Source organism: Thamnophis elegans, chromosome Z (assembly GCF_009769535.1).
Source record: "Thamnophis elegans isolate rThaEle1 chromosome Z, rThaEle1.pri, whole genome shotgun sequence".
Classification (NCBI taxonomy): domain Eukaryota; kingdom Metazoa; phylum Chordata; class Lepidosauria; order Squamata; family Colubridae; genus Thamnophis; species Thamnophis elegans.
Genome location: NC_045558.1, coordinates 109,860,639 through 109,917,794, shown reverse-complemented (window position 1 = coordinate 109,917,794; position 57,156 = coordinate 109,860,639). Strand labels below are relative to the sequence as shown.

At 36.5% G+C, this 57,156-nt stretch overlaps 2 protein-coding genes and 2 pseudogenes across 2 annotated transcripts; 3 read left to right on the top strand and 1 right to left on the bottom strand.

Annotated features, from left to right (window-relative positions):
- Positions 1-5,753: 5,753 nt before the first annotated feature.
- On the top strand, positions 5,754-6,696 carry LOC116521345 (annotated as a pseudogene).
- Positions 6,697-17,820: 11,124 nt separating this feature from the next.
- Positions 17,821-18,775, top strand: LOC116521344 (annotated as a pseudogene).
- Positions 18,776-34,865: 16,090 nt separating this feature from the next.
- LOC116521343 (olfactory receptor 5V1-like) lies at positions 34,866-35,772 on the bottom strand (the record flags this gene model as incomplete). Its single annotated transcript, XM_032236028.1, is given in 3 exon segments — positions 34,866-35,248; positions 35,251-35,277; positions 35,280-35,772. Coding segments are annotated over 3 exon segments (903 nt in total), but the record flags the coding sequence as incomplete, so codon positions are not given.
- Positions 35,773-40,850: 5,078 nt separating this feature from the next.
- Positions 40,851-45,509, top strand: LOC116521342 (olfactory receptor 2AP1-like). Its single transcript, XM_032236027.1, has 2 exons — positions 40,851-40,949; positions 44,574-45,509. Exons 1-2 carry the CDS (start codon positions 40,851-40,853, stop codon positions 45,507-45,509), a joined length of 1,035 nt encoding a protein of 344 aa, XP_032091918.1.
- Positions 45,510-57,156: the final 11,647 nt, after the last annotated feature.

Here is a 57,156-nt window from a genome sequence, read left to right as displayed (position 1 = left end):
TAAAATCCATTAAGACTTGGACAACCATATCTTTGGTTTAAATATAAAAATACAACAAGAAAAAGAAACCTATCTATAATATTTCATATTTTCCCATTTCAAAACAGGATGTTTCATTCATCTTTAGAGTTAAGTTCTCCTATCTGCAATCATGCTGTATATAAAACATAAACTAAATTCCAGGTTTTGCATTAATATACATTTAATCAATGTAAATTTAAAATATGTATAAATATTAGGATGGCAGGAACATTCAGTCCCTCAGTTTTAGATTGGACTCTAGGAAGTGCATATTTAGATCAGTGTGATGATATCTATATCAGAATCATCCATAGACAGACAGACAGACAGAAAGGATCACCCATAGATAGACGGACTAAGACAGGTGCCTGGTATACCTGGATTTTCTCTATTGTAATTCCTTATTACCTAATGAAATAAAACAAATTATAAAAGTATTTAGATTTTGCCACAGTAATCAATTTAGAAATGAATTATCATCTGATTATCTAGGAGAAATAGATATTTGATTTGGGTATGTTATTCTCAGATTTATTTAATTATATTTCTTTCTACCATGTGCAAGTATCTTTTCTGAAGTATTAGAAATATTAACAAAACAAATATCTGATTTTGAGTGCAGTTTGTACTAGTTTAAATGAAGTACCAAGGTATTCTTTTTGACAATTTTTTCATGAAAATGTACCATTTTTAAAACTGGAAAATTCTTAACCATGAACTTCCTGTACAATATATACCAAATTTGACTGAGTGGCAACCAGCCAGTGGTGTGTGATAAATGAATAGCAAGCATCCTAGGATAGGTTAGGGATCACAAAAACAACACAGGAAGAGGAGGCGGAGGTGGAGCGGAGGAGGAAAGGAGGAGGAGGAGGAGGAAGAGGAAGAGGAGGAGAGGAGGAGGAGGAGAAGAAGAAGAAGAGGAGAAGGAGAAGAAGAGAAGGAGAAGGAGAAGAGAAGGAAAGGAGAAGGAGAAGAGAAGAAGAAGAAGAAGAAGAAGAAGAAGAAGAAGAAGAAGAAGAAGAAGAAGAGAAAGAAGAGAAGAAGAAGAAGAAGAAGAGAAGAAAGACAATCCACAAAAGCCTGATAGGACAATATACAAAAAACACACTCACTTGTCCATGTCAAAATACTGCTAAAATTAATATCCTCTTGGTGGTTTCGGTGTTAATGTAGATTGAAATTTGGTACCTTCTAGTCAGTATTTTTAAAAAAATTCTGGTGACTTTCTGGACAAACTCATACTGTTTTCTTGGCAAAAATACTTCGGCATTGCTAGGGCTGAGAAAGATAGTGTAATTGACCCAAGATCACCCAACTGGCTTTATGTCTAAATGGGAGGGGGTGTAGAAACCATGGTCTCTCAGTTTCTAACCAGGCATTTTAACTATCTCCCCAAAGTAGCTCTCTCGTGTTGTTACTATGTATGAATTGTTCCATTTGTGCTATAGTTGGGTAAGTGCATAGCTATTCTTTTGCAAACGTATGTGGGTATTCCCTGCATTGAGGTAAGCAGGACCTAGATCTAATCACCACTAATAATAACCAGATAATAGTATAGGACTCAAAGAAGAACTAACACATCCTACCCAAATCCATAAAAGGATATTTGGCAACCACCCTCATTACCCATGCCAAGTCACTGATAATAATACCTAGAATGTTAATAAAATGTTGGCAAGAAAAAGGCCTTAGAAGAAGGTCAATCCCAAGCTATGTTCATTCTACATTAGTGCTACCTATTTGCATGAACTCAATCTGTATGAACAAATATTATTTCACACTTGGTAATAATGTCACATCTGTCATAGATTACAACTACGTGGACCAGCATTGAAGAAATAGGGAGCACATAAACACAATAATGATTTTCCTTGTGCTACTATTGAATGGTTCTGAAATTGTCTCCATGTGTACTTGTTGGAAGTACTTACTAGGAATCAAGAAATCATTAAGAATAACTTCTAAAACACATTAAATAGGCATATATTATGAATGACCACCCTGTACATGTATTATTAGAATGGCAGCATGTTGATAAAGTATATGATGTTTTGCAAATGAAATTCAGTTACTTTCTATCCTTGGATGCAGTTTTCAGCCATTATCTATATTAAATATGCTATAAATTTTATGTATTTACATAAAACTACAAGAACAGGATAGGTTCATTGTTGCTAACAAATAATTTATATAGCTTTTTTATTATGACTCTAAATAATTCTACATACCATATTTTTGGAGTATAAGATGCACTTTCCCCCTAAAAGAGGGTGAATATTTGGGTGTATCTTTATACACCGAATGTAGCCCTGGCCCACCTTTGGCTGTTTGTAGCCTCTGCTATTCTGTTTTAGATCTGTTTCAGGCTGTGGGTTTGCCATAGCATCGCCTTTTTGGGCCCCTCTATGTCCATTTTTGGGCCTCTGAACACTCCATTTTAGACGTGTTCAAGGCGTGGGGATTGCCATAGACATCGCTATGGATTGCCGCCTCCACGAATCATGTTTTTTCAACCTCTGTATACTCCGTTTCTTGCCTCTGCGCATCACATTTTTTTGGTGGTGGCCAGGCAATGGGGATTGGTGCAGTGATCACCCACCTGGAACCACCCAAAATCCTGAATCACAGAGGCCAAAAATGGGACATGTTGAGGCCAAAAACTGATGCATGGAGGCAGCAACAGCAGCGATGTGCTGTGGGATCCTTGCAGCCTGGATGGGTCTAAAACAGATTGTTTGGAGGATGAAACATGGTCAGAATGATAAAACCATATCATTAGGCCTTAAAATTTTCTAGATCAAAGGTCACAGCCCAATGGGTGGCCCGATGCATCACATGTTGGCCCCACCCCTGTCTAACTTTTAGAAAAAGTCCCAATATATCACCTTACACCACTATGACATGTTGGTTTGACACCCCTGTTCTAGATGCTTTTGACATATTGAGTCAAACTGATGCTGGAATAATCCTTCCATTCCCACCAACCAGTCAGAGCTGAGAAGAGGAAGCAAAACATCTTCAAAGAAAAAAAATAGAAAGTCCATCTGCCTCTTGAAAAAGCACCCTTTGGGACAACAAATAGTTTTCATTTTTAAATTCAGTAGATTTATTCAGCCAGGAGCACAATACTCTTTGGATTGCTCCTTCTTTTCTCTAGTGGCAGTCATAATATTTTATAAACATGATGAAATCTAGAAAATCACTGAAATATATTCTGGGACCAACAATTTATTTCTTGCAAACCATCTAAATAATTCAATTGATCTCCTGCTTCTCAAGTATACATAATTAAAATCTCTATCTTAAATTTCATTCTTGATTTGGCAAGAAATTTTCTAAAGGTATGAACTATCAGAATAACTTAGAGAAATAATAGATTTTTGATTTGAGTGTGTTATCCTCATGATTTATTTAATGCATTCTTTCTTTACTAATTGTGAGGTATCCCTCTCTGACATAGCTTAACAATGGATAAATTGATTGCATTTAATTGTAAAGATGATGACCCCATTTAAACAATTACATATTTTGTTATACTGCTTTTAATATGGGATGTACTGACTGTACTATTATTTTTTTGAGTAATAAAAATAATATTGCTGTTTGGGGAAGTAAAGAAAAAATGCAGACCAAAACAAAACCAGAATCTCATACCCATCTATGTATGTATATGTGCAGTTTATATTTTATATTATTGATCCAGAATAAAATTTCAAAAGCATCCAATGGAAGAAAAATCCCACTCAGACTTTTTGCAAAGCAACCAAACTAGAGGTTTTCCTTCTGGAAGCAAAGGTAATCTATTTATATTGTACACTATTTAAAATGAAATGTTTAATATTATCCAATTATCACTAAACCATATATATCATACGTGCTAAAGTATATGTATTGCATATATTATTTCTGAAGTTATCAAATTGATAGCACTTTATTTCAAAGTTTTCAGAAATCTACTTTGAATGCAGTTTGCACTTTTAATTTAGATTAAATGAAGTATTCTTTCTGAAAAGTTTTGGTTAATAAAAGATTGTATTAAGCCAAATTTAAAACTGACTTTCATGTAATAACATTCATGACTTTCATGTATAACATATATGGTAATATTTGAATCATCAGTGTGATAAATGTGTAACAACCAGTTCTGTTGGCTTCATTCTCCCACCACAGGCAAATCAAGGCTCTCAACCATTGATCAGCATACTTAGCTATAACTAAGAGGTCATCAGGTTGGAAACTCCCAATCTCCCGTTTGTAGCCTAGTGCTCTATCTATTACACCAAACTGGCTCTTTGTTTTTATTTTTCAGTATCTGAATTGTGCCAGTTGTGCTGCAGTTGATTGAGTATATTGAAAAACACCAAGAAATCCAGCACAGGACTACATTTATTCTACATTACTGTTACTGTTGCATTTATTCAGTCTGTAAGATTGAATTTGATAAAGTCAGATCTGTGATACAGCAAGCATAGCATTTAGACATACGCTTCACAGTGTTTTACAGCCCTCTATAAGCAGTTTATAGAGTCAGCATATTGCCCCCAACAATCTGGATCCTCATTTTACCAACCTTGGAAGGATGGAAGGCTGAGTCAATCTTGAACCTGGGGAGATTTGAACTGCCAAATTGCAGGCAGCCAGCAGTCAGCAGAATAGTACTGCATTCTAACTAGTGCACCACAACTGGTGGCCCAGCATTGAAGCAGTAGGAAGTCACAGACACAACAATACATTAGCTTTGTACTATTATTGAATGTTTGAAAAATTGTCTGCACATTTACAGTAATTGTCACTAGTACAGTTTAGAAGTCCAAAAGTGACCAAGAAAAAGCTTTAACACATTCTACATAAGCATTGTTATAGATGATCACACTCTTTTAATAAATATGTATGTTAAATAAGATTAGCTAGCTATATTCCCCAATTTCAGATTAGTTTGTCCTAATAATATTATTTAACTATTTGTTATAAAATTTATACTGCTGCCCATATCATACTGAGCACATAACAGAGAAAACCATGGGAAATATTATAGAATGATTCAAATATGTAATTTAACAGTAAACAACAAGATGGTAGAGAACTATTGTCAGAATGTTAACATGGTGCAGCTAATGGGCAGGTTTCCTGCTGCTTTGATCCCCAGGCCCTGCCCCGATGATGAACACCTATTTTGAGCTATGTAAGGGCAACTATATTTCTTTGATATTAACCATAGTGATTTCCAAGATCACTTATATCAATAATTTCTAGTAACTGAAAATATGATATGTGATCTTGTACCCATTGTATAATCAGTATCTCAGATTGAAAGAAACTCCACAAAATCAATTGGTAGAATGCGAGATTGGTGTTTTTGCACATGTACATCCTTCAGGGGCACTAAATTCAGAATATCATCCTTCATTGTCATACATGACAAGCAATATTATTGAGTTATAGTTCTTACTAATAAGGACTGATAATGTCGGCATAAGGTTTGCCACTGTAGACCTCTACATATTACTAGAGATATAAAGATATTACTTTAGGAACATTCTTAGTGCTCTCTGAGCATGTTTTTTTAAGAGAAAAGTGATCTTCGCTTCAGATAAATAGCTTATTTTCTATTCTTTATTTCTCAGACATATCTCTATTTTTAGATACTTTTCTCTTTCTATTCATAAGAAACATTAATCGATACTTGTTGTTTCCATCCACATTTATTACTTTATGCTTCCTTTTCAGTTATGTTGAACCAATCCAAAGTGGAACAATTCATTTTGTTGGGACTAAAGAATGATATAAAATTCCAGTATGTAGCATTTGGAATTTTTCTTTTGTTATACTTGGCCACATGTGGGGAATGGGGCTATTGTAATTGTAGTTTTAGCTGAACCTCGCCTTCAGACCCCCATGTATTTTTTTCTTGGAAATCTTGCCTGCCTTGATATTATTCACTCCACAGTAACTGTTCCAAAGATGCTACAAGGATTTCTAATAGAGCTACAAACCATTTCCTTCAATTGCTGCATGGTCCAGCTCTTCTTCTTCTATTTCATGGGTGGTACTGAACTCATACTTCTTGGAATCATGGCCTATGACCGCTATGTTGCAATATAACCCCTTGCGCTATATTCTCATCATGAAAAAAGACGCATGTATCATAATGACATAATTGCCTGGTCTATTGCCTTTTCCCATGCCTTGATGCATGCAATCATGACTGCTCATCTTTGTTTCTATGGACCAAATATAATTGAACACTTTCTCTGTGACATCAAACCTTTGTTAAAATTGGCCTGTGGAAACACACACCTCAACCTCATGCTCCTTAATATTGTAACCTGCTGTGCTGTTATTGGCCCCTTTATCTTTATACTCATCTCCTATCTCTACATTATCACTTTCCTTCTCTGTAAAGTACATTCCCAGCATAGTTTGCAAAAAGCCTTCTTTACCTGTGGATCCCACCTAACTGTGGTGGCTTTACTCTACATTCCTGTATTATTCAACTATATACTTCCCACTGTGGGTACCTCCTCTCAACGAGACATGGTAATAACACTCATATATAGTGCAGTTACTCCAGTTTTGAATCCACTAATTTATACTCTGAGAAACCAGGAAGTTAAAATGACATTGAAAGTAATTTTTGGCAGAAAGCTATTCACTTTTGGTGAAAGAAAATGATCTCTCACTCTCTGCAGTTTTAAACTCACTTATCTTTACACTGGGAAATTAGGAGGTTAAATAATTACTGAAAAAGTTCTTTGGGAAAAAGACTTACACTTTTTGGTGAAGATAAATTCTCAAAGTGTATATAGATACTGAATATATAATCTAGTTAATTTTTTACAACACTTTTTTTAAAAAAATGGCAACTATTTTAAATGTATTTTTTCTGTTGTAGGTTCTAGTTTTTGTGTTTCCACTAAAATCCATTAAAACTTGGACAACCATATCTTTGGTTTAAATATAAAAATACATGGGGAAAAATCTTCTCTATAATATTTACAATTTTATATTTTTTCCATTTAAAAACATGTAAAAGGCCTTATCACCCAATGAAATAAAACAAATTATAAAAGTATTTTGATTTTGCCACAGTAATCGATTTTGAAGATCCAGCTAAAAAGGAGCAATTGAATAATGTTGATTAGGCATATGATTAATTGCCAGTACTCGTTTAAATGTAGGTATATTTTACCAAATTGTTTTTATGTATACTCCTTCCACCACAGTTCTTATTTATATTGCTTTGGCCTATTAGCATTGCAGACTGAACTTGCTTTGATTATCACTCAAGAAGAGCTTTGTGGTACTATTCCAGTGCCTTGGGAAATTAACCTTAGACTTTAAAATATACTTACTTGAAAGGACAAATAATTTATATTCTCAAATTCAAAAAAATTACCCACACAGGAGCACAGTACTCTGAGGACTGTACCTTCTTTTCTTCAGTGGCAGCCAAGATGTTTAAAAAATTGATGAACTCAAGAAAATTACTGGAATACATGAAATTTAGTTGGGTTTTAAGAAATAAGTGGTCATAGTTTATCCTGTGCTTCTCAAAGTATACATAATTAATGTTTTTATTTTTAAATGTCATTCTTGATTGGGCAAGAGATTTTCTAAACAAATGAACTATCTGATTATCTAGGAGAAATAGATATTTGATTTGGGTATGTTATCCTCAGATTTATTTTATATTTTTCTTTCCACCATGTGCAAGTATCTTTTGAAGTATTAGGAATATTAACAAAACAATATCTGATTTTGAGTGCAGTTTGTACTAGTTTAAATGAAGTACTAAGGTATTCTTTTTGACAAATTCTTCATGAAAATGTACCATTTTTAAAACTGGAAAATTCTTAACCTGAACTTCCTGTAAAATACATACCAATATTTGACTGAGTGGCAACCGGTCAGTGGTGTGCTGATACTGAATAGCAAGCATCCTAGGATAGGATAGGGATCACAAGAAGAACACAGGAAGAGGAGGAGGAGGAGGAGGAGGAGGAGGAGGAGGAGGAGGAGGATGAGGAGGAGGAGGAAGGAGAGAAGAAAGAAGAAAGAAGAAGAATAAGAAGAAGAAAAGAAGAAAAGAAGAAAGAAAGACAATCCACAAAAGCCTGATAGGACATATACAAAAAACAAGCACACTCACTTGTCCGTCAAAATACTGCTAAAATTAATGTCCTCTTTGTGTTTCCGTGTTAATGTAGATTGAAATTTGGTACCTTCTAGTCAGTTTTTTTTAATTCTGGTGACAATCAGGATAAACTCATACGTTTTCTTGGCAAAAATAGTTTGGCACTGCTAGGGCTGAGAGAGAGAGAGAGTAACTGACTCAAGATCATCCAACTGGCTTTATGTCTAAAGGGGAGGGGGTGGAAACCATGGTCCTCAGTGTCTAACCTGGCATTTAAACAATCTCACCAAAGTGGCTCTCTCTTGTTGTTACTATGTATGATTGTTCCATTTGAGCTATATGAGTAAGTGGATAGCTATTCTTTTGCAAACTATGTGGGTATTCCCTGCATTGGGGTAAGCAGGACCTAGATTGTAATCACCAAAATAATTAATCAGTAAGTATAGCAATCAAAGAAGAAACAACACCTCTACCCAAATCCATAAAAGTATATTTGGAGAAGTAGCTCATATAAATAGGCAACCACCATCACTACCCATGCCAAGTCACATATAATAATACCTAGAGTGTTAATAAAATGTTGGCAAGAAGAATGGGCTCAGAAGAAGGTCAATCCAAGCTATATTCATTCTACACTAGTGCTATCTATTGGCATGAACTCAATCTGTATGAATGAATATTATTTTCACACTTGGTAAATAATGTCCACATCTGTGATAGATTACAACTACATGGACCGCATTGAGAAAATAGGGAGCACATAAACACAATAATGATTTTCCTTGTGCTACTATGAATGGTTCTGAAATTGTCTCCATGTGTAATTGTTGGAAGTACTTCTTGGAATCAAGAAATCATTAAAATAATTCTAAAACACATTAATAGGCATATATTATCAATGACCACCCTGCTTTAGTAAAGAAAGATGGTTGTTAAATAAGATTATCTAATTACTTCTATTGTGATTAATTTCTTATGGTATGTATGTATGTATGTATGTATGTATGTATGTATGCATGCATGTATGTATACATGCATGTATCATGTTATATGTCTGCAATCTCAACAAATAAAAATATTAAACTTCACTTAAAAATTTATTAACATGAGTAAAACAATAATGTGAATGGTCCAAATTAGAATATTACACTGGTAGGCTCCTTGCTGTTTTGGGATCCTCAGGTTTGAAGATATATATATAGCAATAGCAATAGCAATAGCAGTAGACATACCGCTTCATAGGCTTTCAGCCCTCTCTAAGCGGTTTACAGAGAGTCAGCATATTGCCCCCAACAATCTGGGTCCCATTTTACCCACCTCGGAAGGATGGAAGGGCTGAGTCAACCCTGAGCCGGTGAGATTTAACCGCTGAACTGCTGATCTAGCAGTAGCCTGCAGTGCTGCATTTAAACCACTGCACCACCTCGGCTCTTGTATATAATGTAATTGCTCATACATATATACATACATACATACATACATACATCACATACATACATACTAATATAATATATATATAATATTATCTAATATATATGTTATATTTTGCTGATAAATAAATAAGGGAGACTAGATCTATTTCAAGCTATTTAGCTCTCATCAGCTAGCCATACCCAAGTTTTTGGGAATCGAACCTGTGCTCTATGCCTCCCAGGCAGGAGTTCTCTGTAGCTCAAATGGTAACTCCCTGCCTGGGAGGCAATAGAGCACAGGTTCGATTCCCAAAAACTTGGTATGGCTAGATGAGCTAAATAGCTTGAAATAGATCTATACTAGTCTCCCTTTATTTTATCAGCATAAATATAACAATGTAACAAAAAAAGGCAACAGTAAAATATTGGTTTCGTCTGGATGGACTCTTGTGACGAGCCTAATGACAGAGAGTGGAAGTGTGACCTTCCTCCACACTTGGGCATACCAGGGGTTGTGACTTAAGTATATATATATATATAATATATATATATATATATATATATATAATATATATATATATAATATTTATATTTATGCTGATAATAAATAAAGGGAGACTAGTATAGATCTATTTCAAGCTATTTAGCTCTCATCAGCTAGTCATACCCAAGTTTGGGAATCGAACCTGTGCTCCATTGCCTCCCAGGCAGGGAGTTAACCTTTTGAGCTACAGAGAACGACTCCTTATCAGCCAGCCAGGGTGGGAGGTGTATACTTAAAGTCACAACCCCTGGTATGCCCAAGTATGGGAGGAAGGTCACACTTCCACTCTCTGTCATTAGACTCGTCACAGGAGACCATCCAGACAGAAACCCAATATTTTTTACTGTTGCCTTTTTTGTTATATTTGTTATATTTATGCTGATAAATAAATAAAGGGAGACTAGTATAGATCTATTTCAAGCTATTTAGCTCTCATCAGCTAGCCATACCCAAGTTTGGGAATCGAACCTGTGCTCCATTGCCTCCCAGGCAGGGATTAACCATTTGAGCTACAGAGAACGACTCCTTATTAGCCAGCCAGGGTGGGAGGTGTATACTTAAAGTCACAACCCCTGGTATGCCCAAGTATGGGAGGAAGGTCACACTTCCACTCTCTGTCATTAGGCTCGTCACAAGAGACCATCCAGACAGAAACCCAATATTTTTTACTGTTGCCTTTTTTGTTACATTTGTTATATTTATGCTGATAAATAATAAAGGGAGACTAGTATAGATCTATTTCAAGCTATTTAGCTCTCTTCAGCTAGCCATACCCAAGTTTGGGAATCGAACCTGTGCTCCATTGCCTCCCAGGCAGGGAGTTAACCTTTTGAGCTACAGAGAATGACTCCTTATCAGCCAGCTAGGGTGGGAGGTATACTTAAAGTCACAACCCCTGGTATGCCCAAATATGGAGGAAGGTCACACTTCCACTCTCTGTCATTAGCATCATGTGAAGTGTTAGTACCACTTTATAATGTCTTGATAGGGCCACACTTAAAATACTGCAGCCAGTTTTGGTCACCATGATGTAAAAATGATGTAGAACTTCCCAATGCCATAACCCTTTAATACAGTTCCTCATGTTATGGTGACCCCCAACCATAAAATTGATGTCTCAGTTCAAAATATGTTTTCCGATAGTCTTAGGTGAGCCCTGTGACAGGGTCGTTCGACCCCCAAAGGGGTCCCAACCCACAGGTTGAGAACCACTGCTCTAGAAAGAGTACAGAAAAGAGCAACAATGATGATTAGGAGAATTGATGCTAAAACATCTAAAGAATGGCTGTGGAATTGTGTATATCCAGCTTAATGAAAAGAAGACTAGGGAAACATGATAGCAATGTTCTGATATCTTGCTACAAAGAAGAGGCTGCCAAGTTATTATCCAAAGCATTTGAAGGAAGGGGAAGAAGCAATGGATGGACACTAATCAAGGAGAGAAGCAACCTACAACTAAGAATAAATTTCCTGATAGAATAATTAATCAATTGCCTCAGAAATTGTGAATGCTCCAACAATGGAATTCCCTATGAAGAAATTGGAGAATCATTTGTCTGAAATAATATAGTATTTCCTGTCTAAGCAGGGATTAAACTGATGGTTCCATCCAAGGATATTCCTTACTATTCCAATTAAGGTGGAACAATTCATCTTGCAAGGACTAAAAGTAATTTAGAACTTTAGTATGTAATTTTTGGAATTTTTCTTCTGCTGTACTTGACCAAATTAGTAGGCAATGGTACTATTATGATTGTAATTTTAGCTGAATGTCGCCTTCACAGACGACATTAATAACACTGATGCATTTTTGTCCTTGGAAACCTTTCCTGCCTAGACATCATCTATTCCACAGTAACTGTTCCAAAGTTGCTACGAGGATTTCTAATAGAGCTACAAATCATCTTCTTCAATGGCTGTATGGTTCAACTCTTCTTTTTCTGGGTGGTACTGAAGGCAAACTTCTTGGAATCATGGCCTATGGCTGCTATGTTGCAAAATGTGTCCTCTTGCACTATGCTCTCATCATGAGAAAAGATGTTCATACTTTAATGGCAATAGCTGCTTGATCTATGGTCTTTTTGTCATGCCTTGATGCATGCAGTCATGACTGCTCGCCTTCCCTTCTTTGGACCAAATATAATTGAGCACTTTATCTGTGACATCAAGCCATTGTTAAAAGTGTTGCCATATTATCTTTTATCTTCATACACTCATCTTATATATTACTTACCTTCTCTTTAAAATGAAGTCCAAACATGGTTGGCAAACAATTTCTACTTGTGGATCTCACCTAATTGTAGTAGCTTTAGTCTATATTACACTATTTATTTAACTACACGCTTCTACTGTGAGTATCTCCCCTCAACAAGACATGATAATAACACTGATTTATAGTGTAATTATCCCAGTTTTATTTATAAAGCTTTATAAACTTTATTTATAAGTTAAAAAGACAAAATGTTCACTTTCTGTTGAAAGAAATGATGATTTCTGTATGTCTATGCCTATGTATGTCTATGCCCATAATGTATGTCTGGAAATGAATTTTTGAATTCTTCTTTATATATAAGAAAATTGTAAGATATTTAATACAAGATAATTATGTTTTTAGTATGTTTAATTTAATAAATGTCTTATTGGTCATTAAGGAAGATATTTAAATATTTTTGTTGTGCATTGTGTTATTTTTGTTTCTGCTGAAATTCATGAGAATCACACAGGTTTACCTAGTATATAGCAGAGAAATATCTTCTATTTACTCCAATTTTAATACGTGATATTTAATTCTTATTTCAAAGTAAAATCTTTCCTACTTTAACTATGCTAAATTTAAATTCAGAGACACTATCATTCTTTCCCTTCGTTATTTACATGTAATAAAATAATTATTTTACATTGAGATTTTGTGGATATACTCAAGTTATTTTGAAAAAATAATCAAGAAATGACTAAAGACAGAGCTGACATTTTAAGCCCATGGCTGTCCACAATGGACACAAAATGAAGTTATTTTTTAAAAAGTCATCTTCCAAAATTATAGCAATAATCTCTCTATACAATGCAAAAATTAAGCATCATATACCTGTTGGATAATTGTTGGATAATATTTATTTTATAATCCTAACAATCATATTGTGCCTTTTTCAACTTAGTTATCAGTAAAGATCCAAATGGAGCCAATAAAAAATTGTGATATAAATCATTATAATTGTAAATAGTTTACTATAGGTAGTAAAAATTTTCCAAACTTACCACCCCAAAGCAATAAAGCAAACAAAATGATACAATTCACATATTAGAATTTTTAAATATGAAGGATTTTATAATATTTGATTTTATATGCCATGGACAGCCATATATCTCCTTGCCTGGAATAAAGGATTTTGAGAAAAATTGGAAAATACAGGGTGAAGTCAACTGTTGGCTTTGAAGTGTGATGCCACCATCTTCCTTATAATACTTAATTTTATATGGTCATGAGGTGGGTTGATGATGCTATGGAAATCATCAGCTAGTATCAAGCAGGCAACATTATGCATGGTAGGAAACAACTTATATTAGACATAGGATTTACATATATTTTTATTCAATATTTGGAGTATCCATTATGGTATCCATTATCCTTCAACCATTATGGTGAAGGATATCAGGATATATAATTCTGTAGGCACTTGAGGCAATAATTATTTAGGAAAAAATGATATAAAAGTTCAAAGTCCTTACATACTCAGCAATTCCTTTCTGGACACTGTTGGCAAGAGTTGATATTTGATATTGATATTCCCTGACATGAAATGCAAGAAATAGTTTCTGCTCCACATTTTAAAGTAAACCGAGTAGAACAAATATTGATGTCCAATTCCTTTCCATTCTGTAATTTGAGCAAACCTTACAATTCAAACAGTTTTGTATTTCCAAACAAATTAAATCTTTCAGGCAAAAAAAATGTATGTCTGTATGATAATGCATTATAAATTAATCTATGAAAATTATGCAATAGATATCATGTATAAATCTAGCATGATCTAGGAATACCAGATTATCATTTGATTGTGAAGTTATAGTCAAAGCAACTTTGCATAATTTCACCTCATTTTCATGAGGTTTGATATTTAATCAGGAAACTTCTCTTTGTCCATAATGTGTGACTGAAAATGGTTATGACAGACTGAAACTCAAATAAAATGGTCAAATATGCAGTAGAAAAAGCATTTAAATCTATACTATTTCTAAAGCCTGCTAGACACTGGTTCTTGTAAACATGACCCCCACCATCCCTGGAGATTATGATAACATGATACCAATGCTTTTCATTCTGAGCTGTATAATGTCCATATATTTTTTCCAGAAGATATGATGCATCTACTTTATTTATTTATTTATTTATTTATTTATTTATTTATTTATTTATTTATTTATTTATTTATTTATTTATTTCCCTAACCAGATTGCATAACATAATTTCTAAATTTGATGATGGACAGGGAAGTTATTTTCTCCCAAATCACTTAGAAAAATGGAGTTGCCCTTTAAAATTATGTTTAAGTAGTATTAATCGATTGAAATAGTTCTTTATGTTCTTAAATTCTGTAGATGTATCCCCATATGAGTTTTGTGTGTGTCTCTGTGTGTGTATTTTCTTCCCATGTGCAATAAACTATATTTAAACCAAATACAGAAGCAAAGTTAAAAATTGTTGAAGATATATTGTGCTCTGAGATAGATAGATAGATAGATAGATAGATGGATGGATGGATGGATGGATGGATGGATGGATGGATGGATGGATGGATGTGGATGGATGGATGGATGGATGGATAGATAGATAGATAGATAGATAGATAGATAGATAGATAGATAGATAGATAGATAGATTTCATAAATATCCATTTATTTCCTCTCAAACCATTCTCATCTTTAGTTATCAACCTTACATAATTGAGCAAGAAGTATCATCAAGGTATGACTTATATTTAGTAAAAACATATATGTGTGTTTTATTCCAGAGATTTCTATTTTAAATATTTTTCTTTCAATCACATTTATAGTTTAAAACTGTACAATTTACAGGTATGTGAGCATTAGATCAATCTAGGTGTATACCAAAATAGATAAAAGTGAAGGAAGGGCTGGAGGGAGAATCAAAGCCATACACTGTGTATCTATGGAGTATACTAGTTGCTTAATTCAAACTAATGCTATCAATAAATCTAGTTGTTCTGTCTTTTGGATGCTTTATACTAGGCAGAATAAACTCTCTCTCTCTCTCTCCATATATGACTTTTCAAATGTGACTCTTTATGGCTAACATCAGATTAAAACAACAAACAACAATATCAAAACAGAACTCTAAAATCATGTAACATTTGTGTCTACTCACATATCTATCTATATATTTGCATTTATGTATGTCGTATAATATTTTTTTCCAATTCTTATAAGGTTTGTTATTGCCTTTGTATTTAAATAGGTTAATATCAAGGTTTGCCTTTATGGGTTTATTAATGCCTAACTCTTTATGTGCTTCATGGTTTTCTGTGAAGCTGGATATATTATAAACATTTTAGCTGTTGTCAAAATTGTAAGACATTGCTTGATAGTCTGTGAAGTATTCTAATAGAATATAATTGCAATCTGTTTTTATTGTGTTTCCAAATCTTAATTATACTAAATTTGGTGCTTTTTCTGAAGGGTTTTGTATTATTAAATGAAGCTAACAATAACATGTGCATAATCACATTATTGCAAGCAGCACTCGGTTCAAAAATGTCATGATAAATATTGGACTAATTGGAGATTATAACTATAAGAATATATTTAATTGCTGTTTACTTGCTGACCTAATGAAAATTTTCTGGAATACAATTAAATCTAAACCTAAATATAATTAGTTAGTAGTAACCCATTATTCCTTTGAGTTCATCGTAGTCTACAAAGATTTATCATCTAGGCATTTGATATGACCAAATTTCTTTTAGAGCCAGTAATGGTGTTCTAAAAATGAAACTTTTAAATTTTCCATTTATATTTTCTGTGCACTTTTTAAAAATATACTGAGACATTTTCTTTATTCTCTCTGGGTTCATATTAGTATTGTATGAAGATTATGGGGGTATCAGTCTGACTAAGGTATCACTGAGCCATCTTGACATAAAATATGTTCCTTGGTTCATGATATTTCACACACATACAAAATAATCAGCACTTTTGGCATGATGGGAAACACTGCTGTCATCATTTAATGAAAGCAGTAGTATCTTGGGATATCTGTGGTACAAAATTAAAGTGTATATAATTTGTTTTCAATATTGTATTCCAATTTTGCTCAATGTTTGCTCAAACATAAAACTATAGCAAAATCAAGATAGATAGGATGGAGTGGAACTAGTAATAGCAGGAAACAAGGCTCAAAAAGCTGTCACATGGACTAAAATTATTTGGTAAGCATATTTAGTTCAAAAAAGGAGTCCAGTTTGGAGAAAAAAAACTTGGTGTCATCAATTGTCCTCATTTATATGGTGTTTCTAGTAGCAACAGAATAAAACAATATTAAAAATGATTCAACAATATTTTTCCAGATTAAGATTGTTCAAATATCCCCCTTAACCCTTCATATTTGCCACATTGATTGTTGAGTTTTTGGAAAAACAATGAGAGATGGTGACAATAATTATATAGAAATAAATATTGCCAGAGCCTATGAACTCATCTCAATCCATTATCTTTATTATCAGACCAATAGACAAGATCTTTTCAATGAAATTTTTTATAAAATAAGAAGGAAAACTCTGCATTTCTCTCTTGTTCCGATGTTAGGTCTCATCTTTCCTTCAGCTAGAATTGAAACCATTCAGAAGAAACACCAAGAACAGCTATTTTATTTTATTTTATTATCTTTATCTTTAAACTAGCTTTGAATCATTGGATAATTATCTGAAATTATAAATGCTGTAAGCTGCCTAGAGTGGTTTCCAGGCAAGATAGGTGGCATATAAATTTAAATATTTGAAATAAATAAATACATACATACATACATACATACATACATACATACATACATAAACATAGGTGATAACAATAAACTAACACAGAAAAATCTTTTAACATACAAGTAACCAGAAAAGATAAATATCATCGGTTACCAAAAAGAATTGAATAAGATAAAGAGGCTAAATAGGATTGATTGATTCAGGTACAAATGTGTATCACCTTTGTAACTAGGGAAGGGTGTACCTATTCAACACCAACAACAATAGTTTCCCAGAAAGATTAATATCACCAATTTATAGTATTCGTTGTGAATTTAAAAAAAGAAGTTTCATCCAATTCTGGGATATATAGCCAGACATTCCATAGTTACAAAATAGAGGTACATTCAGAAAAGCATTCTTCTAAGAAGTGGCAAAGAATATTATACTATAACTACAGCTTGCTTTGGGTAGTTTATTCTGATTGAGAAACATTAATAGTGTCTGCTTACCCTTTGCTATTGTAAATATCTTATGCTCTTATTTCAATAAAATAATGCTCCTAATGTATCAAAAAAAATCTGTGCCTCATCATTTTCTTCTTTTTATCTGTTACTTGTTACAGACTTGTTATCTTATTAATTAGTTTTATTATGTTTGACTTGTATGTATTTTCCTGTAATATTGAACAATTATCTCTGTCTATTTGTATCATCTTCTGCTTCCCTTTTAGTGATGGAAAACCAAACAGAAGTTAGAGAATTCATCTTTTTAGGCTTTAGCAAAGTTTTGGACCTTAAGAAAATGCTCTTTGCAATCTTTCTGATGTTGTATTTGGCAACCTTACTTGGGAATGGAGCTATTTTTATTGTAGTTTTAATTGAACAAACCTTCACAGCCCCATGTACTTTTTCCTTGGAAATCTTTCCTGCCTTGATATCTTCCATTCTTCAACAACAGTACCAAAGATGCTCTCTGGCTTTCTGTCAGAACTGCAGATCATTTCATTCAATGACTGCATGATCAAATGTTCTTCTTCTACTTCCTGGGAAGCAGTGAAGCTATTCTTCTTGGTGTCATGGCCTATGACCGCTACCTTGCTATATGCAAGCCTTTGCATTATACCATCATCATGAGAAAAGAGATTTGCATCCTGATGGCAGCAGCTTCTCTGTCCATTGGTTTTCTTCATGCTTTAATGCATGCAGTAGTGACTGCTCATCTGCCTTTTTGTGGACCAAATCACATTGAACATTTTGTCTGTGATGTAAAACCATGTTAAAACTGGCTTGTGGTGGCACACAACTCAGCCTTATGCTTCTCAATACTGTGACCAGCTGCATTGCAATTGGCCCTTTTCTTATCACAGTCCTCTCCTATCTCTACATTATTACTTTCCTCCTCTTCAAAATGCAGTCCCAGAGTGGGGCGGCAGAAAGCTTTCTCCACTTGCGGATCTCACCTGTCTGTGGTGGCTTTACTTATGTTCCTGTGTTGCTTAATTACATGATTCCCTACAGTGGGTACATCATCTCAGCGAGACAAGATACTGACTCTTATCTATAGTGCAATCACCCCTGTTTTGAACCCACTAATTTATACACTGAGAAATCAGGAAGTTAAAAGAGCAGTGAAAAAGTTTTGGGTTAAAATGACACTTGGAGTAAAAGATATATTTTCCCCATTATAAATCATTTTTCATTAATGGGATCCCTTGCTCTGCCTCCCCAAACCTTTCATTCTCATTTGAACTGCTTTTTTCATTTTATTTCCTATATTTGTATACTGGATTTTATCCCACAGGCAGATAAAATTTCAATTTATTCTTAGTAGAATAACCTTGAAAGTTTATTATGCTGATAGAGATACAGTGAAAACACAAAGCCACCATATGTATGTGTGTGGTGGGGGACTTTTAACTTAATCACTGAAGCACCATTGCACTGTTTTTGAATACTTGCATCTTCATTTCAATGTTGAATGAGACTAATAAGATTTTTAGTTTTACACTGTTGTGTGTAATTCAAATTATGAAGGGAAGTCTGCTGCATGCATTGTACACTTTATAATATAGGTACTTAGGACTTTTAAAATTATGAATTCTGGTATGCTGGTTTTATTATTAGCAACTTCAATATGAAAAACACACCTCTTATCAATATATCTGAGAATGTGGCAGTTTATGGGATATGCAGTTGTGAATCAAAGGTCACCCATTGATCAATAATGGATATAATTCTATGGTATTCCATGATGGAGAGGTCATGGCATCTGTATGGAAAGAAAGCAGCTATGGCAAGATACATTTACTTATAGATTATGCAATGAAGAAAGGCAGAGATATTAAGGAACTATTAATCACCTAGTATCAATATCTAGGAGGGATATAGAACAGCCAGAAATGCTTCCACATGAAGAATTCAAAATTAATCTCTTCTGAAAAAAATTCTCAGAACTCTTTTAAAGGGGTGATTTCCTTGAGTGAAATCTGAACATTTGTTTTAAATAAAAATCCCTGTAAATGTTTATTACCACCTACTTTCTCCCTCCATATACAAATCTTCTTTCCTCTTAGTTCAGCATTTGTCCCAAATTCCAAAACATTAGGTCAGTATTAGAATTCAGAAACAAAGAGTAAAGGCTATGCTTTAGAATGTATCTTGTCCCATTACAATATCATGAATAACACATTTTTAGGGTATCACAATTCATTTTAAAATAATTTTATTTATAACTTGAAATACCTTTTTAATACAACTATACCAGATCAAGGTCCCAAAAAACATTTTCTGCCTTTGCACTGAAACTTTGTACAGCTATTTTTTATATAGTAAACATACTTGTCACCTACATGCCTGGGAATGAATTGGTTTTTTTTAAAGCTTCTCAATGACACATTATTATTATTATTATTATTATTATTATTATTATTATTATTATATTATACAATTGTATCACAGCGGCCAGTTGTTTCGCCGGATTTGGCATTGGTTCTAGTCGGGCCCCACCCAGGGGCCTAGGACGTCATAACGTATTTTCGCAATATGCGTGCAGATCCAAGCAGTGCGGCTTTTGCATTTGACTGATGGTGATTTTGTCAATTTTTAACTGTTTTAAATGTAATTTCAGTGCTTTTGGAATAGCACCCTGTGCCAATTACCACTGGAATTACCACTGCTGGTTTGTGCCATAGTCGTTGAATTTCGATTTTTAAGTCCTGGTATCTTGCGATTTTTTCATGTTGCTTCTCGGCGACCCTGCTATCACCTGGTATTGCGATGTCTATGATTGTGACCCTATTTTTCTCAACCAGTGTGATGTCTGGTGTATTATGCGCCAGTATTTTGTCGGTTTGTATACGGAAATCCCACAAGATCTTGACCATCTGATTTTCTGTGACTCTTTCAGGCTGATGTTCCCACCAGTTTGTTGCTGTTTTAATATTATAATTTTTGCACAAATTCCAATGGATCATTTGTGCTACTGAATTGTGCCGCAATTTATAATCAGTCTGCGCGATTTTTTACAGCAGCTATTATATACAATTGTATCACAGCGGCCAGTTGTTTCACCGGATTTGGCATTGGTTACTAGTCGGGCCCCACCCAGGGCCTAGGACGTCGTAACGTATTTTCGCAATATGCGTGCAGATCCAAGCAGTGCGGCTTTTTGCATTTGACTGATGGTGATTTTGTCAATTTTTAACTGTTTTAAATGTAATTCCAGTGCTTTTGGAATAGCACCCAGTGTGCCAATTACCACTGGAATTACCACTGCTGGTTTGTGCCATAGTCGTTGAATTTCGATTTTTAAGTCCTGGTATCTTGCGATTTTTTCATGTTCCTTCTCGGCGACCCTGCTATCACCTGGTATTGCAATGTCTATGATTGTGACCTTATTTTTCTCAACCAGTGTGATGTCTGGTGTATTATGCGCCAGTATTTTGTCAGTTTGTATACGGAAATCCCGATCTTGACCATCTGATTTTCGGTGACTTTTTCAGGCTGATGTTCCCACCAGTTTGTTGCTGTTTTAATATTATTTTTTGCACAAATTCCAATGGATCATTTGTGCTACTGAATTGTGCCGCAATTTATAATCAGTCTGCGCGATTTTTTTACAGCAGCTGAGTATGTGATCAACAGTTTCGTCAGCTTCTTTACAAAGTCTGCATTTGGCATCATCAGAGGATTTTTCGATTTTGGCCTTAATGGCATTTGTGCGGATAGCTTGTTCTTGTGCAGCCAGGATTAGTGACTCTGTTTCTTTCTTTAATGTACCTGTTGTTAACCATAACCAAGTTTGTTCACTGTCCACTTTATCTTTTATTTTTTCCAGAAATTGGCCATGCAGTGCTTTGTTCTGCCAACTCTCCCTTCTTGATTTTATCACATCTTTTCTGTATTCTTGTTTCGTCTGTTGGGCCTTCAGTAGATTTTTGTTCTTTACTTCAATTAATAGATGTTCTTGACTTTCTTTTAAATAATCAGCCAGTGCATGTTTTTCCTCTTCAACTGTTTGCTTCACTTGTAATAATCCTCTGCCACCTGATTTTCGGGGCAGGTACAGTCTATCAGTATCACCACGTGGATGTAAACTGTAGTGCATTGTCATTAGTTTCCTGGTTTTTGGGTCCAAAAGGTCCAAATCAGCTTGTGTCCAGTTAACTATACCAGCTGTGTATCTTATAACTGGTATTGCCCAGGTATTTATGGCCTTGATTGTATTTCCACCATTCAATTTAGATTTCAAAATTTTCCTAACTCTGTTGATGTACTCTCGCCTGACAATAGTGTTTACTTCTCCATGCTTGATGTTATCCAACTGCAGAATGCCTAAGTATTTGTAGGCTTCATTTTCTTTGCATTTAATTAATTGGCCATTGGGCATTTCAATTCCCTCACATGCAGTGATTTTGCCCCTTTTTATGGATACAGTGGCGCATTTTTCCATGCCAAACTGCATTGAAATATCGGTGCTGAATACTCGGACTGTGTTTGTCAATGATTGGATTTCTATTTCTGACGTTCCATAGAGTTTCAAATCATCCATAGATAGTAAATGTGAAATTTTTTTTCAGCTTCTTTGGCTGTTTGGTAGCCTAATTTCATTTTTTTTAAGATTACTGATAGTGGGATCACTGCGATGATGAGAGGAAGAGTGAAAAGTGAATCACCCTGGAAAATTCCTCCGCTTGATATTAACCATTCAGTAGCTCTCATTCCCCCCTACTGCCAACTCATTCTCCATTGTTTCATCGCCTTTTCAGTAAAGGATGTAATATTTTTGCTAATGCCAGTTGTTTCTAAGCATTTTATATCCAACTATGTGCAGTGAGTCAATGCCTTTTTGTAATCAATCCAGACCATATTCAAGTTCGTTTTTCTGTTCTTACCATTTCTAATATCATTTTATCAATTAGAAGCTGATCTTTGGTGCCCCTGCTCCTTCTTTGTTGCCTTTTTGCGTCTACTGGCCCAAGATGTTGTTTGTTTCCAAATCATCCATCATGTTATCTGCAATGATGCCTGTGAGTAATTTGAAGGTTTTGGCAAGCATGTTATTGGTCTATAGTTTTTCAGGTGTTGTTCCTTTAGTTGGATCTTTCTGAATCAAGTATGTTTTTCCAGTTGTCAACCATTCATCAATTTGGCCCTTTTGTAAAATTTCATTCAGTTGCCTGGCAATATTGCATGTAAACTGTTCAGATATTTGAGCCAGAAACCATGTAATTGGTCCTTTCCAGGTGATGTCCAATTCTTACCTTTTAACTCGATTTTTGGACCATCTCAGTTGTTATTTCTAATACTTGCATTTGTTTGTTGCCAATGCTTTTCTCAAGTCATGTATCCACTTTGCTTCCTTGTTGTAGTCCTTTGCATTTTCCCACAATTCTTTCCAGAATTCAACTGTGGCCTGTTTTTCTGGTTTTTCACTTTTGGTGTCACCATTTACATTAAGACTTTGATAAAAACGCCGTTGGTCTGATCGAAATTGCTGATTTTGTTTATATTGGATGATTCGTGCCTCATATCTTTCAATTTTCTAGCTGTTGCTGTTATCTGCTGTTTTACAATCTCTACAACTTTATTGATGTTTCTTGTATCCAATCTATATTCCTGATTAGCCGATCTATGATTTTGTTGTTTTTAAGCCGTTGCTCATGCATTTTCTTTAAGTTACTAGCATCTGCCCTTAATTTTTTGATTTTTTGTTCTAAACGGATTTTCCACTTTGGCTTTGATGCTTTTTCTGTTGTATGACTAGGTACTTTAATTTTAATGCCTAGTTCATTAGTGACTATTACAGCTGCGCTGTACATTAACTGGTTTGTTTCCAGATGGATCCTGGTTCAATTGTTGAAAAACACTGCATTAACCATTTTCATGATAGGGGCCAAAATTTTCTTAGGCACAGTTTTTAGTGATGGTAAACGTTGCCTTTCCTCATTAAGCAGAAAATGCTCCATGATCTTATCCTTCAATTCTTTTTGTTTTTGAGTTAGTTCATCAGTTGGTTCAGTGATAACTGGTTCTAGTGGTGGTGATGTTATTCCCTCCCCGAGAGCTTCTTTCTGGGAGTTTCTACTATAATGTCTTTAGTTGTGTCTTGAATATCAGTTACTTCCGCTTGTGATATTGTTTTTTGGGTTTTGCAATTTGCCTGAATTTCCTCATGTTCAACTTCACTAAACACTTTATTCCGTATAATAATCGCCTTGATCTGCTAGTCGTTGTTCACTAACATTTGAATCTGGATATTGTTGTTTTCCATAATTCATACATTCGCTTTAAATAGCCTCTTTTTTCTGGCTCTGAGTTGTAGTAACAGGCCATTATGGCACGGTTTTTCATCTGCACTATATTTTTGTCGTTTTGTTGGCTGGTCCACTGTAGCCCACTTGTCGACGGCTGTCCAGGGACCCCAACATCCGCCGCGGGCCCTTGTTAACCCGCACGACGACCGATGCGGTATGGAATTCTTATTTGTTTTTTTCACCATATTGTATGGGTTGGCGGGGGTTTTTTTTTTACGAGGACCAGATGCCAACCTGATCCCCAACCTTCCTCCTTTCTCACCGGCTTGGGACCGGCCAATGGCGGAGTTGCTATTATTATTATTATTATTATTATTATTATTATTATTATTATATTATTATTTAAAAAATGATCTCCTCTATAGACTAAGAAATTGGAAGAATAAAATAGCAATTAAAAAGATTATTAGTATTATTAAATTATTATTTTCATATATGTCAATATGCATTTCTTCTATGTGGTCTATTTTGCTATGATGAACACAAGGCATTATAAACTGAAGTTAGATGGAACTCCTCAAGCTTTTTTGAAAAGTCAAGGAAACACCTGGGAACACATATATTTTATTAACATATTAAAAGATTATTTGCATGTTCTGATAGTCTTGTTTCCATTGACAACTGTGAGGTGAAAAGTTTCATATATTTGGGTAAAAATATTATATGTCTGAAATTTCATCAATAAACTCTATTAAAGTTTGAATAGAATTTCTAAAAGGAAATGCTTGGAAATGCTTGATGTACTTTTTATTTTGGTTTTCAGGTTGAACTATAGAATGATATAATAATTCAGAGAAGAATGTCAGTCTTTCACATTTTTGGGTTACAGAGTACAGAAAGGTGGTCTGTGTGTGTGTTTGTGTGTGTGTGTGTGTGTGTGTGTGTGGTGTGTGTGTGTGTGTTCGTATATTAAAGTACTAACAAAATTTTAAAATGCAATCTGCTCTGGATTATACTGTCTATACTATATATTATACATACTTTTAAATTTTTCTTTAAAATGCATAACAATAACAAAAACATATATAAATTTGCTTCTCTGTTACCTCTAAATCCATATTTCTATTGAGCCACAATATATCTATAAAACAAATAGTGGAAATGTGACCAATTAAAGCAAAAATTCATTGCCTGGTTCCAGAATGACATGAACAAAATTACAAAATATTCCAATATTTAACATTAATACAGTAATCTGTTAAATATTATATATTGTTCCCACACTTGACTAGGAAGAAGATAAGGTATCAATTGTTTTCAATCTTATAATTACTATGAAATTAGCAATTGTGATTATATATCCCTCAATCTTTTCATACAAGGACATTTGATAAAATTATAATTATTCTATATGTTATGCATTACTGTTGGACTGCTGCCATCTTGTTTCAGCTTTAATAAATTATTTATTCTCCGGTGAAATTCTAAATCCCATTCCTACAGAACAGGAGGGACCAGAATTGACGGAATACACAAAGGAAGAGGATAAAAGGGAAATTATTCTCCATGTTTTTGTTAATTAATTGTTTCCCTATCCAACAGTTTGCAAATGAAAATAAAGACTGTTACATGTAGTTGCAAGCCTTATTAATTTATCTCAGCCACAATAATGAAGCATCCTAGACTCAATTTTTCAGATTCATTGATTGAATAAAATAAGTTTTCACCTTAGTAGATTCTTACTTCCATTGGCAAATAGGCATGGATTTGACCATCAACACAGGAATGCAAAAGGTAAATAATCCTACTTTCACCACCTTTATCATTCCTTTCATGTTCACTTCTTCTGTCCTGGGACTGGCAATCTAACTTCGAGCTTTAAACTTTATGGATTAATCATTTGGCCTAATTTTTGGACTTTCTTGCTTTTTCCTACATCCAGTTTGTACTAATATCAACTGCCGTTTTTGCTTACAAAAGGGCAAATAGTGCATTGTTTGTTTGTTTCTTTGGCCCTTGGACTCTAAATTCTAAGTAACTAGTCAAAAGCAGTCTAAATTTTTGTTTCCCTTGGATTTCCTTTTCCAACTTTGTATTTCTCCTGGGGTCCTTTGTCCTGATCCCATTATCAGATACATGGAATTGGCGTGTTGTTTTCTTATTTCAGCAAGATAGTATTTTAATGTTTTTCTTTTTTTTGGTCCTCTTGCCATATCCCCTGTTTTAAATTCCTTTTAACATTGGAAACCCTTGACATAGGGGTCATGGGGGAAGAATGGGACAGCTAACTGCAGCCAACTCATCACGATCAACTTGCCACTATCAACCTGCCACCACCAACTGCTGCTATCTGCAAGGCAACCCCACATGTTCAACTTGATGTGAGGAAAAGTCACCATGGGCAGCCAGAGGTAGAACCAGGTGGGTGGGTAAGTGACTGGTATGGCAGAGCACAGACTCCAGAATGTGTCAGAGTGAATTGTGGGAAGGGTAGACAGCAGAGGCTTCTCATTTTCATAGACACTGCCACACCTAGCTTAGAACTGTTGCTGCAGCAACCAGGCCAAGCTCAGACCCACTACTTCCATCACTACACCAGGGCTCAGAGCTGATGCCACCACCATGCCAAGCTTGGAGTTATCATCTCTGCACTGGGCTCAGAGCTGCCATGATGCTAGGCTCAGAGCTATTGCCACTGCCATGCTAAGGGCATAACTGCCTCCAGTGCCATTTCCATGCTGGGCTTAGAGTTTCCACTGTCACCACATCTACCCAACCTAGTAGAGAAGGAGACAAGGAATGCTGTGGCCTTCCTTTTTAGCAAGTTACAAACTGTACAAAAAACCAATATTAAAAAAGATTCCAACAAATCACTTTTATAAGTGAAGACTGTGCAAACATTCGCCTCAACCTTCAAATCTGCCAGACAGATTGCTGAGAAAATATAACTTGCCAGAGTCTATAAACTCATCTTAGTCCATTCTCTTGTTATCAGGACAATAGACAAATTCTTTCAGTGGAATTTATTATAATATAAGAGAAAAATTGCACCTATCCCTCTTGCTCTGAGGTGAGCTCTAATCTTTCCTCCAGGTACAATCAGGATCATTCAAGAAGGAGGAAGGCGGGTCTTAGCAGTGAGAAGGACGGAGTTTCGGCCATTCCTGAAATTCCTCTACTCCAGAGGAATTGGACGGGTCGTTTATGATCCTAGCTGTCATGAAGAGACAGTGAAGGTTTGGGGAGATCCAGTGACCTCAGAGACATTCACAGGTCTTGGGGGGCTCGGAATTCAACCCCTTTTGCCAACCCTTTCTGGATTAGCTGTATGCTAACCGAAACTGCAGGTAGCCCTAAGAATGGTAGAAGTGATTTCAACTGGTAAGCTATTTTATTACTCAAAGAGACGGTCGCATTAAAATCTAAGCTAATTGAACCAAACAACAGAATAATCTAGCTGCGAACTGGTTTTTTTTTTTAATGGATTTATGGCTGGTGGTTACCCTATTTCTTAAATGTTTTGAATGATGTTTACATGGATAAAGGAAAGTTTACTTTACTTCAAACACTCCCTCAGGCTCTCCTTAAGTGGGCTGTAAACCAATTTACTATAATTTGGCTTCTTATAACGTGACACTTTACTGCTTGGCTGTGTTGGTCTAGATCAGATAAGATTGCATAGCTCCCAGCGTGTCTTTACTTGCAAATATCTTCTGCGTCACATCATGGCATCTTTACTTGCTTCAAGTGATTCATTTCAACTGATTTTTTCCGCTTTTCAAAAGTTGTTTGAGACATATGAAAAATCTGAAAAAAAAACTGGACTATCTATTGTTTTTAACGTTAAAATATGAAGGAAAGAGTGAGAACATTGATTATTTGAGTGCTCCTGAAATTCAAATGAAGAATGTCAGAAAGGAAGTTTCTCAACTTGCTGACACGTCGGGCTCTGGTCTACTTCGGAGGCAGAAAGAGAAAGAGATACAACGCTTGAAAGAGGGGAAGACATACAGAAAATTTATCTCAAAAGACAGATTGCAGGAGGAATGAGAAGCATTAAAGATCTATACTTTATGAAACATTATTTGCAGAATTTTCGATACCACCCTTGAAAATCAAGACAAATTGAGTGGAACAAGCCAATGACAACTTTATTACACCAGAGGCACCCTAAGCAAAAAGGTGCGAAGATATTTCTGTTTGGACTTGCTTATAAAAACGTTTGGGGAATTTGTTTTAAGAATGGCAATAGACTAAGGAAGTTTTGCTATTGGAGAGACAGGCTGACAGATTTAAGAATACATTGAAAATTAGCTAAAGCTAATTACTCTTATTGTAATAGATATAGCTGAATAATAATTGATATTGATAGTAATGTATATAATGTGGAGTTGATATGATAAAATAAGGATATGAAAAGGAAGTTGGAAATATTTTTGGATTATATACAAAGGGTATTAATCACATAATTATCACTATCAAAAAATAAAATAAATATACAGTTAATGTTAATTAATATGGGGAAAATGTTATATATGATATAACTACATAAAGAAGGGAGAATGATATAAACTATATTGCATGAAGATGGAATTTTGGTATTAAATACTATGGATGTTCAGCTAAAATAGGATATGAGGATTTGATGTTAATAGAGGATTTTATAACAAGTAAATGAAATGTCAGCAAGTGTTATGGATTAATTCTTTGGCATAGTTAAGGATGAAGGATGTTTAAATAACTGTAGTCAACTAAAAGTGGAGGTACAATGATGTTAATATGGTAAACATTTGAGTTAAATATTTGAATTAATATGAATTAATGGAAGAGATGCACCAAAACATGTTGTAACCAGCTGATATATATACCTGTGTTCTTTTTTTTGTTTTGTTTTTTGTTTTGTTTTTTCTTCCCTGCCTTGTCTTTTGTTCTTTTTGTCTTTTTTTTTCTTTTTTTGATTTTTTCTTTTCCCACTGGTGTGGGCATGTATGTTTAAGATTATTATTTTACCAATATTTTTAAATAATAATTACAGTCAAATGAAATGGATATATGATGATGGTGATATTATGAATATTTGAGTTAAAATGTTCGAGTTAACATGACTATGTTTGTTGACTGTGGAGGAGATGCACGAAAGTTTATTTGTGACTGATTGACACACTTCCTATAGCATGTAAAGAAAGATGTGTATTTGTTTTAAATTAAAAATAAAAAAAAAAATTAAAAAAGGATCATTCAGAAGAAGCCTTTGTGAGGAAAAGCCAGAGAAAAATGTGTTGAACTTTTGAAATGAAAGTCCTTTGTCTAATATTGAACTTTAGGATACACAATTTGGCTTCCAATTAGGCAAAGGAAGATGTGTTTGGTCCTCCACTGAGTGGAACTTACATTGAGTCCAAAAAGGTTGATCCTCACAAAAGTTAAACCTCTAGGAGTTGCCTGCCTTCCTAAACTTTGGAATCACAATCTTCTTGTTCCTTGAAAAAGTTTTGACATTCTATTCCTTCAAAAGGCCAGTTGTCTTATCTGATTAGCTAAATTTAAGATTAGATAAATAAGAAATATGACAATGCTCATATTTGAATTTGTCTGATTTCCGCAGTTCCATATTTTCAGGAAGCTAAGGAACACAATGAGCAAGCCTGTCCAAGCAAATTAGCAATGCTTTTGTTTAAGGATCGTCTCCTGTGATTTACCATCTCAGTTAACATTGTCTTTTGAAAACCAGAGCTCTGCACAAAAATATAATTTAGTATTTATTTTTCTTTGCAGGTAGTCTTCAAAAGCTTTGCAATAGAGGCCTTATTTTTTCTGCTTTGCTTCCACTATAGCTGAATATTATGTCAGTTTCCACATTTTCTTCATTTTCAAACTTTTCTCAGTCAAACAATGTGATGTTGCCTGAACTCTTCGCCTTTCTCTTTCTGATCTGAATAATGTGCTAAATTTTCACTTTTCATTAATACAGTTCCTTATTTACTGTTTTCTATATTAGTTGTAAGTATTCTTCTGCCTATTTAATAAAGGTCCCCACAGAAGTAGTTTTATAAGGTAACCCATTCACCACAAGACCCAAAAGAAATAAAAAGACAAATGAGATCATGTTCTCACAAAATAATCATTTTATACTAGAGTATCAATCCTCAACATGGATCAATCCTCAAATTACACAATCCATTTTATCTTACTCCAGCATGTTTTATGAACTCACATTACTTCACACTTGTGAGATTTATCATTTCTTATCAGGATAGTAAGCATCACATGACATAATATATTTGCTATTTACCATGGTGTAGTATTTTTTATTACAAAAATGCACTTCATCTTTCTCTGAATATTGAATATTTGGATATTGTATGAAATTATAAATCTGACATTCAGGTACCATTTGTTTCTCGTTTCAGTATTTTATTACTAAATGAAGATGTACTTGATCAATACTTGATCAGTCCTAGTGGACAAGCATTTAAATAGGAGCCAGCATGTACGCAGCTGCCAATAAGCCAACACAGTTCTAGGCTACGTAAACAGAGGATAGAATCAGATCACATGAAGTGTTAATACCACTTTATAATTCCTTGGTAAGACCACACTTGGAATACTGCATTCAGTTTTGGTTGCCACGATGTAGAAAAGATGCAGAGACACTAGAAGAAGTGCAGAGAAAACAACAAGATGACTATGGGACTGGAGACTAAAACATATGAAGAACGATTGCAGGAAACTGTGTATTCTAGTTTAATAAAAGAAGGACATGATAGCAGTTTTCCAATATCTCAGGGGTTGCTACAAGAAGAGGGTCAAACTATTCTCCAAGGCATCTGAGTGTAGAGCAAGAAGCAATGATGGAAACTAACCAAGGAGAGAAGCAACTTAGAACTGAGGAGAAATTTCCTGACAGTTAGAACAATTATCAATGGATTGTTGGATAACCATTTGTCTGAAATTGTATAGGGTTTCCTGCCCTAGGGCAGGGGGTTGGACTAGAAGACCTCCAGGTCCTTTCCAACTCTGCTATTGTATTGTAATACCAGTAACAATATTTTCACAGAAAGGTCATGACATCAATATTAATAGCAATAGTCAGAAATTCCATAGATTCAGAAATTTCATAGCTCCATAAGGGTACATTTAGGAAAGCCTCCTTCTAAGAGGTGACAAACAATATATACTATAACTATGATGCCATATTGATTTATTCTATTTAAAGACACAAGAATAGTGTCTGCTTAGCTTTGCTATGGCAAATGTCTTATGTTCTTACTTCACTAAAATGGTCTTAATGTATACAAAAGTGTCCATGCCTCCTCTTTCTTTTCTTTTTATTTGCTATTTGTTATATATGTATATCTTATTAGTTAGTTTTATTATGTTTGACTGCCAAAATATATATTTTGTAACAATAATTTCTGTCTACTTGTATCACCTTTTGATTTCTTTTAGTGATGAAAAACAAACAAAAGTTAGTGAATTCAACTTATTAGGCTTTAGCAAAGTCCTTGGACTTACTCTTTGCAATCTTTTTGAAGTTGAATTTGGCAACTTCACTGGGAAGGGAACTAAAGTAAAACAACGTAATTATATTCCAGTTTTTCAAACAAAGAAAATTATTGATAAAAGGACACACAACATGGCAATCTCATGTATAAGAATCAAATTGCAAGAAATATTGTACTACTATGTAACTTTATTTCTGAATGAAAATATATCCAGACAATTCAATTTTTGTACAAATAACATAAACTCAGTTTAAAATATTAAGAAAAGAAAAGAAAAGAATAGAACAAACCTTAACTCATTTCTGCTTGACAATAAATAGTTTAATAAAAGATTATTACAATATAAGGAAAATTTACAGAGGTATATTATATGTATCTGCCCATATTCTATTACTATCAGATTTTACATACTTTTGAAATTGCATTTGCATTATCTATTTTCTTTAAATTGCATATAATATTGCTTCTTATGTTAGCACCTGTATTCGTATATATATTGAGCCACAAAATATCTATAAAACAAATAGTGAAAATGTATCAGTAAAGCAAAAATGCATGTCTTTGTTCCAGAGTGGATATCCATGAAATATGCATGTATGTATGCATGTAGTATGTATGTATTATGTATGTATGTATATATGAGACCATCCAGGCAGAAAACCCAATATTTTTACTGTTGCCTTTGTTACATTTGTGTTGTATTAATTTATTTATCAGCACAAATACAACATATATATATATATGTGTGTGTGTGTGTGTGTGGTGTGTGTGTGTGTGTGTGTGTTTATTTGTGCTGATAAATAAATAAAGGGAGACTAGTATAGATCTATTTCAAGCTATTTAGCTCTCATCAGCTAGCCATACCCTTACTGGGATTTGAAGCTATTTATATATATTTGAAGATATATATATATATATACACACACACACACACACACAATACATACATACATACATACATACATACAATACAGCACAGGTTCGAATCCCCAGTAAGAGTAGGCTAGCTGATGAGAGCTAAATAGCTTGAAATAGATCTATACTAGTCTCCCTTTATTATTTATCAGCACAATACAAAAAACACAAATATAACAAAGGCAACAGTAAAATATTGGGTTCTGTCGTGATGGACTTTGTGACGAGCCGATGACGATAATGGAAGCAGTTAGCTTCCTCCCATAATTGGGGCTTACCAGGGGTTGTGATTCTAAATATATACCTTCTTCCTGGCTTCAGCTGATAAGGAGGAGACCTGTGGCTTAATGGCTAAGACGTTCGCCTAAGATGCAATACAGCACAGGTTCGAACTCCAGTAAGGGTATGGCTAGCTGATGAGAGCTAAATAGCTTGAAATAGATCTATACTAGTCCTCCCTTTATTTATGTATCAGCACAAATAAACACACACACACACACACACACACATAATACACACACACACACATACATACATACATGCATACATACACACACACACATACACAAATCAGTGACCAGAACATGACACATAAATGCGGCTATGTTAAGAAACCTTGATAGGATATGGATTTTTTTTCTCAATTAAATGTCTCAGAATTTGGGGAACAACTTTGTGATGGAACAATATTCAACAGTGAAAAGTTAACCCAAAGTAGTGCATATGAGTGGGAAGTATAGGACAGAGTTTGATCAGGAAAACTGCTCCTTTCTCTCGTTTTCAGATTACCTCTCATTTTTACTCAGGTAGAATCAAAATCATTCAGAATGTACTGAGAGTAGAAGCCATCACTGAGTTTTTCTTCTTCCTGGAAAGAGATTGATTTTTCAAACAAATAAGTAACCAGGTAAGATGCATATCAAATTTATTTATGTTTATGGAAATACAGTGCAAACAGAAATATTTTTATATATATATTTCAGAATTCAGGAATAGATTGTCAGTCTCCTCAGTCTAAATTCTTACCTTAATCACTGTAAGCAATTTTGACTGTTTTAGAACACTTGCCTTCTAGTTTTTCATGTTTGAATGAGACTAATAATATTTTTAGTTTTTAATTTTTGTTTGTATTTGAAAATTTTGAATTAAAGGCCTTGTAAACCATAGGTTTACATAATAAAAATCAAAATTCAATAACATTATTTAAGTAATATGTTTTAAAATGGGGAAAGAATGGTTCTGTTTCAAATAAATTGAAACAGAAATTATAAAGAAGAATATTTTATTTTTTGAGGTATCCATAATATTTGATTCTTATTGTATAAACACATACTGAAACATACACACACACACACACACACACACACACAGCCAGACAGACCAGACACACACACAAAAAGAGGAGAGAGAGAAAGAGAGGAGAGAGAGAGGACGAGAGGAGAGAGAGAGAGAGAGAGAATGAATCTGGGTCTAGAGACAGAACACTTTGAAAATAATTAATGCTATTTACTAGAATGCTGATTTTAATTGTAATAGCACTTTGAATGTTAAAAATACGGCATTTGATTACTCTTTTCCTTCCTCCCCTTGGACATGCAGTGGAAATTATATGATATAATTATATATCCTCATATTTGAACTTCATTGTTAATAGAACCTTTCAATTTCAAAGCTGAAGCAGTATTTTTCTGCCTTTAAATTAAATTTCTTTATGTGTACGTTTTTTCATGTATCTAATTAAACATTTCTCCTACATGCCTATTTTTCTAGATGATGCAAGAGGATATAAACTGAAGTTTGATGGAAGTCCTCAAGTTGCTTTGAACACCAAGAAACACCAAGGACATGTCTAATTAACATTCCATTTTATTAACATATTACAAGATTACATTCTTGCATATTCTGATGGTTAGCTTTGTTTTCATTGACATCTGTGAGATGAAAAGTTGATATATTTGGATAAAATATTATATATCTGAATTTCATCAATAAACTCTATGAAAGTTTTGACTTCCTTAAAAGGAATTTCTTAAAAGGAAAAAGAAAATTATTGGACAATGTTTGATGTATTTTTCCCGATTTAACTATAGAGTAATATAAACTTAAAGTGTTAAATCAAGTTAATAATTCAGAGAAGGATAGTCAATCCTCCTATATCATAGATTACAAAAATATTCCAGGTGGGGGGAAGGGTGTTTGTATTAAAATATTAACCAATATTAAAATTAATAGATATTCATATTTGTTGGCCATGTGCCTTTATTGTACCTTATGTCTAGATTATCTATTTTATATATCTTTAAAATTGCACTATCCATTTTCTTTAAAACATATAATAATAACAAACAAAAAAACCATAAATTTGCTTGTTTTACTACCTGAATTCATATTTCTATTGAGCCACAAGATATGTATAAAACAAATGAAGAATATGCATCAATAAAGCAAAAAAATCACTTCTTGGTTTCAGAGTAATATGCTAATTTTTTGTAATTAAACACTCTAATATTTAATGGATTCCTGTATATAATATTTTCCCCACTTTTGATTAGGGAAAAACATAGATCCATTGTTTCAATCCTATAATGGCTAGGCAAATGACTTTAGTTTGTGTTCAGTTCCAGTAATGTCTTTAGTGCTTCTTTTACTTCTTTGTTCCGTAGGGTATAGATAAAGGGATTGAGAACAGGAGTGATCACAGTGCATATTATAGCTGCAATTTTGTCTGAGTCTGTATATATGGAAGGAGGTCTAAAATAGGTGTAAATTACTGAACCATAGAACAAAATCACTACCATCACATGGGAGAAACATGTGGAGAAAGCTTTCTTTTTTCCTTGCACTGAATGGAGTTTCAGAACGGAAGAAACAATATAGATATAGGAAACTAGAGTCAACAGGAAGCAGCCAACTCCCCAAAGATCAGTTACTAACATCAGATATTGGTTGACGGTTGTATCAGTACAAGATAGCTGGATCAATGGGGTATTTCACAAAACAAGTGATGATGGTACTAGGTCCACAGAATGACAAATGGAGAACAGGGAGAATATGGATACTGTTATTTAGAGTACCAACTATCCATGATCCAATCATTAGATAGTTGCAAAGTTTCCAGTTCATTATTACAGTATAGTGCAGAGGATGACATATGGCCACATAGCGATCAAAAGTTGTTATAGCCAGTAGTAGCAATTCAGTGGTCAAGAAGATGAGATAGAAATAAGCCTGTATTAAGCAACCTTTAAAGGATATAGACTTATTTTCGTCCATTAAATTCCTCAGCATTTGGGGAACAATTGTCGTGATGCAACAAATATCTAACAAAAAGAGGTTCACCAAAAAGTTGTACATGGGAGTGTGAAGTATAGGGCAGAGTCTGAGCAGTGCAAGTATATAAGTGTTTTCCACTAAAGCTACCACGTAAGCTGATATAAAGACGACAAACAGAATAAGCTGTACATAAGAGATATTAGAGAAACCTAGCAAGAAAAACTCTGTCACAGAAGTTTAATTAATCCCTTCCATTTTCATAAGTAGCTTTGATCGCAGTAAAAAAATAAATTCTAATTGAGAAGGCTTGATGATCAGTGCATAGTTTTCTTTGAAAGAAGAGGCCTGGGAAATAACATAAATCTTCTCCTTTAAGATAAATAAGGAATATTATTTTATTTTATTTTCATTTTAGATCAAAGATTCTTTTATTACATTTTCATTTTCCTTTATACAATCACTTAAATACTGTGCAGTTAAAAAAAAAAGAAGCAATAAACAACTCATAACACTTCTATCCTACATACACCCTTCCTTCTACCCCTCCAACTTTCATTTCTCCCTTCCAACAATCCCCTCTTCTACTTCCCCTCCCCCTCAGCCATTCCTTTCTCCCCTTCCCACCATCTCACCCTCCTTACATTCCCTTCTCACTCCCTCTTAATTCCCCCCTCTTCTTTCCCTCTACACCTCGCTTCGGTGTATTTCTAGTATTCATTGGTCTATTTGCTTTGTACTAAAACAAAAGAAAAATAAAAGGAAAAGAAAGAAGAAAGGAAAAAAAGCAAAAAAAAAGCAACAGTATCCAAATGCATTCATTGTTCTGAAAATTGAGTCTATATTTCCACCCTCCCCCCCACCCACCCCCTGAACCCCCCTCCCTGACCCCCTTCCGATTTCCCAGGTCCCATTCCCGGCATCGTTCTTTATCAAGCAAAGTCTGGAGTATATTGAAACCAAGTAGATTAGAAGTTACAAAATAATAAAAAAATAATAAAAAATAAAGAACAAAAAAGAAAAGAATAATAAAAAGGAAAAAAAAGGGGGGGGAAACCCCCCCCCCAAGAAAGAGAAGTCAATATACTCTCTAACATTAAACTCAGCTTCTCATTATTTTTAAAATCTTAAACAATGTCTTTACCTGCTTCCGCATATAAATTCTATACCTCCCATCCTGCCTTTACCCGTGTCCGCATATATATTTTATCCTCATCCATTGCTCCTCTCATATTTACTCCACCCTCGTGTAGACTCTCCAGATAATCTTTCTTAACCTTGTATTCAAATAACAATTTATACAAAAATCAGCTTACATTCTGGATCAAGGTAATCTAATTGAACTTTCACTACCCTTCCATCTACCCCACGCACCCGACTCCATTCATCCCAAACCACAATCCAAGAAAACTATGATCTCCGCTCTCCTCGCCCCAAAGAATAGATCATGTGCAGTTTAAATTAAGATTCAAACAAATCTTATATAAGTCCCATACAATATATGTCCAAATTCAGCACCGCTTCTTTCAGTCTCAATATCTCTTCATCGGTATACAGCTTTGTCATTTTATACCAGACAGGAGTCCTGAAATTTTATTCAAATTAAAAATTTAAGAAGTATTTTAAAGGCATAGCTGGATCTTTATTCTTTACTCTTCTGCCCTTCCGGAAGGGGAAAGCAACACCCTCCACCTTGTAGCCACGTGTCCCGCTGCTTATCTTCTCCTTCTCCTTGTCTTTCTCCAAGTCCGGGTGAATCAGGAAGTCCCGCCTTCAGAGTTTTGTAGTAAAAATCTCGGGCTTCGCAAACAGAATTGAGACGATATTTTTGGTTCTCAAATGTGACTGTGATACCAGATGGCACTTCCCATTTATATTGTGTCTGAGAATCTCTGAGTTTTTCAGTTAAGAAAGTGTAGTCTCTCCTTGCTCTTAATATTTGAGATGGTATTTCTTTAAAAACAATCAAGTCCTGTCCATCGATTCGCAGCCTGTTATTGTAGAACTTCTGTATTATCGCATTCTGGATTCTCTTGTGGTGAAATATATAATTATGTCCCTCGGAAGCTGTCGTTGTTTTGCTACACACGAGTTCTGGCGATAAATTTTTTGAATCTGCCAATCAAAGTTAAATCCCGGACTTCCCACCGAACGTCTGAAAGCTTCAAAAAAGGTCTGTTTCAAATTCTCCTGTTCCTTTTCACGCAATCCTCTGACTCTTATTGCAAACGCAGTCTTATTGTAATTTATCATAACGAGTTGTTTTTGAGCATTTTCAACTTCCTGTTGTAACGTTTGAATTTTAGATGTCAAATTAGAATTAGTTTTTTCCAAAAGTTCCAATTTGTCCTCCATTTCAGAAACATAGTCTGTCATAACAGTCATAACTCTGATCGTATCTTCCCTTGTTTGAGCAATCTTGGCGTCCAGTTTATCATATAAGTCCGATAAAAGTTGTTTAATTTCCTGTCTGAACTCTTTAAGGGTTTCAAAAAGAAATTCTTGCGTTAAGAGATCTCCAGTAGAGGGCGTGGGAGGCAAGGGCAGTGATTTTGTAACAATTTCTTGAGATGTATTATTAAGGAAACGCTTAGACTGCTTCGATTTGGGAGCTATTATAAAAAACGCACAAACAAACAAAGTCTCTGCTCCCCTCGGTTTTAAATGGGACAAAATTGAAGCTGGTATTTTGAATAGTAATAAGAAAAAAATTTACAACTTCAAGTTAATATTTGGTTTTGAAGCCATTTCAAAATTTATCTGCCTGCAGTTAATAAAACTCTATTGCCTGAATATGCAGCTTTAAGTAAAGAGGCTGAGTTCCCCTTTTATTTTGAAGTTTAGGGCTTGGCAAAACTTTCAGTGAGTAAACATTGTAACAAGACCGTTCAGCATATTCATCACCATTTAACTTCCAGATAAGCAAAGTTAATGAAGGAGTAAAATTATTGTAGAAATGAAACTAATTAAAAAGCTTCTGCTGGCCTATTGTGAAACCAAAACATATGATAAGCAATCTCTTTTGTTTTGAATTCTTGTGAGGATTAACAAAAAGTGTTCATTATTACCAGAGAAACCAGCCTGCTCGGCGCCATTTTAAAAGCCTCTAAGTAAATAATTTTTCGGAGGAGAAAAAGAAAAGAAGCTAAAATGTTGATAAACAATTATTGTGCACGGAAATGGATTCAGCTCGTGATAAGATTAAATCAAACAAAACTTTGAACTGAGTGGGGGAGACCTACTTTGTCCTGCACAAGGCAGTTTGAAATTCCCAGCACGGACAGCCGTTCTGCCTTGGGCTATCCCCCCTTTCCCTGCAAGCACAAAAGCTGCAAAAATCGAAGAGCATTTGCCAGCAAAACAATTTCTTCTTTCCTTCTTGCCTGAAGGATAAGAAAACCTGATAAGATGTCAGATGGAAGATCCTCTAAACAGGTACGTAGCCAGGAATTCGGAGGCAGCTGATTTTTTTGCTGCCACCACCAGCAGGCTCCTCCCAGGAAGTCAATAAGGAATATTATTAAACTGATTTATTTAAACATTCTTCTAAACAACTAAGGAAGGGAAGATGCTGAATGTCTTATGTTTTCTTGGCCAAGATTACAGGAAAAAGCTAAAATAGAAGCTCTTATTATTTATTTATTTTAAGAATTGTTGAAACAATAATAGCAAAAGCAATAGGACTTAGACTTACTGTATTTTTGGAGTATAAGACACCCCTTTTCCCCCCCAAAAAGAGGCTGAAAATCTGGGTGCATCTTATAGGCCGAATACAGCATTTTTTTGCCTCCCAAAGCCCACCCCTTCACCAAAATGGCCATGCATACCCTTATGGAAGCTTTCAGAGGGCTCCTAGGGGCTGGGAGGGGCAGAAATGAGCCAAAAATGGGACTCCTTCCCCCCAAGCAGCATTCTATAAGCCTCCATAAGGCTATGCATGCAATATTTTTTGACAAAATCTTTGCCCATTTTTGCCCCCCGCCCCCCAGCAGCACTCTGCAAACGGCCCCAAGACTATTTATGCCTTTTTTGAAAAAAAATGGGTTTGTTTTTGTTATATAGCCAGCAACAGCCTGTGCTGCGCCCTGATTGGCTGGGATGCAGCACAGCCTGTGATTGGATGGTAAAGTGACAGTTAATGACAGTTGCTGTGCCAGAGAGTATAAATACCTTGACTGTTTGCAATGGAATTGAATCGCTGTCATCTGAAATAAAGATCTTGCTCTCTGTTCCATGGCTCCTACGTCTTCCCTCACAATACACAAAACTGGCGATGAAGGTGGGATCGCGATTCCGCAGAGCCTGGAATAATAACAGACAATAAGCCAGTCGCAACCAAGTGAACGAGAACGCTGGAAAAAAAAATCCATTGAGGACCTGTCAGAGCTGCAGCAGCAGTTGCCACCGCATCCGGTTTCGCCTCCGATTCTGCCAACCTGAGTAGATCCTCAGGCGCTGCCTCCATCAGTCAGAGGGACGGGCTTCCGCGCTTAACCTCGGCTGGAGCCGCCGCCGCTGCTCAGGGACGAGCCACGGATCACGACGGCTCAACCGTGGCTGAAGCTGCCTGCCTGCCTGCCTGCCAGCTGTCCTTACGGGCACCACAAGAGGCCCAAGGAACAACCGCCACGTCCAACCACCTGCGTTCAAATTGAAGTCGCCTCAGCCAGCTCCGCTTCACAAATACAAACTGCATGGCCACAACTAGCTTGGCCACTGCCGCTTCCTTCCGTTTCTCTATCTGGCCGCTCAGCCTGCCGAAGCCTGCATTTGACAACCTCGCTGCTGCTTGGAGATTGGAGTCGCCTCAGCCTGCCGAAATTCGCCGCGTTCTCCAAAGCTGGAAGCCTGGCCGAATCTCTGCCTGACTGCTGCATGGAGCCAACTGCTTCTCCAAGGCAGCCAACCACTTCTCCACCTGGCCACTGCCTGCCTGCCTGCCTTTCGAAGGAGTGTTGTATAGCCAGCACAGCCTGTGCTGCACCCTGATTGGCTGGGACGCAGCACAGCCTGTGATTGGATGGTAAAGTGACAGTTAATGACAGTTGCTGTGCCGGAGAGTATAAATACCTTGACCGTTTGCAACGGAATTGAATCGCTGTCATCTGAAATAAAGATCTTGCTCTCTGTTCCATGGCTCCTGCGTCTTCCCTCACAATACACAAAAGTTTTCATGAAAAATTGGCCATTCTTGGGAGGTTTGCAGAATGCAAAGCCTTTTTTTTTCCTTTTGGAAAGCTCTTTAACTGACTGATGAGAATTACAGCTGGCGTGCACCGCTGGCAGTGGCAACAGGCTTGCTTATGCCAGCTCACGGAATGGCCGAAAGGCAGCAGTGGGGAGCCAAGCTGACATGCACTAGTGGTGGTGACAGCAGCAGACTAGCTTATGCCAGCTCACAGCATGGCCAAAAGGAGGTAGGCGGTAGTGGCAATGTGTGTGTGTGTGGGGGTGAGCTGGTGTGCGCAAGCAGCAGCGGCAGCAAGGAGCCAAACTGGCATGCACCGGCGGCAGGCTAGCTTATGCCAGCTCATGGCTTTCCCTATATCACTGCCAAGACTGAGGGAGTTTTGTGCCTGCTTTTTATTTCCCTCTGTTTCTCCCCCTTCGTTTTGCCCCCATTCTTCTTCTTTAAATTATTCTTTAGAACTCTGCTTCCCTGGGTCCAGAATTTTATTTAGGCTTGATTTTAATGATTTATGCATATTTTTTTATAATTTCATATAGTTCTTCTAGTTCCCAGTTTTCCATGATGTCCAGTTCCAAAGTTATAGTTAGTTATACAATCCTTGTTTCAGAGTTCTATTCCGCCTTAAATTTATCTACTTCAACTCCTATGGAAAAAAATGATGGGAGCCATTTTAATCTGTTCTTCCTTAATATCCAGTTCCATGATTGCAGTTAGTTGTAGAAATCTTATTTCAAAATTCTGGTCCACCTTAAGTTTAATTGATCCAACTACTTTGAAACCAGAAGAGAAGCTAATCCCATCTTAATGTTTTGCAGCAGAGAGAGAAAAAAGAAGAGAGAAGAGGGGAAAAAAAACTTTGTGTTCCCCAGGTCCAATATTATTCTTTCCTTTAATAACTGCTCAAAATAAATCGCTTGTAATGAGCTTGAAATCAGCCAAAAGTTTTTCTTTGTCTCCTGCTTTTCCAAATTCTGATTTATGGCAGTTGGTTAATTAAAACTTCTTGCACAGTCAAGGTTAAGTTATCCGTTATCAGTAAGAAGACATGATTTTTTTCTTGATTATATTAGCTGGAAGGAATTCAAACAAAGTAAAAGTAAACCCTTCAGAGTATTGGTTTCTGTTTAAGATCCAAAACCAAATTAGGGTTTATAATTGAGTGGGTTTGTCACTTCTCTGCTTTCTATTCTTCTGTTTGAAAGCATTTCAAACAAAGACTTTCAGAGCGGGGTAGTGTTGCAACCCTCCATCTTCCTTCCTTTTCTTTTGAGAAAAAAAAGTCCCAATCTGACCATCAATGTTATTTATGTTCTCAAGATTTCTTTGCCTTTTCCAGATTTAATTTACAGTTATGGGTTAGATAAATTCTTTTACCAGGTCTTTCATCTCTTCCCCTCCCCTCCTGTTCCATTTGCTTGACAAAAAGCCAGCATTTTGTCAGCCATGTTGATGGCTACTGCCCCAATTCTGATTCATAGGCAAATCTCTAACCCACAAGGGATCTGTTCTTCCCTCAGGGTCTGATGAGACTCTGCCCTTCTTCACCCCTGCCTCCAGTGGGGGTTCTGATTCAAAATAATCTCGGAGATCGTTTGTCAGACAGGGTTCATGTGAGACTCTTAAGAGCCCACACCTCCATGTCTGTCCAGCTGGAGAACTTCCTGTCGGTCATGATTGTCTTCCTTAAAACATTAGCTTTCCTTTTTTGAACTACTTTGCAAGAAAAGCATTGATTTGTTCAAGGGTGAGCTTTGTGCAGCCAATAAATTATGTTCATATCCTTGCATATTTTTGTTAGCTTTCAATGTCTTCTGAAATCTAGTAGCAAATATCTATGTTAGAAGAGAAATATATGTTCTGAATGCTTGATAAATCTAATCATTTTATTTATTTGTTTTTTAAAAATGGGAGAGACAACAGTGAATTTCTCAACCTTACTCTTCTACTGATATCACTAGAATGACTTCGGGTACCCTTACTGAATTTGAGAAATTCCACACCAGGGATGCAATAAGATTTGCAGTTTTGGTGGTGCTTAAAAGTGTATTACCCCTTTTAATTTTTTAATATTTCTGGATAAATATGATCTAAATTATTATCTGGTTCCCCCACTCCCTCAAAGTCCTTGAGATATTCAGTTAGAATAGCAATGTGGCAAAGAACAAGCCAGACAATTAATTAAATCAGTTAATGCCTTTAATTAAAGTAAAAAGGTAAAATAATCAATGTAACTATATTTCTTTTCTCTCTATTACAAAGTTCCATTCCAATTTTAATTATGATAGCTCTACAGAAATACAAAAAAGAAATATATGAAAAACAAGATAAAACAATTTAAGTATATTCTACTTTTTTCAAACAAAGAAAACGATTAATAAAGGAAACACAAACATGACAATCTCATGTACCAGAAATAAATTGCAAGACATACTTTGCTACTATGTAACTTTATTTCTGAATGCAATTCTGTATATGTTTACTTGGAAATGAATGTTCAGATTTCAAAAGGTTAGATCCCAATAAATGCTATCCATTGTAATATTTACCTAATAAGGTTATGATATTTTTATATCTTAAATGAAAAAAAAAGCAATTAATATAATACATGCAAAAAAAAGCCCAGATCAAATTTCATTATGTATTTTATTACTAATCTGAAAATTTTGGATAAGCCTTTGAAATTAAAATCCTTGTGTTCTAAACCTCATTGCATCAATCCATTTCAAAGATAGTAAATAAAAAGTAGAAAAATAAATTGAATATGAAGATATATGTAAACCTCCTAATACAAGCTTATGAAAATTTAGTATGATTTCTTTTGGTTATATCGACTTTTCATTGTGGATTCATTTAATAATTGTTTATTTTCTTAATTGTGTATGATCTCCAGTTCACTGGGATGAATGTTTATACATTCCTACTCTCCACCTGTGTCCTTTGTTTTAAATGAATAGAACAATCATTAATTCATCACATTTCTGGCATTACATAGATAAGATCTTATATTTGAAGAAGAAAGAATGCCAGGGAGGAAGGCAGAGAGAGAGGGGGGGAGGGAGGGAGGGAGGGAAGGAGGTTTCTAAAATTCTTTCAAAATGTCATTTTCTTTGATGTGCTATTCCAATATTTTATGTGGAAATGTAGTAAAATTTCTTTTCTTCTCAAGAGAATAACAGATCAACTCAAATGAAAGAAGTTATATTTATTTCATTATTCAATTTATTTTCCAGAGTAATGCTATGGAAATATTGAACAAGTAAAGGTTCAAAGAAATCCCTATATCTTATTAAAAGAATACCCATAAGAATATTGGCTCATGAGCCTAAAATTGTCTTTGGAGAAAATAAAAGTAATCAGTTATGAACAAATTAGATATATTGCATATTTTTGAGGGAACTAAGTAACTTTGTTGCTCAGATACATACTGAACTACCTCATCAATGAATTTGGTAAGAATTCATAAACTTAGATCAATGATATGACCACATTATTATAAAATTACCCATAGCTTTGGGAAGATTAGATAGAGTAATGTTAGCATTATATTTGCAGCTACTCCTATATTTTGTACTTTGCTGTACAATTTAGATAGAGGCAATATTGTCTGTATATCTACAATAGCAAGGAGTCAAAAAGACATCCGTCTAGGTTGATATTTTCTTATCCAACTCCAACTGATGAAATGTAATATATATATAAAATATCTATTATAAAATTTTACATATGCATGTACATATATAATATTATGTAAATTATATAATTTATGTAACTAAAAATCGTCATGCATGCATTGCAATTTTACATTTTGATATGATTTTTTAGTATTTACATAAAAACTTTTTTCCATTAGGAAAACAAAACCGTCATTACAGGCTTCATCTTGCTGGGATTTGGAGATCAGCCTGAACTACAGATTCTATTTTTCTTACTGTTTTTTATCATTTATTTTATGACTATGACTGGGAATCTTCTCCTTGTTATTTTGGTAGTGACTGATAGACACCTTCATAATCCCATGTATTTTTTTCTGGGAAACTTATCTTGTTTGGAGATTTGTTATACCTCAACCATCTTGCCCAGAATGCTGTCCAGCTTCGTAACAGGGAATAGAAATATAACATTTTCTGGTTGTTTTACTCAGTTGTATTTATTTGGGTTCCTGGTGACTACAGAAACATGTCTTCTCTCTGTGATGTCTTATGATAGGTATTTAGCGATTTGCCAACCACTACGCTATCATTTCTATATGAATAAGGAGGTTTGTATCTCTTTAGCAACTGGCTCTTGGGTAGGTGGTGGTTTTTCTGTCTCAATAGTGGTCACATGGATGGCACAGTTAGCATATTGTGACTTCAATTATATTGACCATTTTTATTGTGACTTTGTCCCTCTGAGTAAGTTAATTTGTGGTGATACTTCACTGTTTATTGAAATAGCCTTTCTGTTATCTTCTATATTTACATTTCCTTTATTTATGTTTACAATTGCATCTTACATTTTCATCATCTTGGCCATTTGGAGGATTCCTTCAACATTTGGGAGGCAAAAGGCATTTTCCACTTGTTCTTCTCATCTAATTGTTGTCACCATTTTCTATGGATCATTAATGATTGTTTACCTTCTGCCAGATGACTTACTAATAAGAGGTTCAACCAAACTTTTCTCTCTATTCTATACCATACTCATCCCTATGGTCAATCCCCTCATATATAGTTTGAGGAACAAGGAAGTGAAAGAAGCTTTGAAAAAACTACCCCAGATATTGCTGTTAGATTTCTGTTTCTAAAGTTGAGTGTTTCTGAATGTATCTGCTTATTATTCAATAGTGAAAGATTAGTTTAGATCCATTGATATGAAGTATCTAATTTCTAAATATTTAAATTATGTATATTGTATTTCAGATATAAAAATGTATCCCGTTTTGCAGAAAATTTAAAATTACTAAAAAGAAATGTTTTTGAAGAAATGATTCTTATGATTCTTATTCAACTATTATTAGATAAATTCATAGTTCAACAATATATATTTCACTGTTTTGTCTCATGACTTTTACATTTTACCTATAATCCATTAATCTGCTCTTCTTGAATATTTAAAAGCTTCTTTGTACTATTATTGTACTGCCAGAATGTAGCTACAGATGTTATTGATGGGTAGAAATTGAAAATATCACTCTGTTTTCTATCTCTATTCACTGTCAAAATGACTTCTTGTTATGTTTTCCTGGTGAGGTTTTAAAGTCCTTTTTTCTTTTGTTTTGACTTATTGTGGAGGTTATTGATTTAAAATCAGCATAGATGATGATGATGATAACGACTGTTATTATTGAGATTACCCCTTTTGAATTAGATTTTTTTTATCCTTCAGAATTTTTAAAATAAGTCCAGTGATACTGTATATAACCTTTTCAAGGTGGGTGGTGGGTTCCCCCCACACCACCACCAATTTTCTTCTTTGCAGAAGTGGCACTTGCTATATGTCTCTGTCTTCTCAATTCTGGTTTTGTATGCATTTATTTCTTCAGTCTTAGTTTTCTTGTGCAGCCAGATACAGTTAAAAAATGTATATATCATGTAATGTTTTGCATTCCCATACCTGTTGTCTTCTTCAGTTGGCCTTTCTTTAGGCCATTTCAATCTCTCCAATACTCAGGAAGTCTTTTTGGTATATTAATTTCAGTGCATCGTCTTCAGTGTACTTCAGATGTTTTTTTCTTCTTCAATTGTCTGATGTACTTGTAACATTATTATTAGTGGTAGTAACATTGGTATTTATAAACTTTAAGATATATTAATAAAAATACTTTCTCAAACAGTACAATATTAATAAAATACAGAGCTGATTCATAAAAAGGCTCAGTGATGATATTGATCTTAAAATATTGTATGAATGAGAGTCTTTGCATGATTACGTGTAAAACAATTATAATTTTGCAATTTCTTTTGTGGTTAAAAAAAAAGTTGGAGCCAACAATAATTTTAAGTTTAATCAAACATTACAGACATTATTCTATTTTAGCATTGCTGTAAATAAAACTACATAAATTATTAAAGTATACAACCAACAATAAAAAGTCCAGTTGCCAAAATTTAAATTCCAGACATTTTACTTGGATGACCGAGAATCTTCATTGACAGCCTCAGTAAATGCTTGGTGTAAGATTAGACAAATTGGCTACAACAAAATATAGCATTTTAGACAGATAATATAGCATTGCTGGTGTTGTGTATTGAAGAAAGTCCTCGCTGTTACGAATGACAGCTCGGAAGCAGCCAGGTGCGTCTTAGCCAATCAGACGTGCCTGTCAGTTGCCGAGCTGTCATCAGCGCGAGCTGTAACACGAGCCAGGTGATTGCAGTATAAAAGGCAAGCCGTTTAAACAGTTAACTGTCTTGTTAAAGCAACAACCTTGTTGATTGCTCTATTGTTTCAGCTGTTCCTGCAGCCGCCCAGCCGGCTTCATTTAATACATTGTTGCGAGTTTTGTTACACTACTTCAGCTACTGAATAAAAGGTTACAGTGTTTTAAAGGACCTGCCTGGTTTTTTCAGTTATAATACTGGCGACGAAGACTGGGGACCTGTAACCTGAAGAAAATCAACTGCAATTTTCTTCTCTCAGTTGTTTAGAGTTCTCCTCACCGTCATGGCTGGTATGCCTACTTTTGCACCTTTTGGAGTCGGAGGTGAGACTTGGGAAGCATTCCTGGAAAGGTTTGAGTGCTTCCTGATCGCAAATAACCGCCAGGGTTATTCTCAAGCGCGAAAGTGCGGATTTTTTCTTACAGCTTGCGGTCCGGAAATGTTTGCAACTGCAAGGTCTTTTGCCGCCCCAAGAGCGGTTTATGACCTCTCGTGGCAAGAGCTCACAGATGGGCTTCAGGCTTACTATGCCCCTACCCCCTCCCAAATAGCAAGACGTTTTGCTTACCGCAGGCGCGTCCAAAAGCCTGCAGAGAATGTCAATCAGTTTTTGCAAGCTTTAAGAGTTGCTGCAGCACAGTGCGATTTCCCTGACTTAGAGGCTAATCTTGCAGAACAATTTGTCTGTGGATTAAAAGACATTTTCCTCAGACGCCGGCTTTTGGGCAAGCCTAAAGTCACGTTAGTTTATGCCATAGATGAGGCTCGTGCTGCGGAGTTGGCAGATTCATCATCCAGCGAGATAGAACGTTACCTCGCGCAGATGACAGTTGCTGGCAGTTTACCAACGGGTCAAGCCTCAACTGCCTTGGTTCCTCCTCCACTACAACAGCCAACGTACATCACCAATTTAATTGATGAGCTTGCCCCTCTTCCAGACTATTTACTTAATTTACAGGTGGACAGGATTGGGGCACAGCCCCGCAGACAGCAACCGCGTCAGCAGCAGTCTATCAGCCGTCCACTTTCTAATTCAAATGCCTGTTTTAGCTGCGGTGGTCCGCATGCCAGGGCTTCCTGCCCCTTTAAGGCTGCAGAGTGCCGCCGTTGCGGGAAAAAAGGACATTTGGCCAAAGTTTGTAGAGCTGCTCAGCCTGCTACAGCTGCATCGTCTGCTCCTCCACCTCCTTATGGGGCAGCTGCTTCAAACAGAAGTCCTCAGCCCCGCGCGTCTGCTCAGCGACAGGATAATTGCTTCAACGTCAAGCAAGCTGGCCTGCCGCTTCCTGATGTCTCCATCAATTCTTCCTCAGAGGGTACGAACAAGATAATTGTCACTCCATTGATCGAAGGTCAACCTTGCAACATGGAAGTAGACTCTGGAGCTTCCAAATCCTTGTTATCTTGGGACAAATTTTCTCTTTTGTGCCCCCATGTTAAACGCTGTCACCTTTCTCCTCCTGACTCTATCCTAAAGGACTATCAGGGGTCTAGCATTTCTATTGTTGGTTCCTATAATGTCAGAGTTTCTTATGGGCAGCATTGTACAACTTTGCCTGTTTTAATTGTGCTTAAGCCCTTGCCATCCATTCTAGGTTTGGATTGGTTCAGCCCACTGGGTCTCTCAATACATGGAATTCATTCCATGACAGACACTTCTGCTGATGTGGCATTAGTTTTGTCAGATTACGCTGACATTTTTGATGGCCAGCTGGGCCGGTACAAGGGTAACCCTATCTCTCTCAACTTGGATCCCCAGGTTGCTCCCATCAGACTGAAGGCCCGCAGGGTGCCTTTTGCTTTAAGGCCCAAGGTTGAAGCCGAGCTCGACAAGCTCGTGGCACAGGGCATACTGGAGCCAGTCGACCATTCACCGTGGGAGACCCCAATTGTCATTCCAGTGAAGCCCGACGGCTCCATTAGGGTCTGTGCCGACTACAAATCCACCATCAACCTCGCCTTGCAAGCAAACCCATATCCAGTCCCTGTTGTACAACATCTGCTCCATTCCCTGGGGCAGGGTTGTATTTTTGCCAAACTGGATATGGCGCAAGCCTACCAGCAGCTTCCTGTGGATGACGATGCGGCGGCTGCCCAAACCATCGTCACCCACCGGGGGGCTTTCCGTTGTCGCCGCCTACAATTTGGCGTATCCGTTGCCCCGGGGATTTTCCAGAGTCTCATGGAGCGGTTGCTCCATGGGCTTCCAGGAGTGGTACCATATTTTGATGACGTCCTGATCGCTGCAAACAGCCGATCAGACCTCATCAAAGTTCTAAGGAAAGTCCTCGACCGTTTCAGGGGCGCGGGACTTAAATTGAAACGCAGCAAGTGTTTCTTTGCTGTTCCCCAAGTGGAATTTCTGGGCTTCACAATTGACGCCCAGGGAATTCACCCTACCCCTTCAAAATTGGCAGCTATCAGGGACGCACCTGCTCCAACTTCCAAGGCGCAGTTACAATCGTTCCTGGGGCTTTTAAATTTTTATGCACCTTTCATTCCACACAAGGCATCACTGGCCGAGCCCCTGCATCGGTTGCTGGACCGATCAGCGCCTTGGCAATGGGGCAGCCGCGAAGCACAAGCGTTCGCAGCTGTCAAATCCCTGCTGACGTCAGATGCAGTCTTAGTCCAATACAGTGACAAGATGCCTCTGACTCTAGCATGTGATGCCTCGCCCGTGGGTTTGGGAGCCGTTCTGAGCCATGTCCTGCCCAATGGTTCAGAAGCTCCCATAGCTTTTTACTCCCGGACACTGACATCAGCAGAAAGGAATTACAGCCAAATTGACAAGGAGGCTCTAGCTGCAGTGTCAGGAATTAAAAAATTCCACGATTACTTATACGGGCGGCATTTCACCTTGTTTACAGACCATAAGCCACTCCTTGGGCTTTTGGCAGGTGATAAGCCGACCCCTCCTATTCTATCCCCAAGAATGACACGATGGACGGAATTCTTAGCGGCGTACTCCTACGCCTTACGATACCATCCAGGCAAGCAGATAGGGCATGCAGATGCCCTGAGTCGCTGCCCACTTCCATTGAAGGAAGTTAAACCAGTTCCTTGCCTTTCAGTTTTGGCAATTGCAGAGCTAGAATTGCCTTTGTCTGCTACAGACATAGCAGCCCACTCTCGGTCTGACCCTACTTTGGCAAAACTTCTTACTTGGGTCCTGAGAGGTTGGCCTTCTGGTACATTACCACCTCAATTCAAACATTTTAAAAACAGACAAGCAGAGCTTTCAATTCATTCCGGCTGCCTGTTGTGGGGCAACCGTGTGGTTATCCCAACGGTCCTGCAACAACAGATTTTGCAACGCCTTCATGAAAGTCATCCTGGGGTCAGTAGAATGAAAGCTCTTGCTCGCAGTTTTGTTTGGTGGCCAGGGTTAGATGCCGACATTGAAGCCTGGGTTGCCAAATGTGAGACATGCCAACAGTCTCGGCCTTCTCCTCCTTCCTCTCCCTCCCGGGAATGGGAGATGCCTCGAGGGCCTTGGTCTAGGTTACATATTGATTTCGCTGGTCCATTCCATGGGCAGGTTTTCCTTATAGTTGTGGATGCGTACTCTCGATGGGTGGAAGTATTGCTAATGCACTCCACCACATCTGACAGCACGGTGCGAGCTTTGCGACGGTTGTTCGCAACCCATGGGTTGCCAGACACAGTGGTGTCTGACAACGGCCCGCAATTTACAGCCACAACTTTTCAAACTTTCCTGGCTGAACTAGGGATACGACATGCGCTGGTTGCCCCTTACCACCCGGCAAGCAATGGCCGAGCGGAAAGGGCGGTTAGATCGGCCAAGGAGGCTTTGGGCCGGCTAAACCGTGGTGACTGGCAGGCTAGGGTGGATGCTTACTTATTGGCACAGCATTCCACACCTTGCCCTCTGACACAGAAGAGCCCCGCGGAGATGTTGATGGGCAGGCGCCTGCGGACCACCCTGGATAGATTGCATCCCGTCTATTCAGGAATTCAGTCTGGCAACCTGGGGCCTCCAACCCCATCCCGTTCTTTCCAACTGGGGGATCTAGTTTGGGCTAGAAATTATGGAGGGGACTTGAGATGGGTTCCAGCAGTTATATCACAAATAACAGGACCCGTTTCCTATAGGGTTGACTTATCCGATGGATCCTCATGGAGAAGACACCTGGATCAATTGAGGAAACGGAAGACAGCAGCCGTAGCTTCTCAAGCGGATGTTCAAGGGTTTCAACTGCAAGTTCAACAAAATCTAGCCGGTGTAAATGCTCCTCCCATTCCAAGGGTTCCAGATCCTTATATATATAGCCCAAACCCCTCAGAGGCAGACTACCAGCCTCATGCCCCTCCAGCATCATCTGCCACCATGTCTCATCCACACACTTCACCTTTTAGTTATGCAATTCCTCCACAATTACCACAAGGACATCGTTGCCAGGATCCGCCTGCAATAGAATTAAGGCGGTCTGAGCGAATCCGTCGTTCCCCTGCTTATTTAAAAGACTACGCGTGCTTGCGCACAGCTGGGGGGGAAGAAGTGTTGTGTATTGAAGAAAGTCCTCGCTGTTACGAATGACAGCTCGGAAGCAGCCAGGTGCGTCTTAGCCAATCAGACGTGCCTGTCAGTTGCCGAGCTGTCATCAGCGCGAGCTGTAACACGAGCCAGGTGATTGCAGTATAAAAGGCAAGCCGTTTAAACAGTTAACTGTCTTGTTAAAGCAACAACCTTGTTGATTGCTCTATTGTTTCAGCTGTTCCTGCAGCCGCCCAGCCGGCTTCATTTAATACATTGTTGCGAGTTTTGTTACACTACTTCAGCTACTGAATAAAAGGTTACAGTGTTTTAAAGGACCTGCCTGGTTTTTTCAGTTATAATAGCTGGGGCTTATAGAAGCCAGAAAACACCACTTTTGAACCAGAGCTGTGGAGCATGGGTGAAATTTGACTGGTTCTATGTGGTTTGGGTGAACAGGGAGTGGCAGTGGCAGGAACAGTGTGTACACTCACATTTGTGAACCGGTTGTGAAGGTAAGTTGATTTTACCCCAGCTGTGGAGGCTATATGACTGATGAATGATTTAAGGATGACATTGTGAGTACATGTTTTCAGCAAATTGCTTTGGGATATTTTTATATCAGGACAAGCAAGACCCATTTGATTAAAATCCTAGAAGTCCCAAGAACAGTTTCAAAAGAGTATCTTTGAATACTGGATTTCCTAGGCAGTAAATAACTGAATTAAGAATTGGTGTTAGAACAGTATAAATGACAAATACTAACTTGTTAGAATCCACAGATGTGAAGGCCTTTGGATCAAAGGTGGGTTCCTACCTATTCGGTCCGGTACGGGCGAGTAGGTAGTAACTCTAGCAGATACATGACCATATTGGTATGGTGTCATCTTGGTTTTCTGTTCTGCACATGCGCAGAACAATCTTGATGGAAAAATGTAATTTTCCCCTTTTTTACTGTGGTGCACATGTGCAGACTGTTTTAAGTCCTCTGGGATTGGGCGGCCTATAAATCGTATAAACAAATAAATCATATAAATAAATGCCACACTCACTCGCCCCACCCAGTTACACCTAACCTCCTGGGTGGCTTCCCTGCCTAAGCTGCCCCATGGTGCCTCCCCTGTGCCACAACTGAGCTGCCTCTCCCTCCTGCCTACAGGTAAGTCTTTCTAGCCCACCCTATGGAGCTTGCTGCATCCCTCCCCATCCCCACCAGGCTCATAACCTTCCCTTCCCCTGCACCTTCCAGGATCCCCACCAGCCCCATTTTGGCTCCCAGCAGGCCCAAAATCGAGTATGGGGGGAACGGGTGGAGCAGGCCCATTTTGGCTCCCAGCAGGCTTCACAGAGGCCTGCTATGCCCAAAATAGAGCAGATGGGCAGGGTGGGCAGGCCAACTTTGGCTCTCACGAGGCCTTAGTGAGGCTGCTAGGCCCAAAACAGAGCAGGGGGGATTTAGGGAGGCTTGCTAGTCTAAGGTGACCAGATGTCCTGATTTTGGCTGGACAGTCACAATTTATAACAATTTGTCCCATGTCCCGGGGCATTTTTAAAAAGTCCCAATTTTCTGGCTTCATGTTGAAAGCCAAGTGGATTTGCTTAAGAAATCTTAACCGGGGCAAGACAAAAGACACTCTGTCTAACCTCTCTCTATGTCTCAGTACTTTCATTGAAGATAAAGCATTAAAGCAAGAAAACGGCCATTTTACTTACTTTTATAAGAAAAGATGACCCAGTATCATAGAGCTCCAGGAAATAATTTGGCTAGAGAAGTAGCGAGTGTTCCTTCCTGGATTTTCTGGAGGGAAGGGGCATGGAGGTTGGAGATCGGCTCGTGTGGGAAAAATGGTGAAATGTTTTTCTTTGAAAAATATTTCCCTGGGACTAATTTCACCATTCTAATTTGCTCAGTTCTTTGTATTAACATCTACATCATTTTGGATTGACTTGGAGTGCCTGCCTGCTGGTAAGTGAGCTGGGTTTTTTTCTTTTATTTTTTAATGTATTTTAAAATAATATTTTATTTATTGTGCATAGGATTTTTTAAAAGTTTTATTCTGTGTGGATTCTTTTTTTAAATTGTCTTAGACTATTTAAAAAAAGATTCTATCCGAAATAAATTGAAGTGAAACCATTTTTAAAAATTCTACGCACAATACTTTGAAATATATTGTGCATAGAATTTTTAAAAATAGTTTCTATGTGGAATAGTTTGAAATATTTTACTTCAATTTATTCTGTGCGGATTCTTTTTTAAAAATTGTCTTAAGACTATTTAAAAAAAGATTATATCCAAAATACAAAATACCAGCTGCAGTTATTCACTTAAGAACTGTGGCAAGAAAGGTGGTATAGTGACCAAAGTTACAATGGCATTGAAAACGTGACCATTTTTCACACTTAGTGACCATTTTCACACTTAGCGACCATTGCAGCATCCTCATGGTCATGTGATCAAAATTTTGATGTTTGGCAACAGTTACAATTTATATTTGTAAATTGTAGTTATGTTGAAATAAAAAAATATTACAATACTATTTTTGCATTGTATGAAAATTTTTGTTGCTCCGTATAAATTTTTTAATCAAGCCCCCCCCCCCCCCGGTCAAAGGTGTCCCTCTTTACCAATCTGAAAAGAGCCGAGGTGGTGCAGTGGTTAGGATGCAGTACTGCAGGCCACTTCAGCTGACTATTATCTGCAGTTCAGCGGTTCAAATCTCACCGGCTCAAGGTTGTCTCAGCCTTCCATCCTTCCGAGGTGGGTGAAATTTGGACCGAGACTGTGAGGGTGATATGCTGACTCTGTAAACTGCTTAGAGAGGGCTGAAAGCCCTATGAAGTAGTATATAAGTCTAACTGCTATTGCTATTGCTAAAATCTGGTCACCTTATGCTAGGCCCAAAACAGAGCAGGGGATGGGGGGCATTTTGGCTCCCAGCAGGTTTTAGGGAGGCTTGCTAGGCCCAAAATAGAGCAGCAGGGTGCTAGAAAGCGTCCCAGGAGCCCTCTGGAAATAAAAGCACGGGAGCTTCAAGAGAGAAAGAAAAAAAATCCTTACCATTTGGGGATCCCCAAGTGCATGGAGCAGAGGTCTGCAAACTAGGCAACTTCAACTCCAAGAATTCAGTTCTGCTGGCTGGAGAATTCTGGGAGTTGAAGTCCACAAGTCTTAAAGTTGCCAAGTTTGAAGACCTATGGCATGGAGTTGAGAGCTTATTGAAAATGTGACTAGCTATCCTTACTCAGGCTAAGCTAATCAATAGCGGAAGGGAGGGAGGGAGGGAGGGAAGAGAGAAAAGGGAAGGGAAAATGAATGTGATATGGACATGAACATTTAAAAATGTGTCAGAAATACCATTGACTGGTACTAATGGATGATACAGGTAGCTGCCAACGTCGTAGGTATCAACCAAGTATCTTCTTTGAATATATGATGTTCCTAGTAGTGTAGTTTTTGAAGTTCCTTGGGTGTTATTGCAGGAAGCTGCAATTTATTGATGTGTTTTGTAAAATTCTTGGAAATGGTACCAAGTGCCCCAATAACAATGGTATCACTGTTACATGTTTCCTCCATAGCAATATAGTTTCAATGGACAGGTTCCAATATTTCATTATTTTTTTCCAGTTCTTTAATTTCAACTCTGGTGTCTCCTGGTACAGCGATATCAATAAACTATATCCTTCAACCCTCATCAACTGTGATATCTGACATTTTGTGTTACAAATGATGATCCATCTGTATTCAAAAGTCCCACAAGACTTATTATTTATTTATTTATTATTACTTTGCTAATGATTTTTACAGTGTGCTTTGGAAGAGGATATAACAGGGAAAATAGAATGCATCTTTTTTATTGAGGCACCTCTTTTTAATCTGAAGTTCTCAAATGGAATGGTGAAACATGGATTTTTTTAGGAAAAAGAATAGAATTTAAAAAATTCTGCCAGATTCAGATTCTCTTTCTAGTCCAGTTGTCCAGTTGTTGTTTTTTAAAAAAATCTTGCCTTACTGGTTGAATGGCAGATGCATGTGTGCTACCTTTTTTTGCATAACATTTAAAAAAATATTGAACATGTTGCTAGTGTACATTCTATAGAGATTTATTCAGCATTAGGAAATTAAAGCATATATTGAATAAAGAATCCTGTCATGTGCATAAAATATAGATTAAAGACTCTTACAACATTTCTTCTAGCCAATAACTAAATATAGCTGGAGATGCATAGTAAATGGATCCTAGAGTTTACATGTATATAAAATTTTTAAGGACATTTTCTTATGCTGGGATACATTGTTTGAGATATTTTAAAGGCTAACATATACCTTATTATAATTAGTTATTATTAATAATAATTATATTTGTGCTTTAAAATTTAAATAGAAATATTACCTATCATTAGAAGGAAAAAGAAGAGCATAATGAGGAAAAAGTTGATGGAGTCTGTTACATTGAGAAAGGTGTATCATTGGAGGATTTTAAGGACCACATCATAGAGAGATCATTATAGTGACCACTAAAAGTTAACACACATTTGATGGCACATAGTCTGCCTTAGTGACGTGCAGTGAGCTTTAGGGCTGGTGAGGCACTGACGTCATCACCCAAGATGCTGAGGAACAGAAACATTTTACATTTACAAAATATAAAAAAGACATTTCAGTACTCCAACAGCATACAGGTAGTTCTCAACTTACAACTGTTAATTTAGTGACTATTCAAAGTTACACCACTGAAAAAAGTGACTTAAGATTATTTTTCACTTATGACCATTGCAGCATCCCCATGGTCACATGATCAAAATTCAAATGCTTGGCAACTGGTTCATATTTATGATGGTTGCAGTGTCCTGGAGTCACGTGATCACTTTGTGCAACCATCTGACATTTTGCAACCTTCTGACAGTAGACAGGCAAAGTCAATGGAGGAAGCCAGATTCACTTTACAACCATGTTACTAACTTAACACCTGCAGTGATTCACTTAACAACTGCAATAAGAAAAGTCATAGAGTGGGGCAAAATTCACTTAACTGTCTTACTGTGCAAAATATTTATTTATTTATTTTATTTGTTTATTTATTTATTAGACTTATATGCTGCTTCATAGGGCTTTCAGCCCTCTCTAAGTGGTTTACAATTTTTTTTAGCAAATTGAGTCGACCTTGAGCCGGTGAGATTTGAACCGCTGAACGGCAGATCACAGTCAGCTAAGGTGGCCTGCAGTACTGCACCCTAACCACTGCGCCACCTCAGCTCAAATAAAATTTTAGGTTCAATTGTGGGTATAGGTGAAGGACTACCTGTCTCCTATTAAAACACGACAAATGATCATCATGAAGGGAGGACTTTGATCTTTGATCTTTGATCTTTTTGCAGTTGCATAGAAAATGGCGAGAATTAATATTCTACTTCAGTTCCCACTTGGAAATGAACAGCTATCAGTAATAAAGTTTAGCAGGGAATGGCATACACTATTGAAAATATATCATCCCCTATAACCCTGGGTGGAAGTTTTGGAATATATTTAAGGCAAGTTAAATATTAATAATTAATAATTTGATATATGTTGCCTG

Excerpts from the sequence above, each read along its gene's own strand:
- LOC116521342 (XM_032236027.1), top strand. The coding sequence starts at position 40,851 with ATGGCCGAAAGGCAGCAGTGGGGAGCCAAGCTGACATGCACTAGTGGT. Across the intron at positions 40,950-44,573 it reads CACAGCATGGCCAAAAGGAG|GAAAACAAAACCGTCATTAC; the intron begins GTAGGCGGTAGT and ends TTTTTCCATTAG.